General features: G+C 35.6%; 2 protein-coding genes and 1 long non-coding RNA gene across 3 annotated transcripts; all 3 read right to left on the bottom strand.

Annotated features, from left to right (window-relative positions):
• Positions 1 to 18,059: 18,059 nt before the first annotated feature.
• Positions 18,060 to 40,452, bottom strand: LOC140167546 (uncharacterized). Its single transcript, XM_072190849.1, has 9 exons — positions 40,377 to 40,452; positions 39,305 to 40,180; positions 36,160 to 36,234; positions 26,612 to 26,659; positions 26,127 to 26,174; positions 25,290 to 25,337; positions 25,047 to 25,094; positions 19,263 to 19,344; positions 18,060 to 19,087 (listed from the first exon to the last, which is right to left on the bottom strand). Exons 1-9 carry the CDS (start codon positions 40,450 to 40,452, stop codon positions 18,928 to 18,930), a joined length of 1,461 nt encoding a protein of 486 aa, XP_072046950.1. The 3' UTR covers positions 18,060 to 18,927.
• A 307-nt stretch (positions 40,453 to 40,759) lies between these two features.
• On the bottom strand, positions 40,760 to 46,985 carry LOC140168194 (uncharacterized). The gene is made up of 4 exons (XR_011861157.1): positions 46,546 to 46,985; positions 45,558 to 45,675; positions 43,361 to 43,447; positions 40,760 to 42,497 (listed from the first exon to the last, which is right to left on the bottom strand). It is a non-coding gene; the product is annotated as an uncharacterized lncRNA (long non-coding RNA).
• Positions 46,986 to 55,166: 8,181 nt separating this feature from the next.
• On the bottom strand, positions 55,167 to 60,935 carry LOC140167240 (uncharacterized). Its single transcript, XM_072190584.1, has 5 exons — positions 59,911 to 60,935; positions 58,632 to 58,706; positions 57,680 to 57,718; positions 56,415 to 56,496; positions 55,167 to 56,083 (listed from the first exon to the last, which is right to left on the bottom strand). Exons 1-5 carry the CDS (start codon positions 60,890 to 60,892, stop codon positions 55,798 to 55,800), a joined length of 1,464 nt encoding a protein of 487 aa, XP_072046685.1. The 5' UTR covers positions 60,893 to 60,935; the 3' UTR covers positions 55,167 to 55,797.
• Positions 60,936 to 72,089: the final 11,154 nt, after the last annotated feature.

Raw genomic sequence — 72,089 nt, 5'->3', positions numbered from 1 at the left:
ACGAATGCACAACACAAATACACTGTTTAATTAAGCTAACAAAATCTAAATCTTTAATTGAAATGATTGGTACAATATTTTACAACAAATGCACATACACAATAATCAAATATAATCACTCTTTATCTATTTAATACTTAGCCAGCATTCTTCTTCTTGGTGATCATAAAGTTCTTGCAATGTTCTGGACGACTGATGTAATATCCTTATTCACTTGTCCTGTGAAAATCAGCGAAGTCCAGTTTACACTTGAGTTTATAAATATCCTTGCGTATGAAATCCTCACACAAATCTCCTTGCGCTGCTTTCTCCTTGCGTTAACTCCTTGCGCTGCTTTCTCCACCATCAACTCCTTGCGCTGCTTTCTCCACAATTACTCCTTGCGCTGCTTTCTCCAAAATTGGTGCTATTTCCACCTTTCACACAATATCTTCAGGAAGCAGGACTGCGATGCAGTTGTCCCCACTTATTTTGACAGTTGCGTTGAATCAAAACACCAGACTTCAGCAAGTCGACAGAAGAATATATATTCCTTTCTTGGAAGTACGTTCTTGGACGTATTCTAGATCTTCTCCGACAACACTGGCAAATAGTAGTACTTTGACTACATAAAATATTTCTGGTTTGCAATTTCCTTTCTTTGAAGGAATTGGACTGTAAGCATATTAGCTAGCTAGCCCAGATCAACACTATACTGCCCTGCCATGACAAAAGGAAGTAATGACCACTTTTATACTATCGAGATATAGGCCAAAAACATAAAGTTGTTTGATTTGTTAAATATAGAAGAAAATACTAAAATTACTTGACGATTTAATAAGTTTATTAGTTGTAATTTATCAAATACAAACAACTTTCTTTAAAGATGATGGCCAATTTGCCTGAAATTGTCAAAACAATAGGCAATTATTTGGTCATTGCTTCCTTTTGTTATGGTTTTTCAGAGATTGTCCTATACTTTCTATGTACAAATTTAAGGAAGCAAGTTTTCAACATGGGATTTTTCAACTTTTTGGAGATATAACTAAGGTATACTTTTATTCAGGTGGAAGATACTTGTATATAGGTGTAATATAAGCAATAAAACACATTTTAAATACAATGGTCATTACTTCCTTTTGTCATGGGAGGGCAGTATAAACTGTGACAATAATTGTGTTTACATTTTCTTATATATCAAGCAGGGGAAAATCCCAAATATTAATAGACAAATGTGATCTTGGAAATTCCCAAGCCTTAATTATAGCATTAACCTTTCTCATTACATCACTTCCTTAGGGGAATTCCATTACATCACTTTCCTTTTACAACCTCAAGGGGGTTTCCAAATATTCCAAATTAGATATGATTCAACTTGTTTTGTTCAATTTGAGAGGGGAATTCCCCCAAAATGTCATCACTCATGTAACTTTGTAAACAAAGATAAATCATCAAATTAAATTACTGAGGGCACATCACAGTAGGCCTATGAAAGAAAGAAAGAAAATAAGAAAGAAAGAAAGAAAGAAAGAAAGAAAGAAAGAAAGAAAGAAAGAAAGAAAGAAAGAAAGAAAGAAAGAAAGAAAGAAAGAAAGAAAGAAAGAAAGAAAGAATGAAAGAAAGAAAGAAAGAATGAAAGAAAGAAAGAAAGAAAAAAAGAAAGAAAGAAAGAAAGAAAGAAAGAAAGAAAGAAAGAAAGAAAGAAAGAAAGAAAGAAAGAAAGAAAGAAAGAAAGAAACAAACAAACAAACAAAGAAAGAAAGAAAGAAAGAAAGAAAGAAAGAAGGAGAGAAAGAAAGGAAGAAAGAAAGAAAGAATGAAAGAAAGGAAAAAAGCAAGGAAGGAAAATGAAAAGAGAAGAAAGAAATAAAGAAAAGAAAAAGAACTAAAAAGGAAAGGAATAATGAAAGTAGGCCTATGATAGAAAGAAAGAAAAACGAAAGAAAGGAGGTAAGAAAGAAAGAGAGAAAGAAAGAAGGGGAGAAAGAAAGAAAGAGAGAAAGAAAGAAAGAAAGAGAGAAAGAAAGAAAGAGAGAAAGAAATTAATACAAAAAACTGCTATAATGGAGAGAATGAAGATCTATCAAATGGGCAGGGCGTGACCAAAAGGAAATTAAAGTTTGAATGCAGAAAATTGGACATTAAGTCCGATGCTATCAGGGCCAGCAAGGGTGCCGTAATGGCATATATACTGTGCCAATAATGTATCCTTACACTTGGAAAAATAAGCACAATTTCAAAACTGAACGATATTGGGGTAAATTTTTTAATAGATGCACTATCTCATCCTGCACATTATGACACCACATTGAATCCAATGTGACCTCAAGAAGTAAAGTTACAAGCAATTGAATAGACGAAGGTCCAGTTTTAAAAGTGACAAACTGTCCTATACAAGGCACAAAAAGATTCCAACAAGCGAAACAAAGAGACAACACAGTTTCTTCAATGAAGCGTTATTTAAAGCAGTTTTTATTTCAGTTTTTGCTTCTCTGTACTTTTCATAACTTTCATTTTATTTGCCAGTTCTTTTGTTTCAGTTTTCTTTTGTTCTTTTTGTTTTAAATTAAAGCCAAACGCATAAATTAGCCATTCACCACTCTCAAACCAGATGTCTATTCTGTGGAGTTTTGAATAGGCCAGTTTGTCACTTTTAAAACTGGACCTTCGTCTAATCAAATGCTTGTAACTTTGCTTCTTGAAGTCACACTGGATTCAATGTGGTGTCAGAATGTGCAGGATTAGATAATGCATCTATTAAAAAAACAAATTTACCCCAATATTGTTCAGTTTGGAAATTGTGATTATTTTTTCAAGTGTAAGGATACTTTATTGGCGCAGTATAGTATGTATATGAATGGATGAAATAAATTGATTGATTGATTGTATGTTGTTCCTTCAACCAACGCTAGTGATCTGAACCTGAGGTTTGGAGAAGGCCAGTGACTTTATATATTTTCTAAGACATTAGATCTGTTTAATAATTTATTTTATTCAAAAAGAAAAACGTCAAGTGTTCAAACTTTAAAGCTCTTTTTCTCGAAACAGCGATTTTAATTTCAAGTTAGATCATTTTACCAAATCAGGGCCGAATTAGGCTGTTTAGCTTAATCATGTGAAGTGACCTCTTGAAATGATATCACACTGATCAGACTGATCTTTATGTTATTACAGTGAGGCCCACATACAAAGTTCAACAAAAGTGAACGATGTTATAGCTTGGAGGGCTAACAAACCAACACCGCCAAATTCGACTGACGTGTGTATAACGTGGGAAGCTATGAGGAAATTGAACAGTCGTTGTCTGATCATGCATGTGTTTATGGTTATGGATAACGGTTACTTAGCAGCTCTCGTTCTGCTTGGGTTTATTGAATACACTCTATATATAGTCATCAATATGTCGTTTCCAGTCCCTCGCTGAACTATTGGGTTCAGCTATTAATTTTTTTAATAATTCTTACCCCATGCAGCTGATTGGGGTGGTTACGGGTCGTCAAAACCACTAACTGCGAAATGAAGATATCAAACTAGTTTGCCCCGCAGGGCTAAAAAGAACCACAAACCGCGAAATATGGATATCCAACTAGTTTGCCCCTCGAAGCTTCAAAAAACCACTCATCCCGAAATATGGATATCCAACTAGTTTGCCCCGCAGGGCTACAAAGAACCATTAACCGCGAAATATGGATATCCAACTAGTTCGCCTCGCATGGCTACAAAGAACCCACTTACTGTTCAATATTTTTTTTACCTCAAAAACGTAAAAAGGGGCCAAAGTTTAAAAAATCTTTCCTGTGTGGCTTTTCACCCTTTTTAAACTTGGTCCCATTTATGAAAGTTTCTAAAGACCCATATGAAGTCATCTTTCGGCTACTTGTTTGTTTTCTTAGTTGTCATTGTTCATTTTGTAGAGTAAATGAATTAATGTTCGTGCGTGATTGAAGTTTTTCCGTAAAGACGTTATAATGTATTTTGATTTAAGCAAAAGTAGCAAATACTCACTTTGTTAAATTCTTCATCGTCTTGTGTGATTCTGCGCCTCATGTACAGATGTAGGGCATATATGCAAGTTGACAGACAGTCAATTTGCTAAGTATATATAATACTCTACTACTCTCTATGAACACGCAATATAATAAAACATAAACCTTCAAATGATTTTGATAATACATAGCCTATGCTTTTGAACAGTCTTAAACCTAATTGTAGAAGTTTAAAAAGGGTGAAAAGCCACACAGGAAAGATTTTTTAAACTTTGGCCCCTTTTTACGTTTTGAAACGTTTTTTGGTAGATTACATATTGGCATAATTGCATAATCTAGTTCGTCCTCAAATTACTTTTGGGGTTAGAAGGTTAGGGTTAGAGTTATATGGCTGGAATATATTCTGCAATTAGGTCTTAAATTAGTTTTGAAAAGTAAATTGAAGAGACAGACAGACAGACAGACAGACAGACAGACAGACAGGCAAACACCACAGGTATAGATAAGGGATAAGTCATACCTTTTGACATGCAATATCAATAAAATAATTATAGTGATACATATCAACACCAGAGCCCCAGCAACGCCACCGATGATGACACCTGCAAAATAAACACATATAAAATTATGTTACCTTTCTCACGAATTAAGATTTTCCTGTTAATTTCCAAAATATTAAATGCAATTAATAACATCGAAGACCACAATAATGTTGTTAATTCTATATGGTGATTATTGTTCATTCATATATTTAGCAAAACTATGGAGAAATACGTGTTATGTTATCACATTACTGCAACTTGGGTCATTAGGGTTTCATACCACGCTGTATAAGCAGAAGCTTATTTCCGACCACATGTACTTCGTTTCCTTTAAAAACAGGCTTCATTGACCTACGACACACACCATTTGTAAGATATCTCAATTCCATAGTTAATTTGACTTCCTTGTTTTGAACGGTTCATTGAGAAAAATGGGTATTCCCGAAACGTGTCATTCCCGCATTGGCCCCAAATGACTGAAATAAGCACTGACCTCAAATTATTGACCTGTTTATAGTGACAATAGAGACTGTCTTTACCAGTTGTTTTGTCTAATTGCACACCACTCCACGCCATACATAAATTCTCCCAGTCACATTTCCCCAATATGAAATTTTTAAAAAGTAAAATTTTAATTTTAATTCTTTTAAAGTTCGGCAGAGGCGGGGTTCGAACTCACGGCTCACCGCTTTGGCTAGTATCACGTATACCATACGTCCAGCGCCTTAGACCGCTCGACCACGAAGAACTTGATAGCGTCATCGTGAAAATTTATACCTATAATATTAATAAATCGCAACTTCATTACTGCATCATATTTTGGAATTTTATCTGCTTAAAACATTAATGTGTATTATAATAAAGCTACCATTATTTATATTGTTGAATTCTCAAGCGCATAGAGACAATTAATACGAGGGTCCTATGAATAGGCCTACATACACAATACATAAAATCGATTTTGATATCGGCCATGTGCTCTGCTGTGCATGTGGTTTCCCGCAGTGGCGGAAGTTGTATTACGAAGTGCATCCGAACTCCATTTTGAAGCAAATGATTTTGACAAGGCATTGGATTGTTCCAGTTTGCATCCTAAATCCACATTAGACCCCTAATTTTATTTACAAAATCAAAAGATTAGATTATCATAACAACAAAACGGTAATCTTTTGTCGGATCTAATGTGAAAATTACATTAAAAAAATGCAGTTTTTACAGAATTAATTCTCACTTAATTCCAAAAAAAATATGGCGTATATAAGATTGAAATAAATTCTCTACCTTCTATACTAGATCAATTGTGACGCAAGTTGTTATCAAAAATTGTTGTGATAGATGTACAGTTAATATTCATATTATCCATTACCTATCTGATGGTACAGTTTTTACACAGAAAATATTTATTTGAAAAACCTGCCACTCGGCTTTTTCCGGAAAGGTCACAGGGTCGCCGTGACCTGTGCAATAATTACAATTAAAATTTTTCTTATTCCAACAGCAAGCGTTTCTAGAATATATTATGGCGAAATGTGGTGTAGTCTAATTGCTCCACCAAACGATCAACAATAAAAAAAGGCCATTTTGATCATAAGATCCCGTTTCTATATAAAATAAATAGCGCCCTTTGTACTAAGTGCAAATTTCCATCCCTAGCATCGACTCCTAAAGTATGTATGTAAAGCCTCAGCCACGTGATTATAAATCTGATAATAAAGGTACGTTTTATAAGGTTTTATTCTACCTTCATTTTGAATGTTAGATTTTGTATATGTGCGGTTTATAAGCTTAATATTTATAATTGTTCAAAAGATGCAAAAATCTTAACTTTATAAATGCTAGGGGGTTCTGATTCAAATTACTGATAGTCCCTTTAAAGTGGTGTACATTTATTTTCATACAGATCTTATACCTGAATCGTCACCGCCATCTGTAGAATCCGTAGCTGTAAAAGACAAGACATTGAGATTGGGACAATTCTTATTTTCATTTTATTTAATTTTAAAAATCAAATCTCAGATAGGTTGATTTACATGATTTTATAAATGGAGAACAAACATATGATTACATAAAACATACACGAAATTCAAATTGAATTGAATTGAATTGAATTGAATAGATTAATGAAAGGAAGTAAGGAGGTTAGCACTAATATTTTACAATAAGTATATTTAATCATATAGTATGAATATGATCATTGGAACGTGGTTTTTTTTAATAGGCTCACCATCCGACTCTAAAAGGGGATCGGGAACAATTACGAATTAATTAAAAACGAATGTTTTTGTGGTATTATCCTATTAAACCGTTTGAAAAACTTTAAAGATTTTTTTTACAATTTTGTTCCGTGTGCGCAATAACTTACATAATTGAGTATCAACTTCTCCACTCAAATAGGAGACAAAGCAACAGTTCTTTTTCATCCTGTGCTTTCTGTAACCGCTCTAAAAGGGTAGCCACAATTCCAAAAAACATCTCTTCCTGTATTGTTCTATAGGCTCATTTCTCCGAAAGAGAGACATGGTATATATGTTAAGTGTATAATGGGTGTAACTCTTTCTCAACAGTCTGAAAGGCATCAATCCCGAAAACAAGTACTTGATAAAGGTTTAGACAAAAACCCTTTCTTTCTTTGTTTTCTTTAAAATTCAACAATCCGAAAAGTTTTCTCCTGGTTCGAATAAGAGAACATCTTCAGACCGTGGTTTAACTTACGAATTGAACTGGTTGTTACAGGTCGACTGGATAAATACGAAGTAGTTGGCGATTGTGGATTACTTGTATGGGGTCCTACAAATTTAAGAAAACACAAAAGTTTATCAAGGCCTTTTAATATGGATTGGTAATAATTTTAAATATTTCTATATACATACACTTTACTTTGAGAAAGATTATACTGTACGGAGCTACTATACTTATGTGAAGCAATATTTGTTACTAGTTTATGGGTATTAGATTAGTCAATTTACGTTTGAGATAGACAAAATTGGAACACCAATGTTTATGCTGCTGGCAAGTGACTTTTTCCAAGCGGAACAATTTGAGACCACTTTGATCAAAATCGGAGCATTTTTTATTTTGTTACCCCTGTGGACAGTGTTTGAGACCAACATTTAACATTTGACCTTGATGCCTATAACTCAAGAACTGTACATCAGAGGTAGGTCAAACTATACCTTTTCTGAATCCTAATAATGAGAGGAATATAATTAGATATATATTCGCCAAATTTCGAAATTTGAGCCCTCCATTAGTAGCCATTTTGGATATATGCAAATTACCATTTCTCCCTATTTCCCCTTTTTTCTCCTTTTTGGATATGTTGTTCATGAGGGTGTTTAGAGCCACTAGCAAGCAAAAACATTGTATGTAAGTTTGAAGTCATATCTTAAACGTATCTAAGAGGAAATTCCTCTCCAAATAGGGGCGTAATTTTAGTCAGGAAACTGGCGCATATGTGTGAGTATATAATCCATAATAAGTCCACCCACCCTTGGCAACGCCACTGCTCTCTTACTGACAACCTTCATGTTAATTAAAGTTGAGACTCCTTTATAGAGTTATGAAACTTACCTGCTGAATCAAAAACATTCGCCGCATATGCGTAAGAAGATCCGCTTGATATGGCATACACACTTACAAAGAATCTTGCCATTGGATTATTATGTACTACAGTGTGATGTCCAAAAGACAAATTTGTTCGTAAACAGCACATGGATTCATCACGACTCTTTAGTACAGCATCGTTAGTTCTCTTCAAAGGTGAATCATCCAAGAAAAGTCCATGAACAAACTCACATTTTATGACCATATTGATGTAATATGTGTGTCTGAAATCGGTCGATGGGCACTCAATTACAGGAAACGTTACGTTTCCAGTAAACGATGTGATAGGATGGACGATTAGCATTGATGGTTGACCGGGTTCAGTATAGTAGCCATTGTTGCCCTTCATGTACTGTACCACCATAATAGGATGGTCTGATGTTAATGACACAACAGTATCTCCGGTTACATCTACTTCATAAAAAGACTCAGCATCGATGCGTGTACTGTTGCCATTTTGCTGAATGACAGAAATGTTCGTAGTATATATTCTGTACACATAACCAGAATTTAAACTTAGAAATGGAGCCAGAATAAATTTGTACCCCCAGCTATGTACAGGTGGTAGTTGCTCTATTAAGCCACACGAACAACATGTACCCTCAGGTACCCGTGTCCACACAGCTGATATCACGGCAATTGGCTTATCACTTTGTACAAGAGTTCCTGAAAGATCTTCATAAGCCCTGCCATCAAAACAATAACTTTCATCGTCTTCTAGTATGACATCGGGTTCATTTTCTGCATGTGCGTTGATGTAAATTGACGTTTTGGAGTAGAGAGATGATATGCAAAAGAATGACGGATACAAAGGTGAGATAGGTTTGTATGATGCTACATAGTATTGCGTACCTAGTTGAGATTTTGGCAAGACTGCGAACCCATCTCCATTTGCTTCATTATCTATAGCGTAAACCGACACTTTGCCAGATGATTTCAGTATCAATGTCTTATTTTGCTTTCCGTCTCCATGATAAACACGTACGTCCTGACCTACTTCAGCCTCTGTTAAACGAATATCAGCAGGACTGTCTTTTGTGACGGTGTTATTAACGATATAAATCGTGCCAGCCAAGGTCAGTGTGGTGAAAATTGGAATTGACGATGGTGTAGTTATTAATACATGTGGGGGACTCCGTGCTTGGTAATCTGTATACGGAATCGCGAATACGAATTCATTTTGCAATCGTGAATCGTCCTCACCGGCAGCATCTGTTAAAGAAAACAATAATGAGTATTACAAATATTAGCAAATATGTAATAAGGGTTTCCCCGAGTTTGTGTATTCTCTCAAGTTAATTAATGCATCCTTACAGGCATTCCGTTAGATCACATAACATTACTGTGGAAGTTCCCAGATCTAGCTTGATCAAGCACTAAAATCAGTTACCCCCCTTTCCCAGCATATAGAATGATTGAAACGGGAGGTAAACCACTATGTTAGCGTCAGCACTACCTAATAGATAACTGCTGTTAATATCTTGAACTAAGGCTTCCTCCTTGAAATAATTTAGGTACTAGTCTCATTTCGAGTAGAAACCTGAAAGTGATTTAATTTAAATGATCGGTCAATTAACGGTTTCTCTACTGGGAGTCAATTCGTTCTAAAATCCTTCCCACAATACAGTAGGCGTATTGCATAATAATAGATACAAATCGGTGGTTAATCCATCTCATTTATTATGCAATATGCATACCGTAAACGTTCGCCTAATGGCGCTATGGGCTCCCTTGACATAACTGGAATTTTAGACACAAACTAAAAGTGCCCTCCCATAAAAATCCCACCAGCAAATAAGGGCACATACCCTTAATTCTTGTTGGGATTTTTAGAGGAGGGAGCTCTCTATTTGTACATGAAATTTACTCCAAGGCAAAGGAGCCCAGGTGCGCCATTAGGCGAACGTTTACGGTATTGCATTATGGGAAGGAAATTTGGTACAAATTGACTTCTGACAGATGAACCCTAAATCCGCGCATTGTCCTATGATACCAATAGGTGCCTCCGGATCCAGATGGAGTAGTGACTGTGACGTTTTGCATAAACTGATACGCGCCCTCACGTATCTGATAAAAAATACCAGTTTTAAAATTTATGAAACAGGCACAGTAGCGTGTCCAGCGGTGAGGCAGAGTGCCCCTCTGACGTAAAATGAAAGAGAAAATCGGGAAGGTAAAAGAAAAGAAAAGTGACAAGGAGCCTTTTTCCTTAAAAGTTAAACCCGATCATGGGCCAAAATAGCGTCAAATACCAAATTTTTACGCCCTACGCGAGCACATTGTCCCAATAAAGTCCTATTTTGGAAGCCCGAAGACCATTATATGCACAGTCTCTCTCAACACAACCGCTATAAGTATATATCCGACAGATAATACCGGGACAAAACCGTAAAATTGTTCTCGTCTTTGCCCCCGAAATTTCTATTTTGCCCCCACCTGACCATGAAAGCTGGCTACGCCCCTGAACAGCATTCTAGCACGCAGGACATTAACAAATATGGGACGTGATATCATTACTCACTTAATATGTGCCACTAACAACCAGATTGTTAGTAGTGTGGGTATATGTAATTGATCCATTGTATTTTCATCCAATCAGAGATCGCCATGGCGTGCGCGATTGGAAAGAAATAATTGCGCCCGGCAATTTGAATTTACTTGTTCTCTAACCGCGGTAGAGTAAAGTCTGTCTATAATATACCTAAATATTGACATAAAACTCGAAGTAATGTTAATAAAACAACATGGAACTAAAAAAGATAAAGTTTTATGTTCTACATTTATGACTGATCAAGTACTAGTAATAAAGCTTGCTGAGTTTTCTGAACGAAAGAAAATCAGTCTTCGCTTTGGCAAACGCTACCAGTTAAATACGTACTTCTTCACAGTGACAGTGACACTGTGCACAGCGCCAATGTGAATTCGTCAAAACAAATCCCAGAAACTGGTCTGAACGTAGTTGGTTTAATACGCGCGGACTGTATTATTCGTATAATGATTGACAGGTGCGCTGTTCTCAATCCGTGGAGGTCAAAATCAGACAGGGCTTGAAAAAGCCCACCAGAAAATATACAATTTATATACAGTGCGATGCTTGCTTATATGCATACAGGGTGGTCAAATTGTCTTCATTATTATAACTATGCGTACCGTTAACTATGCGTAACTTAACCTTAACCTTAACTATGCGTAACCTTAACCTTAACTATGTGTTACTAACCCATCAAAAATGGATTGCTATATTATTTTGGTAGACGTGTGGAAGAACAAATTTTATTTGAACATGTAACCGTGTATAAATAAAGTGAATGAATGAATGAATGAATGAATGAATGAATGATGTCCTTATTTTTATTTTATTTTTAAATTTGCGTAATCTTACAAAAATTGGATTATAATTTTAAAAAAACTTTCGTAACCTTCATTTATCAAATATTTACATGTTTTTATATTCTATGTGTTAAATACAGCTTCAAAACGTTTTATACGGCATAAACTTAATAACAACAGATGGCGCTATCACTTCACTAAAATGATTGATATGATCATTTTAAGACCAGTTGTAGAATGATTCATAATGATCATTGTGGGAGCGCGGTGGCCTAGCGGAACGGGCGCTGACTCATAATCGGAAGGTTGCGGGTTCGAGCCCCGGCGACGCCATCGTGTTGTGCCCTTGAGTAAGGCACTTTATCTCGATTACTCCTCTCCACCCAGGTGTTTAAATGGGTACCGGCATTTCTTAAATGCTGGGAAGGTAACAGACTCGCTGTAGAGGAGGTGTAGCGATCCCCCTATAGCAACATTACATGGAGGAGTCTGGCCCAATCGCCAATGAAAGAGAGATGGGCACTCCGATCACTGTCTCCTTTACCTTTACCTTTTTGTTGTAGTGAGATGACTAGGTTGGATTATGCCAATGGATCAACCATTTCTTTTGTGCATCTCTACAATAATAATATAGCAATCTATTTTGAATGTTTTTTGGAGCAAATGACTGATGATTTATGGCAATTTTTGTATGGCACGAGATTAATAGTAAAATATTTTGCCCAACTCACATGTCGATGCTACACAGGTTGTAACGACCAAAACATAAAGCTGAATTTGCCTTGCTGTCATCGTGTATTTTTCAGTAGAAATCAGTCAGATAAGCTTATAAAACCGTACTGTTCAGAAGCAGCACATTTTATGGTGAGACTTCCGCCTAAAGGGCATGGAACCAAACTCTAAAAAACACAATGAACTTGATATTCTCACTTTCACACTATGAGTCAATACTTCTGTTATAGCCCAGTCAAATTATGAAATCGCCCACCGCTAATTGCAACATATCAATTTAAAAGCGAAGTCATTGTTCATTGTTCATTGACTAAGTATCACTCGGGGTTTTGACCTACATTTTGGTCAAAGATTTACCACATTCGCCTTGCTATATAAACATTGAATTGCGTCATCTAGTGATGTAATGATAAAACAAATGTTTTTAGCGGGACGTGTTAGCTTTCGTTCGAAATAAACAAAATCTGGGTTTTGACAAAAAACAATAATAAATGCCGTATTTTCCACTAGTCACCAGTTAGAAGATCACACAGCTCTTATAATGCTATGCATTCAACCGTGCAGTGTAAACACCGACTGTGTTCTCTACAAGGTACTGCTGCTTGGACGAAATTGTGTGCTCATGTGTATCGAGGTGGAAACTGTGCATAGATGCGTTTATAAGAGAATCGTTTTGTAGCCAAACCTTTCCATATGCAGGAATCCCTTTCACACGCGTCTATAACTTAAGAACTGTATGTCGGAGACGGGTCAAACTATACTCTTTCTGAATTTGATTTAACCCCGCATAAGCGACAATTTTGCATTATTAGTCTCACTTATAAGGATAATGAAATGATGTTTCTGATGCGATCAAGCTAAATTAATCTGATGTCGATCAAAATCAAATTTAGTTTTCAATTTCATTACATGAGCCATTCTCAGAGCTTTATTGTCCGGAAGACCCCGTCATAATTACACTTACGGTTCTAGAAATATATCCATTTTGGTGTTGCTCAGAACAATAAAATACAAAAGAAGTTGAATGCTATAATTGGCTAATCTCAAAATCAATTATGAAGAGCTTTGTTTCAAAACCCCTTACATCCACTTTTGGCTGAAATTGAGTTATTGACATGACATTATAGTGTGGGTAAAAATACACATTTTGTTTGACCTTCATACCACTTTCCCTTCCGGAGATATGGTATATTTCCCGTTTGGGAAATCTTAGGGAATTTCCGGAAATCTGAACATAAAATGAATATAGAATTGTTTTGTTTTAATTTTTGATGTATACTAGTAGCATGGAATGTTCTTTACCTATTAAAACCAAAGGGAACTGTTTTTGGGTCACTATTTTTGAAAAAATCATTTTAATTAACAAAAGGTGTAGCTTCGGAAATACTCAAAAAATGCCATTTTCCCGAATTTAATTAAAAATTCATAATTAAAAAAGTAAATGAGATATTTCAATTTTTCTTTTTGATTTTGAAAGCATTAGTCAAGTTACATAAAGTAGTGCAAACAAATGGGCTCAAATATGATTGCAAAGGTGGTTTCTAGAAAAGGGGTAAATTTGTTTTGTTGCAAAAGCCCTTACATCCACAAAAGGCGCGATATAAAAGATATAATAAAATAAATAGGAGGCTTCAAAATTGTACCAAACCTATTCTTTTAGTTTCTATTCATCAACACTTTATCCAAACCCAAATTGAATCAAATCGAACCAGTAATATTTGCACAATTAAAAAAAGCTGTTTTTCTCAAAAAGTCAAAAGTGGATGTAAGGGGTTTTGCAACAAAGCTCTTCATATTTCGGACATTTGACTCATTTTGCTTGATCACATTTCATTATAAATTGGGGATGAATATTACAACTTAGATCAGATACAGATCACCACTAATTGATGTTTCATTGTTATGACAGTAGAAAGGGATCAAATGTGTGCAGATTTGATAAATTTTAAGAACAAAATGGTTAAAGCCCTACATTGGAAATCATCGTTTCCCAGGAAAACAGACCAGATAGTATTAAACACGGTAGGTTTATTTCACCTTGAATGCATGGATATAGTTTGGCAAATATGGGCTAACTCTCCCCTAGGCCATCTAATATGCCAAGCATGACTACAACTTGTATCTACTGGTCAGTTTATACTCTCATTTGCACATCTGTTTTTTTTTTTCTTTCAAAGTGTGGCTTTAAGTAAACAGGATTTAGTTATTAGAATTTAATTGTTTAAAAACAACGCGATAGCTGCGGCCGAAACTTGTATCTTAATATCTATATGTACTTCCTCGTCATTTGTTATGACGTGTTCTTATAGTTTAGGATAAAGTGAATTTGTCATAATTATTTATAGAATTCTCTTTAAAATGGTATTTATTCTCAGCACTTTCATTTAACTTTGTTGCCTTGATCTACATGTGATTAATGTTAGATGATGAAAGGGATATATCATCTGCGAAGTCTAAGTACGATACTTTTGTCATATATTATCGTCAGATTCAGGACATTACGACTCCTTGTTTCACACCAATTTTCACTTTAAACCACTATGCCTCTTCACCTTCCCCTACTAAACACACATGCAGCAAATTACATGCGATTTTAAAACAAATCATGTAAGGCAAAAATGCTCAAACTCGATATTATTTGACATTGTAAATTAGACCAATTGTGTCAAACAAAATATATTTTATTCTTTTATTCTAAAAGTACTAGGGGGAGATTATAACTTGTGAATCCATACAATCGATGTAAATGTAATAATGTGATGTTGATAGATATACGAGTCGTAATAATGTATTTAGATATTAATATTTATAATAATGTATCTTAAGGGATGGGGTATGAACGTTTGGACAGTATTTATTGTGGGACATTAGAGCACATCAGACATATCGAATTGCATTCTGAATACGAAGAATGTCCTTCTGATATCAAATAATTTTATGAAATTTGCAATGTAATATACATCTTATGGCAAATGATTAAAATTGATATTTTTGATATTTAACAGTACTCGAAGTAAACTTTATAAATCTGATGATTTATACTTAAAGTGTATGTAGGGGATGAAAAGCCGTGATCAATTAAAATTTTTGACCTTCCGTATTGAAGATATGGGTTTTTTATAAAATTTACTTCGAGGACTGTTATATATCAAAATGTGAAAAATATCAAATTTTAATAATTTGTCATAAAATTTGTATTATATCGTGAATTTCAAAAAATGAAAATTATTTGATATCAGAAAGACATTCTTCGTATTCATGCAATTCGATATGTCTGATGTGCTCTCATGTCCCACAAAAATACTGTCGTAGCGCTCAAAACGCTCATTCCAGATCCCCAAACCAGTTATTGATAACTCAATAAAATGTACACATCAAAATTATAAGTTCTTTTTCGGTAAATCCCATAAGCCTATGCGGATAGACATGTGATGTCGACACTCCGATGCGCACATCATTACTGCGCACTTCACGGCTTTAACATGCGCAGTAACGATGTTCGCTAAACGATGCACACATTGGCGTGACGTCAAATGACGTCAAATGAGGACATCTCAGGTCTACCCGCAAATGCTTATGGGATTTACCGAAAAGGTCAATTGCTTCTTTTTTTTATCAAATTCTTCGGCTATGTCAGGAAGAAGATTTTTTTTATATCATTCCCAAGACGTATATAGCCACTGTACCCACGAAGAATGATGTCAGCCCAAAGAAAATTTTCACAGCATGCCAGATTATATCATGTAAACTACGCAAAAAAAGTTTCTTTATGGTTAGGAAATTTACCCACTATTAAAATCTGGCGACTAATTTTGTACATTTGCTAAATAATCGCATGCGGGTGATTGTCTTGAGAAAAGAGGTTCCTGATGCATGCAAGGTCCCATTGAACATAAAGGAGGGCTTTATGGGGTTTCATATACTCATTGCAACTATTCAAAAATTCCGAGCTCGTGAAATTAAGACATTATTAGGGTTATGAAATTTGAAATGAAAAATGGGAACCAGTTATTTTTTAACACGGAGATCAACTTAGCGCATTTTGACATCTCAATCACTACCCTATGACACTCCTGAGAAAATATATGAATGTTTAAGTAACACGAGGTCGCACTGCAAAAAAGGCCTACTCAAGTTTTCAGCATAAAAGAACACAAAAAAAAAAAAAAAAAAAAAACAACAACATACAGATAAATGTATGTGTTAACTTGCTGAGCCCATTTCAGGTATCATACTACTGCCGCTTCCAACTTCACTTGAGGCTAATCTCTTTCTTTACCAGTCTTTCAGTACTTTGTGTGCCCACGTTAGCTTCCTTAACAGCAGCCACGCGGCATCTCATGCTCCTAATGCATAAAATGAGGCGTCGAATGTTACCTTGCTCAATCCCGTTCTTCTCGTTGATAACGATGCGACGCAATCCCACCAGTTGTATCTGCCTTTATCTTCTTGTTGACTCGTCTCTTGAGCTGATCCCAAAGTTTCTCCAAGGGGTTAAGATCAGGGCTTTTGGAAAGGCACTCAAGTGTCTCAATTCATTCTGCTTCCAGGAATGCGGCTGTCCTGGCTGCAGTAATCATCACCTGTTTTGAATCCCTTTTCCAAACCCATCTCTCAAAACGTAAATGTCTTAGTACCCACTCACCTTTGTCTTAAGTTTGATCAGTCATCTGCACAATAAACAAAGGATTATCCAACATGCATCAAGGAAAATGTTTTAAATTCAAATTTCAAAAGGCGGGAATAATGAAACCATCTTGGACCAGTGAATCAGCTCTAAAACCATTGAATAGGCTTCTTTGACATTTTTATTTGTCGACCTCTCGGTACTTAAACACTCATATCTTTTCTCAGGGATGTCGTTGGGTAGTGATTGAGATGTCAAAATGCACAGGACAATCACCCGCATGCGATTATTTAACAAACGTACAACATTAGTCGCTAGATTTTAATAGTGGGTGAATTTCCTAACCATAAAGAAACTTTTTTTGCGTAGTGTACATGCCACTTATGTGAAATTTGACCTTTTTTAGCCAGACCAAACCATGACATATATTTTATACACACATTTGCCAGGAATGGACTATAATGTTTCATTTTATGTTCAAACAACCAATTTCCCCCTAATGGAGTTGTGCATCTTTTAGGAACTACTCTTGAACGTCAATAGAGTGGCTAAGTTGATCTCCGTGTTAAAAATATCTGGTTCCCATTTTTCATTTCAAATTTCATAACCCTATAATATGTCTTAATTTTACGAGCTCTGAATTTTTGAACACTTGCAATGAGTATATGAAACCCCATAAAGCCCTCCTTTATGTTCAATGGGACCTTGCATGCATCGGGAACCAGTCTTTCCGTCTTTTGCAAATCATGGTGCATTGTGGTGATGTGGTGATGATCTTCCATGATATCAGTCAGTTTAACAATTACCCCACAATTACAGAAGAGTTCAGTGCAAAGACAGGTGGTGCCTTTGGACCACTCTTATAAGTAGAAGACATTCACGTTGAAGAGCTATGGACCAACTTCAGAGATATAACCAACAAGATAAAGGAGGAGACAGTGTGTGTGCAGGGAAAACAGTTTCTAGTTGTGTGCCCTCAGAACAAAGATCTGCAGTTTTCATCGATTTGAAAATATAAGGTTAAGTTATTATGGTGGAGGAAAAAAATGGCATTCAGAAATATGGTGCACTAGTTGGATTCCTTAATTGAATCATTTTTATTTCCTTTTTGAAAATGTATACTTTAATATACTTATCATCATTACTTAATTTCCAACTTAGACTCAGTATAAGCCTTGCGTGCCCCTTAATAGTCCGGGGACACACGCCCTCAAGATTTACACACCATTACAGGTATGACGCCAAAAGTTTTGGTTGCAATTGAACGGTTCATGTGAAACATTTTTTCCGTTTTCAGCTTATTGTGCAAGTTAGATACAATTGCTCTTTGACCTCAGTATATGAATGTCAAAGGCGGCTAATATAGTGAAGCTACGACCCAGGCTGTTCGGCCTGAACTAACTAAATTAATCGAGAAAATCCTCGTCGGTTTGTTTGATGACCATGGAACCAAGCATAGACCATCTGGGACAGCAACAAATGGTATTCAGACGGTTAAAGTGTCACATGGTTTGATATGCTACTAACGCAATTTGTGTGGGGGTGTATGCTTTTATGCGAAGTCCGATCATGTGCATAATGTTTCAGGGGTGTATATACATGTGCGCAGTTTGTGGGTGCCAGCGGGTGTATGTTTAGAATTTATTCGCTACTGTAAATAGAGTTATCCATTAACCCCTCCTGTGGGATATCTTTAGTCTGAGTCTTCATTAGAGAATGGATTTGGAGAAAACCTTCTGATAATTACAAACACTCGCTGAGCAGCAAAGACCTACCCTCTAAGCTTTTAATCCGATAAGCTGATTATCTATTTGTTTTCATGAATTGCAAGACATTCTTTGATGTATTACTGAGCTCAATCATCTGAAATTACTGGAGCGTGAGCCACCCAGGCTGGTGGCTCAGCATAGTATTTTATTAACAGAAGGTTTTCTCCAAATTCATTTCCTAATGTATCACCATGAAGAGACATACACTATGTTATCCATCCCCCTTCCTTGTCTTCCTGAACCTCTGCGGCTGGTCTAGATGGGCATGATACTCGATTTGTCTCAGCATACGCATACGCGTAACTACTCTCATCGTTTCGGGCCTTTTTGTGCTGGCTATCCGCATACGCGTACGCATATTATTGTGGTCTGTCATTAATGTCATCATGATGATGGTTACAATTCGCAGCTGCAACTAGTGGTTCATATGCGGCATTTGCGCGGTGATCGATGTTGTCAATTCTTGCATTATCATCCATAGCCAATGCATCACTGCATGGATTTCGTCTCTCTTTGCTCCTGAGGGTAAAAATAAGGCATGTTATTATTTGCACCGCCACTTTATATAATTATATTGGCGTAATTGTATAATCCGGTCCTCCCAGGTTAGAGTTAGAGTTACAGTTACAGTTAGAGTAAAAGAGACAGGCAGACAGGCAGAGAGTCAGGGAGAGAGATGAGGGATAAGTCATACCTTTTGATATGTAATATCATTAAGATAATTATAATGATGCATATGAACATCACAGCCCCAGCAACGCCACCGACGATCACACCTGCAAAAATAAAAACTTTATGTTACTTTTCTCGCGAATTTAAATTTCTGTGAATTTGCAACATATTAATGCAACTAATAACATTAAAGACCACAATAGCACTGCTAATTATGTACGGTGATATTAGTTGTTCATGCTAAACATATGGGGAAATTCATGTTACGTTAGGGGATGTCTTTTTCTGCGGTGGGGGTGGGGGGCATGAATATGTCGGTGACCGGTATAAATTTTATGACCCCCCTATCGCGGGCAAATTTTTAACGACCCCCCTATCTGTGGTCGAAAATGTTTATGACCACCCCCCCCCCCCTCCGGCTACACAGACTCAAGACAAATTATTCATTGCCGGAACAAAGGCGAGGAGTGCACCGAAACTTTAGATCGAGGAAAGTGTGCGGAGTGCGTTAAAATTTGATCATGTGTGTAAAGAAGGCGCGCGGAGCGTGCAAAAATTGTGCATTATATAACGAAAGATTGTGCGCACATTTTGATTGTTAAATTAAAAGAATAAAAATAACCCCACCCCTATATATGGTCTAAACATTCTACCCCCCCCAGTATATTCATGAGCCCCCCCTTCCGAAGAAAATGACAGCCCCCTTATCACATTACTGTAACCTGGTCATTTAATCATTTCAGAACGGGTTTCATAAGCTAAATCATTTCATACTGCACTGTATAAGTAAAAGCTTATTTTCGACCACATGTACTTCGTTTCGCATTAAAAACAAGTTTTATTGACCTAGGTAATAATTACATTTATTAAATATCTCAATTTCATTGTTAATTTGACATCCCTGTTTTGTAAGGTTTGTTGAAAAAGATCAGGGGCGTAGCCAGCTTTCTTGGTCAGGGGGGGGCAAAATAAAATTTTTGGGGCACAGACGAAAAAAATTGCAGTTGCATCATACAATACATAGAGACTGTATGTCTTTGAGCTTCGCGAAAATGGCCTTATTGGGATGATGTACGCGCGTAGCGTGAAAAAAAATGGTATTTTACACTATTTTCGCCCATTATACGGCTAAAAAGGGCTTTATTGTTACAATGTACGCGCCTAGCGCGGAAAATTTTTGTATTTTACACTATTTTGGCCCTGAATTTTGCTAGATAAAAATTCCCTCTAAAAGGGAAAGCCAGCCTCAATGTAGAAGAGGTCTTGTAATTAGTTTTGGTCAATGTGAAAGGTATTTTTAGGATCACGGCTTACTACATCCATGTTACATGACAGTCCACCAAACCATCAACGGTGAGAAGATGTACACTGAAACTGCAGAAAACATTAACTCCTAATCTCCTGTCAACTCTTTAATTCATTATTGTTCATTATTATTAATTCATTATTGTTCTCTAAATTGTTCTGTTCTGGTTTTATTTGTCTTTTCAGCTTTTTACCCACGATATTTCAATTTCCAATTTTTAATACCATAACTTACGAACTCAATTTCTTCGCTTAGGAATGTCCGATTTTATTGGGGAAAACGGCGTTGTGGAGCAAAATAGCTCTTTATGTGAAAGCCTCCAAATTTATAAGCTGTCCAAAAGATGTCTGTTTTTGACATGATACACCATATTTCTTAAAGACCCATTCAGTGATCCCAGTGCAAGAGTAAAAAATTAAAATTGTTTATAAATTGCTTAAAAGAGAAGGATAGGCCTAAGTCATTCAAATTGTCATTTGGTATTTTTGAAATGCCAAATTTGGCAAAAAATGAAGAAAACAGCAGTACTGACGAAGTTCAAGCCCCGCCATTCAAATACTTGTAGCTAATTTTAGATACTGTCAGTATCTAAAAATACAGATTCGTGTAAAATGTCTTATTTTGTCTTAAATAGGCCTACACGGCTTTTGGCTGAACCATTCGCAGACTTAGCACATCTATGTAATAACAAAGGTACGGTACCAAAATTTTGATGATTTTTACGATCGTCCGGATGAGCAAATCACTGAATGGGCCTTTAATATTAATAATAGATAAGCTGCCTTTAAAAATATTATTGACAATGTTGAGAGTAGGAATTACCTTGAAAAATGTCTCAAAAATACAACATGCCAGTTATATTCCGGTCTGAAACGATCAGACAATATTTTAAACATTAATAACATCATAAACCCAAATCGTTATTTCTCCATTTACGATCCTGCCCAAAAGTGTCTGCTTTCGATACCGTATACCACGTCACAAATACTACACTGCACTGACTGCAGGTTTTAGTTAAAAGGGCATTTCGTGATCCACAGCATCATCCCCTAACTTTTCTCAAAAAAGTTGAGATTTTTATATCACTGGAAACCTCTGGCTACATAATGTTTATGTACAAAATATTTCTTGCAGATTAATTCGTTAGCAAAGTAATCGTGAAATTGTGTACACATAACCATGCATAACTCGTAAAGGCAAAATCGGAATCAACTGAAATTTTTTAGAATAAGCTTTTTTTGTGGATATCTACTGAAAAATGTCATAAAAAGAGGATGCTAGGATCACGAAATACTCCTTAAATTCGCCATATAACATAATATAAACTCACCTTACATGTACATTTTTTATTTTTAAAAAATTTGATATTAATTCGCAATGTATAGTTTACTATATGATAGATGGTGGCAAGAACATTTATAAAGGACTAATTACTCACTGCAATCTTCACTCTTGTGTGTCTTGACTGTAAGTTTATGAATCAAATAAAAAAGATAGAAAGTAGCTTCACTTACGTTATGTGTCATTTTATTTATAACATAGAAGTTATTAAATTAATAAAGTAAGACAATTTATTTATATATAAGTGCATGTCAAATGGGTACATTGTTCAATACTATAGGCCTACATGCATAAATTATGCCCATATTATAGCTAGGCCCTAAAAACTTTATTTTGCATCGGATTTTTCCCGTTGAAAAGGCAAAACTGATGTTCATGATAGCAACTATTTCATCAATAGCATTTTGAGTCATTTTTATCCATAAAACGACACAGGATATGATAGATAATTACTTTGACATCAATATGGTCCATATGATGAAGATTTTGATTCTTAGATCTGTTATCAACATGATATCACGCTGTTCAGTGGTCAAGGACCCCGGGTCAAAGACACTGAAATGACATACTTTTCTTCTGCTGACCATACAGGGTGTCCCAGAAAAAATTACCGAGTAAATACAATTGAGCGTAAGTCGAGAATTAAACATCAGAATCAAACAATTTAAAATGTAGTGCATAGCCTATTTTCATGTGCATCACGTACGAAAATGTTGTTTGATTCGGTTGACTGGTTGCGAAGAAATTAACGATTACATAATGCGCGCATCAATGCAGTTCATTCCAAGTTTGATCACAGGCGCTTTTTTCGTACTCGCTCACCACTTCCTAAAGTTTGAGTATCTCATTAAATTTAGTCCACATTATCTATTTTATAATCCGACGGTGTTATGTTATTCATGCTTTCACTGCCGATGAATAACAGTTTGTCCGAGAAAACTTTTTCCTGTATATGGAAGCTTTCCAACTTTAATTCTTTAGCTTGTGCAAATATGTTATGTTTTAACTTTCCAAAGAACATTTTGAGCCACGAATGACAATGATCAAGTGCTTACACTTACAGTTTACGTGTGATTTTTGATACCATGCAACATTAAGTTTTAAAAGATTTAAACTTTGCATTACAATTTCTACGAAATATTCCAAAAACTTTAATGTGTGTGAGAAATGTTTTAAGCCAGCTGGAATTCTTTCATGCAATACTTTTTTATGCAACATTTATATCAACATTAACGAAAAAAGATATTTACAAGTACCGAGCATCATCTTACATGCAGGTTTTCAAATTTGATCAAAACCTAATTAAATGTTTTGCAAGAAAATGATATTGTTTAAAAAGAACGAAAGGGATTTCAACAAAACATGAAGCCCACTGAGTTAACCACTATAGTGCGCGTTGTGTTGAATGGTCTTTCTTTCAAACTTGGAATGAAGTGAATTGACGCATGCGTTATGTAATCGCTCATTTCTTCGCAATCAGTCAACCGATTCCAGTAAAATTGACGTATAGGATGCATAATAAGATGGGCTACATGATGATGTTTAGATTTTTGGATTCTGATGGCTATTTCTCGACTTACGTCCAAATTTATTCGCCCGGTAATTTTTTCTGGGACACCCTGTATGATGCTGTATATTAACTATTATTGTTACATTTTAGGCCTATACCTAAAACTTTTAAAGTCATATTAATTCAAACATAACTTTGGTAATACTCACTCGTTTTCATTCGTTGAAACGGCAAAACATACTTACTTTTCCTTTGACATCGAAATAAAATATTTAAAAAAAAATTCAACCACAAAAAGTTTTAACAAAAAGTCATTCCAATACCAATAAAAATTAATCTCTTGAGCAAACTGACCCCATCCCAGAAACAGGTACCAGCCCGATGGGCTGGCGAAAAGGGCTCCTTGCCCTTTTTCTTTTCCTTTGTCCTCCTGATTTTCTCTTTTATATTTTGTCAGAGGGCACTTTTTCTTTCATTTTTTGGTCGGGGGGGCACTCTGCCCCCCCTGACCCCCCGCTGGCTACGCTATTGAAAAAGATATGTATTCTCGAAACGTGTCCGTCCCACCTTGGCTCTTAAAATGACTGAAGTCAGTTTTTACAAATTATTGTAATTGCTAAACTGCTACACCAAACAATCAACAAGCATAAATTGGACACTTTGATCAAAATACCCCGTGTCGCTTTATCAAAGCATTGTAAATAAGTAGCTCAGTAAGTGCAAATTACTATCCTTGCCCCCGGTCCCTGGCGCCGACTGCTTAAGTACATATGCTAACTATGGTCTAGATTTCGACAGTCTCAGCCTCACTCACGCGATTATAAATTCAATATTTAAAATTCGTACACAGTTTTATTTCTAGCTTCATTTTGAATGTCACATTTTTGTTTTATCAGATTGCTTTAACATTTACCCTTTTATTCGCTTAGTGTAGGCCTCAGTGATGGGAAAGAAGTGGTTTGCTAACCTTATCTTAGTCTTACTGAAGACTTTTTGCCCAAGGGGAAGGAAAGAAGAATGGAAAGGAAGAAAGAAGATGAAGAGAAAAAGTTGTGTTCTTCGATCCATTTTTGTACCATGGACCCTTTGGGTGTGGAGCACAAGAGCGGGTAGTAAGCCACGATTGTGCACGTGCACGTTGGCCGGCCAAAGATTTCATGCCTATAATGTGTGTTCGGATGATTACGGATTGGATCACGTGGGATAATTACGCTTGCAGTCGCTTTGTGCTATAACATTTTTAGCTCTTTCTTGGGTTATGGTTATGGACCGATTGTTATTTATGACAGGGGAATGGGGCAATTTAGGGAAGGGGGACGAAATATTTGGGGGGTTTTGAGGGGGAACCTGAAATTTTAAGTTGGATCAGGAGAGGGATTGTTAAGTTTTAAATGGAGAAAATTGAGAAAACAAGGGGGAACGCGAAAATTCTAAGCGGACGCGAGGGGGGAACGCGAAATTATTTGTCGATATTTTTTCCAAACGCCCATCCCCCTGCCGTAAATAACGATCGGTCCCTTAATTAGGACATCTGTACTTGTTTCGAGAATGCAAATATCTAAAATTTGATAAATTTTAGCGTATTCTGGTTTGGTAAATCACTGACAGTTCCTATAAGGTCTGTCTTGCTGTCATACAAGAATTCCTACCTATATCATCACCTCTATTTGTAGATTCAGTAGTCATGGTAGTTAGTTGAAAAAATATTATTCCCCATCCAACTCCAAACAAAAATTTAATCGGGGCCTATGATGGGTTCATTTTTTTTTCATATAATTATATGGGAAAACTCTCTTGTTCTGTAGGTTGTTTTCTGTATAAAAGATTTCGTTTCTTTGTTTTCTTTTTGGTAAATCACTGACACTGTCTTGCTGTCATACAAGAATTCCTACCTGTATCATCAGCTCTATTTGTAGATTCAGTAGTCACGGTAGTTAGTTCTATAAAAGAAATGCACATTGAATGAAGAATGGTAGTTCAGTCATTGTAAAGTTGTATTTTTAAATCTGATTTTGTTTTTCAGATAAGAAAAACTATTATTCCCCATCCAACTCCAAACAAACATTTAATTGGGGCCTATTATGTGTTAATAAAAAACACCATATTTATTGTATTGTCCTGATGAGTTTATTTCTAAGAAAGAGATACTGTGCTACATTGGCCAGAATCCAGAATCTCTGCTAAAAAATAACGTATTTATGGTATTGTCCTGATGAGTTTATTTCTACATTATTATTTTAAGAAAGAGATACTGTGCTACATTGGCTATCCAACCCAGAATATCTACTAAAGTGCAAATATCAAGCACTATACAACAGCCGTATAGTGATAATACCGAGTACATTAGTGCAATGATAGCGCCACCTTTTGTTTTTCAGTATATTTAAGGTTACGCAAGGCTTTTTAAACTAAAACAAAATTGTAAAGGTTATGCGAGGTTTTGTAAGTTGAAAAAATGGTCCGGCAGGGATGAGATCGCAGACTTCCATAGTAAAGGCTTGCAACTAATGGAGTTACAATGTTTCATTTAAAATACATATATTTCACATTCAAAAGCACTGCATCAAAAATACATTTAGATACTTAACAAATTTATATGTGGGAACTGAGCAGCCTGACCTGTTTAAGAGCAAGACAGTGTCAGTGCAAACCAGAATTTTGATAAACTTTAGGGTATTCTGGTTTGTTAAATCACTGAAACTCTCTTGTTGTCATACAAGAATTCCTACCTGTATCATCACCTCTATTTGCAGATTCAGTAGTCATGGTAGTTAGTTCTATAAAAGAAAAAGCACATTGAATGAAGAATGGTAGTTCAGTCATGTAAAGTTGTATTTTTAAATCTGATTTTTTTTTTCAGATAAGAAAAAACATTATTCCCAATCCAACTCCAAACAACAATTTAATCGGGGCCTATTATGGGTTGATAAAAAGATTACGTACTTATAGGATTGTCCTGATGAGTTTAAAAGTTTGAAAATCTTGAACGATCTTTTTTGACAAAAACGAATTTCACGTTCGTGACATCAGGTACCTTCTTTAAATGCTATAGCCTATATGTGGGTGATCACAATTATTTGACAGATAATTATATATAATTATATGGGAATAACTCTCTCGTTCTGTAGGTTGTTTTCTGTATAAAATATTTCGTTTCTTTGTTTTCTTTTGGTAAATCACTGACACTGTCTTGCTGTCATACAAGAATTCCTACCTGTATCATCACCTCTATTTGTAGATTCAGTAGTCATGGTAGTTAGTTCTATAAAAGAAATGCACATTGAATGAAGAATGGTAGTTCAGTCATGTAAAGTTGTATTTTTAAATCTGAGTTTTTTTTCAGATAAAAAAATATTATTCCCCATCCAACTCCAAACAAAAATTTAATCGGAGTTAATGAAAAATAACGTACTTATGGTAGTGTCCTGCTGAGTTTAAAAAGTTTGAAAATCTTGAACGATTTTTTTTGGACAAAAACGAATTTCACGTTCGTGACATGTGACCAATAACTTACATATTTGAGTAGCAACTCATCAACTCCTGGTATAAGTTATGTAACAATTTAGTGTTAAGGGAACAGTTTCTTTTTCATGTGGGTAATCACAATTATTTGAGAGATTTATAATTATAATTTTATGGGAAAAACTCTCTCGTTCTGTAGGTTGTTTTCTGTATAAAAGATTTCGTTTCTTTGTTTTCTTCACAAGACAGCAGTCCTAAAGGGTTTTATCTTTAAAGCCTTAATGTACGATCTTTTTTCAGAATTTACCTTTATTTTTTTCAAACCCGATTTTTTGGCATATTTGTAATACTTACACATGTTCTAACTTAAATCTATGAGCAAACTGTCAAATTCGCCCTATTTGTAGTAAAACAGGATGATTTTCTGTTGGTCCGACATAAAATCATCTTTTTTTTTAGATTATGATTTTATGTCGGCCGCGATCGCAAACCGTAGTCTCCTACAAAACTAGTTTGGTTACGTACACAGGGAAAATATGCCACATAGTGCCAGGTTGGCACTTGCCAACTGCATGCCAATGTGGCATTTGCCAGGTTCGGCCAAGAAGAATGTGCAAGGGGTACGCACAACCTGGCATTTGCAGTCACGGGCCAAATTGGCATTTGCCATCAATATCCAGAGTGTCAGAAATCATTGGCATCTGCCAATTGTACCAGGTTGGCAAGTGTCAATCTGGCAGGGGTTGGCATTATCATTTTTTGGTGATTTATAGATTTGTATTATTTTTGAACAAAAATGAGATTTTTAGATGGTTTCCAGCGGTGGTTCCCAGTGTTTTAGGCTCCATATTGTTTTGAACATACAAAACATTGCATGATCTTTGTTTTCATTGGTTTTTGTAATTTGAATAAATCAAAACAATGATTTTGTATAAAAATTAGCTATTTCTGATGATTGAATTTCTTTTTCATGTGTTTTTAATTTTATTATTCTAATTTATTTTGGAACAAAAATGCAATTTTTGGATGGTTTCCTGTGGTGGTTCCCGGGGTTAGGCTCCAGGTCGTTTTGATAATAATTATGAATTTGCAGGTTTGTAATTTGATGTGTTTTTCAAGATTTAAATTATAATGGAACAAAAACAAAAATGCATTTTTGGATGGTTTCCTATGGTGGTTCCCGATATTTTCGGTTCCGTGTTGTTTTGATAGTAATTGTGCATTGGTTGATTTGTGCTTTCATATGTTTTTGTTACTTTGCAAGATTTAAATTATTTTGGAACATTGAATGCATTTTTGGATGGTTTCCTGTGGTGGTTCCCGGTGTTTCGGCTCCGTGTTGTTTTGATAGTAGGCCTACTGGTGCATTGGTAGTTTGGGCTCTCTCATTTGCAAGAATTAGGCCTAAATTATTTTGGAACAACAATGTATTGTTAGATGATTTCCTGTCCTGGTTCACGGTGTTTTCGGCTCCATTTATGCATTTTTAGATTTGTGTTCAGTCGTGAGCTCCCTCAAATGCTGTTGTATGTGAAAGAGCTCTAATGACAAATTATCATACCAAACCAGTAAATGTGAAAAAAAAAAAAAAGTAGATTTAAGATTATTCAGATGAAAAATTAGTGTGTGTTTCAGTCAAAAGTAAGAAGAAACACCATTATTGAACTTCATGTCTGGAGAGAAAGACGCGCTCGTTTGCGTGATTGTTGCGCCATTATCGCTCGCGTCAAATGCAACATGTTCCATAGACGCGAACATACTTGTTTGTCTGGGCTTGCTTGCGTCCGGGTATGCGTCCTTGTCAAAGTCGTTGCTAAGCAGTGTCGGCTTCACTACGCGAACCAAAGTCATAGGTCTAGGTCAGTGTTCGAATTTAGGAAAAATAAATGGTTGTCCCACGGACAACCAGATTACAATTTCTGGTCGTCTGTCTAAGTTTTTGGTTGTCCGTAGGCCTACAAATGTGACTTTTGGCTAGATTTATGGTTGTCCGGCGGACAACCGAATCAGTATTTTTGGTTGTCCGGCGACTCTAGGTACTTGTTTGTCTGGGGTTCCTCGCGTGTAAATATGCCACATAGTGCCAGGTTGGCACTTGCCAACTGCATGCCAATGTGGCATTTGCCAGGTTCGGCCAAGAAGAATGTGCAAGGGGTACGCACAACCTGGCATTTGCAGTCACGGGCCAAATTGGCATTTGCCATCAATATCCAGAGTGTCAGAAATCATTGGCATCTGCCAATTGTACCAGGTTGGCAAGTGTCAATCTGGCAGGGGTTGGCATTATCATTTTTTGGTGATTTATAGATTTGTATTATTTTTGAACAAAAATGAGATTTTTAGATGGTTTCCAGCGGTGGTTCCCAGTGTTTTAGGCTCCATATTGTTTTGAACATACAAAACATTGCATGATCTTTGTTTTCATTGGTTTTTGTAATTTGAATAAATCAAAACAATGATTTTGTATAAAATTAGCTATTTCTGATGATTGAATTTCTTTTTCATGTGTTTTTAATTTTATTATTCTAATTTATTTTGAAAAAAATGCAATTTTTGGATGGTTTCCTGTGGTGGTTCCCGGGGTTAGGCTCCAGGTCGTTTTGATAATAATTATGAATTTGCAGGTTTGTACTTTGATGTGTTTTTGTTATTTTTCAAGATTTAAATTATAATGGAACAAAAACAAAAATGCATTTTTGGATGGTTTCCTATGGTGGTTCCCGATGTTTTCGGTTCCGTGTTGTTTTGATAGTAATTGTGCATTGATTGATTTGTGCTTTCATATGTTTTTGTTACTTTGCAAGATTTAAATTATTTTGGAACATTGAATGCATTTTTGGATGGTTTCCTGTGGTGGTTCCCGGTGTTTCGGCTCCGTGTTGTTTTGATAGTAGGCCTACTGGTGCATTGGTAGTTTGGGCTCTCTCACTTGCAAGAATTAGGCCTAAATTATTTTGGAACAACAATGTATTGTTAGATGATTTCCTGTCCTGGTTCACGGTGTTTTCGGCTCCATTTATGCATTTTTAGATTTGTGTTCAGTCGTGAGCTCCTCAAATGCTGTTGTATGTGAAAGAGCTCTAATGACAAATTATCATACCAAACCAGTAAATGTGCACGTCGCAAAAAAAAAGTAGATTTAAGATTATTCAGATGAAAATTTAGTGTGTGTTTCAGTCAAAAGTAAGAAGAAACGCCATTATTAAACTTAATTTTTTGTTTGCAATTTAAATAACACAATCTTAAAAATCACAATGAAAGATAAAACGGTTTTGTACACAATACCACGGAAATGGTGTACGGTACATATTGGCGTAAATCAACCGGGAGGTTGACAAGTATTGGCGAAGATTAAATTAAATGAGTTTTGAAATTTTCAGTCTTTTTTTAAATTTTGTTTACTTTTTTATGGCTTGAAGAACTGAATCGCGTATTACGCAGCCCACCACTCGCATGGCGCAGAGCGCCACGCAAAGTTCATTGCGCGTACCGGCGCGTAATTTTAGCGCAATCGCGGATAAGCCAAGTTGATTGATCGGTGACGCAAAATCACGCACGAGAAATGCATTATTTACGATCTGCATCATTTTCTAGCTCGGAAGGCGCGCGCGCAAATGGCTATCTTCTGAAGATAGCATTGCGGGCCTAATAAAGCAACAGAAAACATTTCACACATTTGAAAAACATCTGTTGTTAGGAAAGTTTGTTTTTGATGTGTTTTGTTTGTTTGTTTTTCCACTATCTACTCAAGATAGCGGTTTTTTATAATAAAATAGGCCTAAGAAAGTAAGAAAGGTTGACAATATTTTGTTATCTACCATTTGAAACCGTATGAACTAATTTTTAAAAAATCAAAGAAGTCGGAAATTTCATTTGGTATATTTTTTGTACTACATGTTTGTTGTTTGTTTGCTTGTTTGTTTGTTATCTACTCAAGGTAGAATTTACGGTGTGATTTGCAAATCATTATAGGCCCTTTGCGACATCACGAATCATGCATATGCTGTCAAAAAACGCGCTCAAATCCTACTTACGGCCTGCATCATTTTGTCGGCAATCGCAAACGGCTTTACGGGCTTAATAAAACAACGCAGAAAATATTTCACAACTTTAGAAAACGTCTGTTAGGAAAGTTTGTTTTGATGTTTTTTGTTTGTTTATTATTGTTTGCCTGCTTGTTAGTTTTTCCGCTATCTACTCAAGTAAAATACAAGAAATTGAGAAAGGTTGAATATATTTTGTCAGGCCTATCTACTGATGATAGCATTATAAAACCTAATGAAATAATACAAAAAGAAGGAAATTATAAGACTTAGCATGAGACGAGTAAAAAAGATAATTTGATATGTTTCTGTATATTTCATGTTTGTTTGTCTGTTTTTTTGTTTTTGAAAAACATCTGTTGTTAGGAAAGTTTGTTTTTGATGTGTTTTGTTTGTTTGTTTTTCCGCTATCTACTCAAGATAGTAGTTTTTTTAATAAAATAGGCCTAAGGTCTAAGAAAGTAAGAAAGGTTGACAATATTTTGTTATCTACTGATGATACCATTTGAAACCGTATGAACTAATATTTTAAAAAAATCATAGAAGAAAATATTTCACAAATTTAGAAAACGTATATAGCCCCAGACAAGCAACGTGTATAAGTAGGCGTAAAACTAATTTTGGTGGGTTTAATTAAAATGATCTTCGGTTTATATATCAGGTAAAAAATGTACCAGACTGTATATTTGAAGAATTAATACTTTCCAGCAAAATCATGAAACGTTTCATAATATTTTAAAAAGGCCTACTAACGGTGCCTTAAATTAAATATTGTTGCATACGTTTTTCTAACATTTTCACAAATCATATCGGCTTACTGTCAATATCAATACGGCGTATTTTTATTAATAAACAAAACATTGACTATAATAAAAGTATTTTGTCAAAATCGGTAATAAATTAATTTAGGTTTTCTATTAAATATGTAAAACAAATGTAAAAAAAATGTTTTTTAATAATTTGTGTTTGCTGGGTTCGTGCAAGATCTCGACAGAAAAAATACGTTGTATTTTATTAAGTGGCATTATTTATTATAAGGGCATTATTTATTATAAGGGCATTAAGGGCGTGTATATAGGCTATAATCTTAAAATACAGGGTGATTTAAAATGAACTGTACCAAACTTCAAAAATTAAAATAAAATACTTACCGACATTTAAATAATTTGTGTTTGTAGGCTGTAACAGGATAGTATGTTTTCTATTATTGGTGAAAAAATCATGTCTTTACCTCTAATGGTTTGGACGAAAAATACATTCTTAGAAAACACACCAAAAACGATGTTGCACACATGAGTATTTTAATCAAATATTCTGTTCTACAACGGTTTGATCACTCAACTGCCCTCAGACGCTTTTAGTTCAAAATAAATTGCGCATGTTTATTTAAAAATGAAAATAAGATGAATTGATAAATGAATAAAATTAAAATTAAATACTTACCGACATTTAAATAATTTTATGTAGCAAGCTGTAATAGGGTAGTAGGTTGTTTCCTATTATTTGTGAAAAATTCTGTTCTCAATTACGAGTGATATTGCACCAGCACCATTTCTATTTGCATTTAAATTTCCCTCTACAATTTCAAGTCAACGAGTCCTTTGTTCTACATGTATTATTTACATGTAATCTTTGGAAACCTGACATTGTCATAACCGTCATAATATATTCAATTTAGTGATACAAAAGTTCACCAGTTTAAAATTGTAAAATGTATACGACATCGTTTTGTGTCAATTTTTATTTATTTCGTTTGTACATAAATTAACACGGAATAAAGCTAAATTAACTTTGAAATCTGATTTTCTCAAAATCAACTGATTTTACAAATATGATGTACGACAAACGAAAAAATGATTATGTCGAATAACACCAATAATGAAACTGCTGTTGAAATATTAACCATCAAACGGTAGGTCTACTCGACTCATCTTAATTACTCATGGTTGTAAAAGAAATAGGCCTATGTAGCGCCCCCCCCTCAACACAAAGGTTGACAACCACGAGAGTAACCAAATCTTTCAAAGATCCCCTTTGCAATGATTTTTCATCAAATTTACCCCCCCTTTTTCATGCAAATTCGAGGTCAACAAATTAAATAGGCCCTACACCATATTTTGCCAATTTCACGATCCTTGCTTAGACTGGATCCTTCAGTCTTTCAACAACTACGCACGGTCATCAGGTTAAGGCAATGTGAAGGATTGTGGGTAAATAAAAGGCGCCGCCATTAGAGGCCAGAAGGATTCAGGCTAGTCCTTGCTGCTGGTAAAAAAATAACCCATTTTCCGCGCAATTTCAATTTGGTAACTCTCATGGTTGTCAACTTTTGTGTTGACTAGGGTGCCGGGGTAGGCCTAAGGCCTATGTATAGTCATTTTCAAATAACCGCAATCTACAGCTGCTAGTATAAGTTCTGAAGAAAGTTTTATATGCTGACATTTACCCGAACATTTATTTTAACCTACGTCATGTATATTCCTGAACACAGTCACCAGCATGTACTTTTCAAATAATTTAGCTATTCTATTTTGATACTTTCATAATAGTTGAAATTGTAACAAACTGACATAAGAACACCCCAATTATGTTTTACCTTTTCATTCCTATCGTGCTTTTAAACCTTTAGATCATTGAGCTGCTGAAATATGCTTATCATACGAGTACGAGTTTAGCGAAAATAGTGAATCATACAAGTATTATTAACGTGGCTGTGTACTCTACTCCCCATTCCAGAAAAAATACAGAACTAATTTTTTGAATAAAAAAACATTATCCTAGTAATAAAAGTCAAATTTTGATATCTAGCCACTTTTTGAAAATAAGGGCCAAAAACATGCGTTTTTAGGGTGTTTTCCGTATGTTGTGATAATCAAGCCCAAAGACTTGAACTAAGAATAATAACATTTTATGCCTTCTAATTTTTGGAAAAGACATGTTTCATTCTTATATAAAGCAACCATTTATTAAAGTAACACAAAAAAAATTAGATCAAAATTTCGGCATATACTGAAGATTTTAAATGCTTAGATTTGTTCCAAGTTTGTGATTTTCGTGACTCGGTTGTCAGAAAACATGCCGAAAATGCATGTTTTTGGCTCTTTTCAAGATATTAGTGAAATAGTGAACTTTTTCTTTTATCTCCAGTTAGGACTAACTAAAGGATTAGGATTTAGCTATGTTTCATTTGCCAAAACAGGATAATATTGTTTTAATCGCAAAAAAATTAGTTCTGTATTTTTCTGGAATGGGGTAGACACTGTTTCTTTCATGAAATTGAGTTTTTGAAATGTATTTACTTTGTTATGTTTTTCATAAATACAAGAAAAAATAATCCAGATTTGTTAATTCTAACTGTTCTATTTTATGGATTTTATTTCACTATTTCACTTGTTTCCGCAATTTAGAAGGAAAGGAAATCTTTGTTGTACCATCGGGGTACACGCGAGGAACCCCAGACAAACAAGTACCTAGAGTCGCCGGACAACCAAAAATACTGATTCGGTTGTCCGCCGGACAACCATAAATCTAGCCAAAAGTCACATTTGTAGGCCTAAAAACAACAAAAACTTAGACAGACGACCAGAAATTGTAATCTGGTTGTCCGTGGGACAACCATTTATTTTTCCTAAATTCGAACACTGACCTAGACCTATGACTTTGGTTCGCGTAGTGAAGCCGACACTGCTTAGCAACGACTTTGACAAGGACGCATACCCGGACGCAAGCAAGCCCAGACAAACAAGTATGTTCGCGTCTATGGAACATGTTGCATTTGACGCGAGCGATAATGGCGCAACAATCACGCAAACGAGCGCGTCTTTCTCTCCAGACATGAAGTTCAATAATGGTGTTTCTTCTTACTTTTGACTGAAACACACACTAATTTTTCATCTGAATAATCTTAAATCTACTTTTTTTTTGCGACGTTCACATTTACTGGTTTGGTATGATAATTTGTCATTAGAGCTCTTTCACATACAACAGCATTTGAGGGAGCTCACGACTGAACACAAATCTAAAAATGCATAAATGGAGCCGAAAACACCGTGAACCAGGACAGGAAATCATCTAACAATACATTGTTGTTCCAAAATAATTTAGGCCTAATTCTTGCAAATGAGAGAGCCCAAACTACCAATGCACCAGTAGGCCTACTATCAAAACAACACGGAGCCGAAACACCGGGAACCACCACAGGAAACCATCCAAAAATGCATTCAATGTTCCAAAATAATTTAAATCTTGCAAAGTAACAAAAACATATGAAAGCACAAATCAACCAATGCACAATTACTATCAAAACAACACGGAACCGAAAACTTCGGGAACCACCATAGGAAACCATCCAAAAAATGCATTTTTGTTTTTGTTCCATTATAATTTAAATCTTGAAAAACACATCAAATTACAAACCAGCAAATTCATAATTATTAACAAAACGACCTGGAGAATAACCCCGGGAACCACCACAGGAAACCATCCAAAAATTGCATTTTTGTTCCAAAATAAATTAGAATAATAAAATTAAAAACACATGAAAAAGAAATTCAATCATCAGAAATAGCTCATTTTTATACAAAATCATTGTTTTGATTTATTCAAATTACAAAAACCAATGAAAACAAAGATCATGCAATGTTTTGTATGTTCAAAACAATATGGAGCCTAAAACACTGGGAACCACCGCTGAAACCATCTAAAAATCTCATTTTGTTCAAAAATAATACAAATCTATAAATCACCAAAAATGATAATGCCAACCCCTGCCAGATTGACACTTGCCAACCTGGTACAATTGGCAGATGCCAATGATTTCTGACACTCTGGATATTGATGGCAAATGCCAATTTGGCCCGTGACTGCAAATGCCTGGTTGTGCGTACCCCTTGCACATTCTTCTTGGCCGAACCTGGCAAATGCCACATTGGCATGCAGTTGGCAAGTGCCAACCTGGCACTATGCGGCATATTTTCCCTATAGAGCGTAACCAAACTGGCCGCGTAGGAGACTAACTCTGAGGCCGCACTCGCTGTCCTAATCCAAATAGTGCGAGGTGTTTCGAGTGATAGAGGTGAAGTTTATGATGTTGTTTCCGATGCAAATTCCCAATGTTTTTCGCGTCCAAATGTATTGGGAACTTTCATAATGATTGCATATTATCATTTTGGAAGAAAAAAAGAAAAATCTAAAAATTTAAAAAGATCGTACATTAAGGCTTTAAGAGAACCTCTTAAGATTGTGGCTTTTAACTTACCCATTGAACTGGTTGTTATATGTGGTGTGTTTAAGTGCGAGTTTGCTGGTAATAGTGCTTCACGTGAAAGAGGTGCTACAAAATAAAACAATAATATGTTCCAGGACCTTTGAATGTCGTATGGTAATAGTTCGAAATATTTCTATTTATACATCAACCCAGAATCTCTACTGAAGTGCAAATATCAAGCACTATACAACAGTCTTATAGCGCCATCTATTGTTTTTCAGTATATTTAAGGCTACGCAAGGCTTTTTAAATAAAAAAAAATGTTAAGGTTACGCGAGGTTTTGTAAGTTAAAAAATGGTCCGGCAGGGATGAGATCGCAGACTACCTTAGTAAAGACTTGCAAGTAATGGAGCTACAATGTTTCATTTAAAATACATATATTGCACATTTAAAAGCATTGCAAAAAAAAAAAAAAGAACATTTAGATATTGATCAAATTTATATAAGTACAACATGCGGGAACTGAGCAGCCTGGCCTGTTGGGCAGATATGGTGGGCCGGAGTAGCAAAATGACAAAACATGAACCCTAGCAGGGGAAGCCAAATACAAGGAGTCAACTTTCAAAGTGGCTACCGTATTATAATGGCTCTCTAACAACACACAAACAACAAAAAATGCTGGAGAGACCCCCACCCGGCAGAAAGAAAATATAAGGGCAAGGAAATTCACGGCAGCATACAGCAAACAATCAACTTCAGGAAGTTCGGAGCAAGACAAATAAAAAAAACTGACCACATTGCTCACGAAAATCATGTTATTGCATGGAATGAGGCAAAACTCAAATGCATTCACCAGAAGAATAAGGGAAGTAAGTAAAATTTACAAACAGGGGTTCAATTAGGGATTCAATCATGTTTCACCGATGAACATTGCCGTGTTATTCTGTAGTTTTATTGCTGATGCGGCCGCGTCGTCTGCGTGGTTTACTTCGCGAGGGCAGCTTTAGCTGCCCGAGCGAAGTAAACCACGCAGACGCGCCGGACGCGAGTTGTTAAACGTTGATGAACATCGGTGAAACATGATTGAATACCTTTCAACAACGAAAAGAAGCTAAATATCGTATAATTCACGATTATTTTACGAGGAATGTCAGTTAATCATTGCCACTCAGCCTTACAAAAACTGTGATGATTTCTCTTTTGATATCAGCAATAAAACTACAGAATAACACGGCAATGTTTAGCCGCTACCTGAACAATACTGAATTCAACTTGTAAGCTGGCATACACACAAAGGTTCCAGGCATGACGAATTTTACGCGCTCTCGCGTAACTCGCTCGCGTTCGCGTATACGCTACAGTAAAAGAGTGGGTTCATCACGGTTTAACAACGGTTGGCTCCTGTACAAAGGTATAGGAAGAGTTGTTGAAAGCCATATCAACCGATATGAAGATATCTTTCACGCGACAAAAATAGAACAATCGGGGTCAGCGGCACTTGAACTATTAACTTGTTTTTGTTAATAAATTGCTAGCGCACTATCAAGAGCCGGTAAGAGCCACCTGCTTTACCACTAACCACACTTTGTGTTAATAGAGAGCTTGCGAAATGGCGTTACTTTAACTTTAACTTTAACGTCTAGAGGATTATAGAGGATTATGTATTCAAAACCACTCTGCCATTAAAGCCGCTTGAAGTTAAAGTTAACGCCAGAATCTATAGTGTGCCGTAAATTATGATGAAAATACGTCATAATTAAAACAATGGTTTGCATATTTCCTCATAGACTACATAATTACCACTTATGCATTGTCTAGTTAATAGACCAATTATTGGAAATCTAATTTGGTTTGGGTAAAAAACATGCCACATGATGCTAAAAATTACTGATTGAATTAGATCAAAATAAATTTTGTTCCAAACGTCACACTTGATATATACATTTGTGTGTGCTCATGACTTCAACGCCAAGGGGATTAAGTTCCAGTAAAATGGACTGATTTTACGCGACCCAGCAGTGTAGTGAACTTCTGCGAATTGCAGCTACTGTGAACATTTTTTTACAACGTTGCGTGTCTTGTAATTACACCTCTATATAACCAAATATGTTTGTACTGTTCAGGTATTTTATTTAATTATCATTTTATTCATTTAGGCCTACATTATGTACCCCAATTCAGCAGAAAGCTGGTCTAACATGTGCCACGCTATTATACGCATATTATAGGCCTATGGGTATTATATGTCAACCAAATTATTCATTATTAAAAGAGGAGGCCTATTTGTTACAAAAATAAGAATGTCAGAAAAGGAGCATCCAGAAATATGTTGGTTGAAATTCAAAATTCTGGGAGTTTTTAAAGAACAAAATGAGGATCATTCGGGGAGATATATTTAATTCGATCAGAATGCAAAGAGGAGTCCTTGCCCTCCTAAAAGAAAACTCCTGGCAACGCCACTGGGGAGTGGGAAAGTGAGGATAGATGAATAGATGGAGGGGGGATGATATGGAGAGGTGGTGATGGTGGGGGGGGGCTAAGGAGAACAAACAGATAAAATGGGCTTGTGTCCTGATGGAAATATAAAATTGACAAAGCTGACGTTTACTGGAATAATAATTGAGCTTTTATTATAATAAACCGGGACAATAATATAGGCATATCACAAGAATATTTAATTGAAACATGTTTAGAAGTATAATATTAGCGTATAGCTCATAACATAGGCCTAATTCCCATTGCATTGGTCATCGCCAAGAGATGTAATCCATGTTTATTCAAACTAAGCGCCTATTGTAATAAGTGTTACCAACAAACCACTTCAGCAAACAAAAGGGAGAAATTTGATGCAGTCGCTTTTACATACCCTTCTTTTGATCACCCATTGATACACTTCCCTAGTTTAAACAACAAGACGCTGTTGGTACAGAAACCAATCTGACGTTCGCGTTGAAGTGAAGTTGAACAAGAAATCGAATCGATATTTTTGAAGTTGCCGTTAAAGTTCCAGTAACTTCATTCCGCAAGCTCTCTAATGTTGTGTGTGTGTCTGTTTTACAACTTTTCGGAATTTTTTTGGCCAAAAAAGTAGCCGCGCTATAGGGTCGAGTAGTCGGCGTCTTTGCCAGTGGCTCTCTGTCATCTTACATAAAAACATTCTATGCTAATGTAAGGTCAACAGGATATAAAACTCACCTGCTGAATCAATAACATTCGCTGCATATGCGTAGGAAGATCTGGCACCTACAGCATATACAGACACGAAGAATCTTGCCATTGGATCGTTATGTGATACAGTGTGACACCCAGAGGACAGACTTGTCCGTAAACAGCACATGGATTCATCACGACTCACTAGTAGAGCCTCCTCTATTCTGATTGAAGGTGAATCATCCAAGAGTAGCTCATCGACAAAGTCACATTCTATGACAATATTGATGTAATATGTGTGTCGAAGTATGTACTCAATTACAGGAAATGTTACGTTATTAGTGAACGATGTGAATGGTGACGCAATCAGCATCGACGGATAACCACATCCAGGATTTCTTGCATAGGTGCTCTTCATATATTGCACCACCATGATAGGCTGGTCTGATGTCAACAACACAACAGCGTACCCTCCCGCGTCCGTGATATATGTTTCATCAAAATGCTCAGCTGCGATGTGTCTACTTTTGCCGTTAGATACTTGCAGGGTGGCTGAAATATTCGCAGCATATACTCTGTATAGATAACCAGAATTTAAACTTAGAAATGGGACCAGGGTAAAGATTTTTCCCCATCTGTTTACAGGTGGGAGTTGTTTTAATAAGCCACCACCGCATGCTATTTCCCCATGTAACCGTGCCCACACACCTGATATTACGGCAATTGGCTTATCACCTTGTACAAGAGTTCCTGAAAGATCCTCATAAGCTCCGCCATCAAAACGATAACTTTCATCGTCTTCTAGTATGACATTGTGTTCATTTCCTGCAGGTGTTTTGATGTAAATTGACGTCTTGGAGTAGAGAGATGATATGCAAAAGAATGCCGGATATGACCGTACGGGAGGTGAGTATGATGCCCCTTATGAAAATGGCAAGCATATTTGCAAGCTTGCAAAGTGGTTGCGCATGCTTGCATTATGCAAGATTGCGCAAACAATTCTGCACGCTTGCGCAAGCAATTCTGCATGCTTGCGCAAGCTTATTTTTGGAACAATACGGGCATGCGCAAGCAGGCAAATAGGTCCGTAGCATGCTTGCAATAAGCATGCATGCACTGTTTGCTTGTTGCATGCTTGCGTTGAGCATGCTTGTGCCCTGCATGACTCGATCACCGCGTGCTTGCCTCTGCATGCTTGCAATTGCTTGCGCAGGCATCTAAAAGCTTGTGCAAGCTTTTATTTGGAACAATATGGGCATGCGCAAGCTTTCACTGCAAGCACCCGCAGTGTCTTGGTTGATGCATGCGCAAACAAGCCCATCTTTCACAAGCATGCGCAAGCTTGCAATACGCAGCCATGTGAAAGCTTGCAATGCACTTGCCAAATGTGCGCACGGTGGGATATAGACATCAGATCCAATTTAATTGGAAATATGTATTTCACCTGTAACTGTAAACCTACTGTAAGTGTAAACCTACTAATTTTACATAACATTGATGTTTCTTCAATCTGTCTGCAGCACAGTCCTCAAGTTTATTCAAATAGATACATCAGTTTTTGCCATCTTTTCGCTTTAATATTTTACTAGTACACATATTTTAGAGCGGTTTAACCGATGTTTACATTCATGAACTATTGAGATTGAGATTGAACAAATTTCATGACACAGTACTAAAACTTGGCTGTTTCTAAGAAATAATACAGATAATAGAAAATATTTTTTCTAGACTTGTTTACAATGTTCAGTAACATGTTATGGTTGGATATATTTTCAAACAAATATGATACATTTCACATCTAAATTGTCTTTGTTGGCAATTAAATTTTTGTTTCAAGTAACAGTACAATCTTGTAAAATAACTTTCTGCATGTGTAGTTATTTCACCCGGCTATACCTTAATCATTGATTTTGCACCCTAGTTGTTTTACATGTAGTTCACAGTTGCATTTTTTTGGTTCCCCACTTACACCTTGAAGCTAAGCGTTTAACTAATCAAGCATGAAAGACATATACTGGATAAATAATAATGATAATAATAATTGTTGGAAACATTGCACATCATTTTACCTAATTCATAGCTACGTACGTAGCACACCTGGGCAACACATTTTCCAAAAAAATACTGATCATACATTTCAATAGATACAGCAGGTTTGGTGAATAAAGAACTAAAATTAACTTAATCCGTCAAAACCATGCTAAAAACTTACTGTCGTCTAGCTAAAAACTGCTTGGTTTTGACCGGTGGTTTGACAGATTCAAAACATTTTACTGATCATGCTGATTACATTTTGCAGTATAAATATTTAAAGTCTATCCAGATGTCATAAATAAGCATCATTGGCAATAGGTATACCATTTTCACCCTAATGTGGCAGCGACATCAGTGCGTATTTTATTGAGTGCATCAGCTTAAAATTGCTAGCATTCGCTCAAAGTGCCGGCGTACATGCTTAAAGACGCCGTATAGATACACAAGCGAAACAACTTTCTCAACGCGTTGACTTCACTGTCACATTAGGGTGAAAAATGGAATAGTCACTCACCCAGCAAACACACTCAAATGTCCCTTTTTTAAAATCTTCAATTCATATTTTTAAATCAAACAATAAAAAGGCAGGTTAATGTGGCTTAAATGATGTTACATATTATTGTACAATGTAGATACAGTGGAAACTGGTTACCACAAAAACTGTTAACACAAGATTCCTGATAACACCAAATGTTTTTCAAGTTCCGAGCATATTTTATACATGTACAATATTAACAAATGACCTGATAACACAAAACCCTTTTTGCAAATATTAAAATTTGAGGCCCTGACAATTTTGTGTTAATGAGGTTCCACTGTATATTTTTGGATATTCATGAGGCCTAACAAATGTATTGCCCATAAGAGCTCCAAAGTCAAGGTTCGTCGGATATAACTATTCTTTATATTTTGCCAATTTAATACCACAATCAGAAGTTCTGATGGATCCATTTTACACTGCCTTAAAATAAAAAAAAAAATGGTCTTTAAAGTTAAGTTTCATGTGCATCATAAGTGCATGACCCAGATAAATCCATCTTTGACAGGCAAAATTTGTGCAAGGTTCACATGACTTTTTTGTGTAACATCTTAACTTGTCATTTTGCATGGCTGATTTATGTAGAGCATTTTCTTCTTGATGAATTGCAATTGTTTGAAGTCTGTCTTCTATTCCTGCCACAGTTGGGTCACATTTCAGCAGCAACTGAAAGCAAATTGTAGATAAGTTACTGTTAGTTACACTTCAATTAGCAAAATGAATATTCCCACTTACACATCTCTGAAATAACACCATTCTGAAAAAATATTTTGTGCCTATGAGAACTGAGAAATTAGGATCATTAAAGTATTTCACTTTTAGTTTCATAGCCCCCATCAATTAAACCAACACAAATCGTTTTGATGAACATTCAAAAATGAGAAAAAGAGACGTGAAAATACCTGACCCACCATATACATTTTTTGTAGACCCTATAAAATGTCATTGGATTATATGAGAAAAATATGAATGATCCATGCAAAAATCTCCATTCTGATAAGATAAAGTAAGGGGATGATTGATTCGGATGATCTATGAGACTGGTGATTTGGGTCACACATTTTTTAATTGCCATACCATAGTATTTAAATGAATTCCTCCAGACTTCAGTGTGTATGTCGTGTATCCCACCTTTGTTTCCAATGGACATTTTATTGTGAAATTTCATTGTATAAGGAATACATTAAAAAAAATCCACATAGCCCCCGCATGAAAAGTATTTAATTATCTTTGTAATCACTCAAAAACCCATTTTGTGTGAATTTTACATCCGAACTAGGTGCTATTAAATTTGTATGAGCCTTTTTATTTTACATGTAAAGTCTATGGGGGTGACGATTAGAAATGGACGGCAATATTGAAAAACCCTCATTTTGGGCCATTTTAAACACTAACATGCCCATAAAAAAGAATAGCACTTAGTTCGGATGTAAAATTCACACACAATGCTACCTGAGTGAGTACAAACATAATTAAATACATTTCATATGGGGGCTATAGCAAAAACAAAAAAAGTCCTATACCGGTACCTTAATGGTTATGGAACAAAGGTGATCCAATGAGTCTTGGACTTTTCAAGCGTCCTGGTTGCATCATCAGAAAACGAATCAGAGTACCTGTGTAAAAAATGCATGAAATAATTTAAAAATGGCATTTGACAAGCTGTCGAGTCTGATCGAGTGTAGGTTTTGAGTGGTGGAGAATGTAGATGCAGTCATTATTTAAAAAAAATGATAAATTGCAGACCATGCACATGTTTTCTTTTTTGCCTTTATATTAAAATATTACGGTTAGCAACTATTTTAAACTGACATTGCGATTTGGTAGTTCACAGTATCTTGCATTGCGATGGTATAAAAAAATCCACCAGCCATTTTCTGAAATACACATTGCGAGGGCTCAGCGCAAGAGTATCGTAACTCCAAAATTGCCATTTTGAGAAAAACACAAAAAAACATTATTTATCGTAACTCCATGGAGATAAGATTTTGTGGTGCCGAGTGCAAAAGATCCCCTGCAGAGCCAATGCAAACACTATAGAGCTCCATGGAGTTAAGATGCTGTTGCTGTGACACATTCAGGAGCCTGATATTTCAGCTGTGTATTGTGTATATACCATGGTGGAGTTAAGATTTTGTGGCTGTCAAATGGACGGTGTTGCTAGCTACATTTTCATACTCTCATTTTTGCCCAAATTGGAGTTAAGATATTGTTGCGCTCAGCCCATTTTTGTTTTCTATCATGAAGCGATATCATTAGAAAGCTAATGTTCTCTTTTTAAAACTGCATTAAGAATGGAGGGGTACATATGAATGAAAATCAGTAACCGTAAGGTAACCCAAGTAAGCTTCATCTTAAAATGAAAAAATTGCTTGCATTTTTTACATTATTTCTTTCCACATACACCCTACACTAGTTCTGACACCATTTTGAGATTCCTGGGATCAATAGCTTTCAAAAAATGTATACTTTTACTATCATAGGGTGTATAGATTTCCAAATGTGACCTTTGGTACCGTACTCATGACAGAAAAATCAAGGTGTATGTGACCCAAAGTCGGCGAGTTCAGGATGCATGGCCCAATGCATACATGTAACATCATCAAGTAGTCATTGTAGTGATCCCGGGAGTTACTTGAGAACTCTAGCTTCAAATTTGCACATGGTACGCATTTGAAGTTAGAGTCAGAGTTGACATTTTTTGGAACCAATGTTTATTTTCTGTTTTAAATTAATGATGAAAGTTATTGAGTCGTATCTTTTGAGTAAAGATTGCTTATTTTGAACAGTCCAAAATTTTATTAGTGCAATTTTAGCAACATATTTCATGCGATTGTCTATCGTGATTGCTTTACACATAGGCTGTGATTAAGAAGCGCCAGGGTTTTACAGGGAACCAAGGGCTATTTTTAATGAATCAGGGGCTATTCAATGGATGAGAAAATTTGTTGTGTATATGGCTGAGAAATAAGAAGCACCGGACCAAGGGCTAGTTTGTAAAAAGCCCCTGGTTCACGCGGGTTTTACAGGGAATTATTTCCCAGTTACACAGTGTCATGCTTCAATGAATCTGACTATAGAAAAATTACCGGTACTTAATTTGTGTACATCGTGGAACATACTCTTTGTGTGGCTGTGTGTGGTAAGCTGGTGTACGCAGATAACCTTGCTAATATGGGCGCGTTGTACGCTCATGTATTAGCATGATTAGTCGCGGAGTAACAAGCGTAGTTGAATGTTCCACAATGTACACAAATTTAATAATTTTTTATAGTTAGCTTTCTAATGCAATGTTCTCTAGCCTCAAATGTGAAGCTCATGATCGGTGAGCGACTTCTCGAGCAACTTACCGGGGAGTACAGTGATCCATGGTTCCTGTTATGAACAGTACCGTAACTCTTTCATTCCGTCAATTTCTTGCATCAAAGACAACATGATTATAGGCTATAGTATAGAGTCATTGCTAGCTCAAATCTAGACTTAGAAATCAATGAAGCATGACACCCATTAAAAGAAATGGAAGTTCGGGAGTAAACAGTTGTTAAAATTGCACTTTCAACTTTTGCTCATGTGCTCTAAAGACAGTAAAAAGCTACATTTGACTCATCATGTGCTCTAAAGACAGTAAAAGCTACATTTGACTCATCAAAGTAATCATCCATTAATGTCCAAATAATTTAACTGAGTGAAAAACATTGCAAAAATAACAACGCTGATCTACCGTACCTTGCTCTCTAGAACTGAAGTCTAGCCACAAATTTGCTCACTGCTTCACATTCGTTGTTAGCTCTGTCAGACTGCATGTTGCATTCAAAATCTAGTCAGATTCGCTGAAGCATGACACCTGTAATGTAAAGCAATGGAAGTTCAGAATTAAGTACATTGTATAAACACAGCCGATCATGACGGGTGATTGCATCAAAATAATGCACTTCAAAAAAATTTAGACTGTTCAAAATACAAGGCAATTTTTTTTCTCAAAAGATGCAACAGCAGATTTGTTGAAATCATGTTCATCCAAAATTTCAAATTCAAAATTAACAGAAATTGAGAATGAGAAATACATAATCCATTGCAAAAATGTCAACGCTGTTCCACGGCGATAGCAACATACCGCACTCTAGTACTAGTCTAGCATCGGATGAGTAAAACTATCGTTCATGCGTATCGTTTGCAAATTCAAAGCTAGAGTTCTCAAGTAAACCGTACCGTACTGAAAAAAAACCAAATGCAATAGTTTCATGCTACATTTTTTGTAGCCTCTCATACAATACTGTACATGCATGCACATCATACAAAATTAACAGAAATTGAGAATGAGAAATACATAATCCATTGCAAAAATGTCAACGCTGTTCCACCGAAAAACGATAGCAACATACCGCACTCTAGTACTAGTCTAGCATCGGATGAGTAAAACTATCGTTCATGCGTATCGTGTGACGTTTGCAAATTCAAAGCTAGAGTTCTCAAGTAAACCGTACCGTACTGAAAAAAAACCAAATGCAATAGTTTCATGCTACATTTTTTGTAGCCTCTCATACAATACTGTACATGCATGTACATCATACAGTACCGTATAAAATGATGTACAATGTACATTGTAGGACTTCACTCGAAAAAAATTTGTAGTAAGATGATATTCAGATATTGTAGGTATAAGCTTATCAATTTTATTTCAAAAATGAAATCAAAATGTCGACTGTATACTTACAGTAGTTCACACACCTCAAGCTGCCACTCATCAGCCGATCATCGATCACACAGTGTCCGACGTGCGTGTACATTGTGCAACATCATCTCACAATCACATTGACTGTCTCATGCATGAATCTGCTTGATGTTTTTAAACTTAAAAGCTTTTACTACCATAACTACGCTGTCACTGTCATAGTCGTCTCGATGGCGATACCCAGCCTCAATTGGTAGTGGACCCCATAAAATTCCTTTTCTGTAACGCAAAATTTAGCCCCAAATTTGGACAAAAATTGCAACACCAACCGTCATCCCATTTGAATGTGTGAGCTGCCATTGTTATTGTACATTAATGGATGGTTGCAGATCCCTCCTTTCTATAGGAGCACCATACAGGTGCTTGCATTGCAAGCAAACAGGTGCTTGCATTGCAAGCAGACAAGTGCTTGCATTGCAAGCTTGTTTTGCAATTACAACTTGCAAGCACATTGATGCTTGCAGGATGCATGCAGCTTGTTTTGCAAGCTTATAATGCTTGCAGTGTGTGCAGTTTGCAAGTGCTTGCGCAACCTTTCGCAAGCACTTGCATGCATCCGCAAGCTCAATGCTTGCAGTGTGTGCAGTTTGCATAGTGCTTGCGCAAGGTTGTGCATGCTTCGCTGTTACTTGCACAAGCTTGCAGCAAGCGTGTACATGCTTGCTGCAAGTCTGCGCAAGCTTTTTTTGGTGATTGCATTTTCGTAAGGGGCTACATAGTATTCCATACCAAGTTGTGAATTTGGCGAGACTGCGAACCCATCTCCATTTGTTAGTTCATTATCTATAACGTGAACGGACACTTTGCCAGATGATCTTAGTATCAATGTCTTATTTTGCTTATGTTCTCCTTTACGAAGATGTACGTCTTGACCGACTTCAGCCTCTGTTAAGCGAATATCAGCGGGCATGTCTTTAGTGATGGTGTTGTTAACATTATATCCCACACCAGGGATGGTCAGTGTAGTGAAGATTGGAACTGACGAAGATGTAGTTATTATTACATGAGGGGGATCCCGAGGTGACTCATATATAGACGGAATCGCGAATACGAATTCATTTTGCAATCGTCGTGAATCGTCCTCACCTGCATCTATGGAAAATAATAATAAGTATTGCAAGCTGGTTAGCAAAGTATGTTATAGGACTTGCCCCGGGTTTGTGTATTCGTACTACATCGCGTATTGGTGAGCCGTTCTCGCAGGGCAGGATATACATGTATAAAACATCTTGAATGTGACGTGACATTACCAATAAACATAAGAATATATTATTATCAAAATTTATCAAAACACATTAACGACATTTCAATGTTCATGCAAAATAGTGTATAAAAACACTGCCAAAAACGTTTTTATACTTTTGACAAAATGTTACTGTACAGTATTATACAAATATATACGTCACAGGTCTACCCGCAATGGCCTATACGATTTAACAAAAAAGTCAATTTCTTGTGCGTATCTCTACCAAAATAATATAGCAGTCCATCTTTAGGGTACTTTTTTTTTGTTATTTTATCCAAATAAAAGTAAAGGATTTTACCCAACTTACGTGAGGATGCTACATAGGTTGTAACTACCAAAATATAAAGCAGGATTTTCCTTGCTGTCATCATGTATGCTTCAGTAGAAATAAGTCAGATAAGCGTGTAAAATCGTACTGTTCAGACACTTCCAAGAAACAAAAGCTAAAAACACACAATTTACTTCACTTTCACACTATTCCACCCTGGCTGTAGTTTGTGAAGGCGCTTAGACCTTTCATTAGATTATGCGTGGTTTAAATTGTATATGAATACCACTTCCTCGTATCATTTCCACACGGACATGACGGACGAATTTCCGGATCGGTTGCAGAAACCACATATTTAAAGAAACATTTAATAATAATAATAATTTTATATAGCGCATTGTGAATCGCAGATTCCTCAATGCGCTTTACACTAAGTAAAAGGAAAATTATAATCACAGAATAATGATGACTTGCACCGATATCATAAGTAGTATAACTAGGACATTGATCGCGGGAGATCAAAATTGGTGTAGTGTGATACGGCAGTGATAGGGAAGAGCAAAAAAAAAGCAAATAAAGAAAACAAACCAACATAGAAAAGGAAAGAAATAGCAGGAACAAGGAAAAGTATGAAAGATAAAACAATAGTAATTCGCAGAAAGAAGCAAAGAATACAGAATAAAGAAAACCGAAAATGAAAAAGAAAAAAAAAAAATATGAGGAAGTGAAAGAAAGAAGAAATTTTAACTTTATAATGGAAAGATTAATGGGATAAGAGGAAATGAAATGAATTGAAATGAAATGAAAGTTGTGTTGTTCAAAATGGTATGGTATCATATTGTTTTCCTTCATAAAAAGATGTACACCCCTCTACATCAAGGCTGCCTACTTTCTGCAATATTGTTTATACTATCTATTGAAGTTTTGGCTTATAAGAAGCTTAATTCAATAAAAAACTGAAGCCATGTGCATTGGATCTTGTAATAAACTAACGTGTAATATGTAATAAACTAGCAGGCACAAACTGATCGTTGATATTTGTATACGGGTGATGAATGAGACGGAATGCAGGAGTATTAAACTCATAACAAAAAAGTCTTCACCTACGTAACCCGTCGTAAATGTAATTTCAATGACAAGGTCATGTGCAGCATCTTATTAAGCTCCAATTCGATACCACATTTTTGCTACCAAAAGCTCTAAATTGATAAAGACTGACAGTAAAAATTACTCTAACCCTAACACTGACCCAGGTTTTTTGCTATCGGAAGTCACAGAAGATCCGAAAAAGTCAAGAAGAAGAAGAATTTTCGAACCTTTGACCCCTCGCATGCCAACCGCACGATCGCGGACCGGGAGCTACACGGCTAATTGCTGCCCGACCAGCAATTCCGTGCGCATTTGACACTTAGGGTGATTGCGTCATCGCAGACCCTGGGATGCATGCATGCGCAGAATTTTTCATCGTGGTATTCTGTGGTTTTTATGGGTGTAAGGGTTAAAAAAGGAATGGGCGCCCAATGTGAGCTTGGTCGTGATGTTGTGAATTCCATGGTGTTTAGATTTGGCATTAGAATGATTTTTTTTTCTATGGAAGAGGGGAAGATGCAAAAGATATGTGGGGGAGGTGTATGATAGGACCGTTTTGGATTGAATTTAATTGTATTGAAATGAATGTTATGAAGCTTCCGTGTCAATTTGTGATCATGTGGGTTGAGGGAGTTTTATTTTAGTGAGGATATTGCATTGGATATTGAATATTGTTGAATTTTGTTAAGCAGGGGTAAGACTGTTATGATTGATAGTATAAAAGACAAGAATAATTATTTTGCTTTTACAAAGTACCTTTCATTTCATTCATTTAAACAGACGCTAATATTGCACTAACAATGTTTATAAAAAATACATTTATACTAAACAACCCAAAATTATTAACATCTCCCAATTCGCAAAACGAAACCAAAAAAGCACAATTATGCCGTAATTGTAATCAAGTGTCTTGCTAAAATATTTATATTAGTGTACCAGTTTTGCAAGAAAATCCCAATAGACTGATAGAGCAACATAAATAAAAGATTCATTGAAAGTTATGCGACTGTTTAACAATATATTCCATTTACTTGTATAGGCCTAGTGCAGTTATAATATTTTAAACGATTCCTACCAAAATGATGCCTACCGATATTTTTTTTAATTTCATTATATAAGCCATTCTGAGACTTACTGTTCCAGAAATAGGCCATATCAGTATTGCTTAGAACAATACCATACAAAGAAAGTTGAATACTATTGTTGGATATTTCTAAAAATCATTATTCAAGACTCAATTTTCTTGATCGCACTTGATTAACTGGGTATCGTCATTAATTCTCGCTATTCGCAATAAGGGCGCCGCCAGCGGTTTGCGATGTAATCGTGATGTATCATGGGAAAAGGTCGACATCCAAGTCCGCGCAATACGAATATTACCATGCTATTACTAGGAACACGTGACAATATTTTTTAGTTTGTCAAAATAAAGGTGTTACACGCGAATCGATACTCAATAATACTTAATAATGTGATTTGAAATGTGCACAATTAATTTTTCTCTATCGATTTGCGTGTAATACCGTTATATTGACAAACTAAAAATATTGTCACGTGTTCCTATGTAATAGCATGGTAATATTCGTATTGCGCGGACTTGATGTCGACCTTTTCCCATGATACATCACGATTACATCGCAAAATCCGCTGGCGGCGCCCTTATTGCGAATAGCGAGAATTGATGTTTCTTTATTGTAACATTCGAACTGGAACAAATTGTGTGCAAATTTGATTATTTCTCCACAAAAGGTGTACGATTGTCCAAAGAGAGACACTTTTTTAAATGAATGAACAAATAAACTGGGAAAACATATTGTTTAATATTAAAGAAACTTTCGAAATGTAATGTCGGGAATACAAAGAAAATAAAAACAGAATCATGGAAATCACTAATTCATATAAATAACGTGATAAATGTTATTGTTAAACGAATGATATAAACGTAAAAGTTTGGAACAAAGAGAAACAAATGGTTAAGCCCAAAGATCTAAGCAAACCAGGAATGCGTCGCTTCTCCCGTTATTCTCTAGCCTCCTGTCTTTCTCTAAATACTTTTCACAACTTTCAACAGAAAGAACAAAAATTTTGAAATAACGAATAAAAGGAAAAATGTGCAAAATTAAAGAAGCAACGAAACAAAGTTCCGGAGAGAAGAGCAGGAAACAAAAAATAGCAAATAAAGATTAAAAAACCAAGATAGAAAAGAGAGAAAGAAAAGAAATAGCAGGAACAAGTAACAAGCATGTAAGAAATATGAAAAAATAATATACTTTGAATAAAGAAGCAAAGAAAAAAGAATAAGATAACCGAAAGCGAGAAAGAAAAGACAAATGAGGAAGTGAAAGAAATAAAATTAAAGAAATTCTAAATTTACAATGAAAATTTACAATGAAAGTTGCATTGTTCAAAATGGTATCGTGTTATATCGTCTTTCACAGTTTTTGCACTATTGTTTATATTACAGACTTGACATTTAATATGGAATATTTTCGCAAAATTCCGAGACTGGTTTGGACGGAGTCTGCATAGACCGCACAGGCTAAATATTAATTGGGGTGTGTCAGGGGATGGTGTAAAATAATTCTTTGATAGAAAATGTGCTTTCCATATGTTTACAGTATGGTGCTCATAATGTAGCGAATTTGCCTTGAATTTAGGTTTTGTGGGGACACAATTTCAGACTTTATGCAAAATGGTTCTGTTATTATCAAATCTATAGGGGTTTGAGGTGATATTTCTTAAACTTCGTCAGCAACTGGCATTCATCCCAGCTGAAATACACTTAAAATGTACCAAGATTTTGAGCAGGGGAGGAGCTTAAAATGGGGCTCTTAGAAGCTGTACGTACTCAGAAAGTTTAAATGTCTCCGTGGGGTCAAATGTTACAAACTTACGGTACAAAATAACTGTGTGGATTCCTGGTTGTCCAATGAACTCACACTGTTTCTTTGTGTACAGTAAGTTTATAACATTTGGCCACAGGGAACCATTAAGAGCCATATGTTTTAAAGCTCCTCCCACTTTCAAAACTGGTAGATCACAGGTGCATTTCAGTTCAGACGAACACTTATTGGTATTCAGGTTCAGTAAAATCACGCCTCAAACTTCAATGAATTTGATAATTTCAGAATAATGTCGCTCAAATTCAGAAATTTTACCCCCACAAAAGAAAATTTAGTCTCCTTAAATCCGCCATTTTAGGCTAATTCACTACATAATGAGCGCCATAATGTAAACTAATAGAAAGCACATTTTCTGTCATACAGTTATATATTTTACACCATCTCCTGACACAGCCCAATTAATATTTAGCCCGTGCTGTTTATGCAGACCTCTACCAGACCAGTCTTGGAATTTTGCGAAACATTATTCCATATTAAATGTCAAGTCTGCATCTATTGAAATTTTGGCCTGTATAATAAGATCAGAAATGGTATCAAATTTCCCTTAAAAGGCATATATATCTATTGCAAAAACAAATTTAACTCCATTCGAAGAGAATAATGATTACATTACATGTTGACACTCGTTGCAATTTTTTATGCGTATTTCTCCTGAAAAAAAATGTGTTGGTAAAGTTCGGGCTCGTACGAAGCGAAATTAATTTTCAAGGCAGCGGGCTGAATGACGTAAGTAAATGAAGAGGAAGCTGTAGGCGAGACTGGGGTAATCCCGAAAACCTAATAAGCATATTTCTACACATTAAAACAACGTAACAACATAAACCATACCAATATCAAGAGCGGGATTACCCGCCGTTCCCTATGTTTACGATAACACATGAGCCTAGAGCTCTTTTAATGTTCATTCATGTATAAATGTATAAATGTCAACCAAAAGTTAGCTACCAGCCCATTGAAATTGTTTATATGCATAATAAATACAATATTAATCACGCTCAAATTCTAAGCTCAAAACATTTTGTGGAAAACAAATCGCATACAGACTGTATCAAAATGATCGTTAGCTATCAGTTTCCAGTGATTATGACATGACTGGCACATCAAAATGCAACATATAATTCAAATAATTTGTCGATTAATGTCATAGTCATATAACAATAACTTATGGTCATTTTAAGAAGACCCTATGCCGCATTTTGAAGATGTAGGCTTTCCAATAACAATCAAAACTGATTCCAATTTAATATGTATAATACATGACAACCTTTACAAACGTATCCCCTTAACCCCCACCTCACCCCAATATTAGGAAATTGAAAATGGGCCCGGTAAACACAAATAAAATTGACCTTAATTTTTGGCTAAACTAGTTTACCATTGAAGACCTGAGCGCAAGAAGACTGTAAGTCCACTTTTGAAGAAATTGATTTACAGGTGGTTTTGAAATTATGGGATGATTTTTAACATTCGGCCCCCTCCTCATAGGGGTCACGTGAAAATGATTGTCAAGAGACATGTCAAATTACTCGTCTCATCACAACGATTACGAAAATATATAATTTATCATATATTTTGAGCTCGGTTGATGAGTTTTAGGGTCACGTCCGGTTAAAGGTCAACTGAGGTCAAATTTTAAAACAACCTTCAAATTCAACAAACAAGGTGTCAAATTGCTCGTCTTTGCACATAGATATATATATTAATATATAAATATATAAATATTTCCAACATCTGGATTCAGAGCGCAAGAAGACCGTAAATCCAAAAATGATAAATCGATCAATATCGATCAATATTACAGTTATTTACTTGGTTCATGTACAAAATGATTCTTCTTGCCTATACTCATGTACCTGAGTACATATTATGGCTTTTTTTTTTTTGTTTCCAAATTATACTTATTTAAAAAAGTTTAAACGATCATATCTCAAAATGGCAAATATGGACTTACGGTCTTCTTGCGCTCAGGTCTTCAATGGTAAACTAGTTTAGCCAAAAATTAAGGTAAATTTTATTTGTGTTTACCGGGCCCATTTTCAATTTCCTAATATTGTAAACTTCCTGAAATGTATTTGAGAGTACGTCCTCTTTTTATGTCGAGCATATCTAGGCATTACCAGCTAAAATTTAGGAGATAACGCTGACGAAACTTCGGCCAGGCACAAGTGACCTGGTGAAGGGGGTCAACGTAGATAGCTGGCCGGGGTAGTTTTACAGAACAGGCAAATGTAGCCGACAATCGGGCGTTACCCTGATCGTAACCAACTGTAACGATATCTTTTATCATGGATCATCTGCCCCGCCATTACCAGATGGACCACGAGGAGAGTGGAGATTTTTTTGGGTCCTGCGGGGAATTGAACCCGGGACCTCTCGCACCAAAGTCAAAGACCTTAATCAGTGTGTCACGCTGCTCCTCTGTTGTTGATATAAAAATCAGACCCCGACGGTTGGTAGGGTATAATTTTTGAAATGGAATTAGCACATTCAGCACCTCCATTTGAATTTCCTCCGACCTCTGAGAAAGCTCCAACCTGAATATTCCACAGAGTGAGCGTAAGTTTCAAATGAAGATGCTTAATGTGCTACAAGGTTTGGTTGTAAAACGATTCTCTATATAAACGCACCCCTGCACAGTTTCCACCTCGATACACCTGGGCACACAAATATGTCCAAGCAAAGTTAGCCCAGCAATGCCTTGTCTCTACACAGTCTGTGTTTACACTACACGGATGTGTGGCATAGCATCATAAGACTTGGTGAGCTTCTGGCTGGTGACTAGTGGAAAATACGGTATATGTGATTGGTTTTGTCAAAACTTCAAATGTCAATTCCCGCTAAAACATGTAAAACCACTTTTTTCATTACGTCGTCGTATCACATACTGACGTATTTGCAAAATACGGATTTCGAGAAAATCGAACTTGAAAATCTAGCGATTTTCATTTGCTGCATAATTAGGTTAACAGTAATGCAAATATACAATATTTTAAATATAATTCACTTATCACTATCAGAGCATACCTTATTCTGCAAAAAATCAATATTAGATAAAATACGTCACTATGTGAAAAGGACTAATGTTAATTTTGCCGTTCAAATGACAAATACGTCATGTGCAGATACGATATACTGAGCTTGCGCAGTATAGGTGATCGGTAAATACGTCGTTATGTGATGCAGACATAATTAAATTAATTAAATTTACTAATTAAGCCACTGGGCATGGTTTTGGTGAATATATGAGGTAGAACATAAAATCTAATATACCAACTTTCTCAAACATGTTAAAAATGTCGAATACGTCAGTATGTGATAGGGCCGACGAGATGACGCAGTTCAATGTTTATAGCAAGGCGAATGTTGTAAATCTATTAAAACGGCATATTTGCGCACAATTTTTGACCAAGATGTAGGTTTTACATGTCTAAGTCCCGGATGATCCTAACAATATTTCTCAAATTTTATGTCATTAAATGAAAGAGCACAGTTATATATTGTCCTTTTACTAGATTCACACAATGAGCAATGGCCAATTTGTCATACCAGCGCTTAGAAATTGATATGATTCTATTTGAAATTTATACTCCCCCGGTGGAATATATTTCCAAAATCGTTCACAGGGGTAGTGTGGATTTCAAATGGAATAGCCCATTTGTATAATTCAAAACGGATCTACGTCCCCGAATAGTAGCAGAAAATTACAATTACAAAAACCATGTCCGCGTTCATCGGTCAAGTACAGCGTCCCCGTTTGTCGGCGAAAACATGTATGTGTGTGTTATGGGTTCTCGATCTGTATCAGGCTCAGCATACGCATACGCGTAAGTACCATCATCGTTTCGTATCATTTGGTGCCGGTCATCCGCATACGCGTACGCATATTCTTGTGGTGCGTCGTTTATTTCATCATACTGATGGTTAATATTCCCAGCTGTAATCTGTGTTTCGTATACGTGATTTGCGCGGTGATCAATTCGTGCATTGCTGTATTTGTTGCGTCTCTGCTTGCTCCTGAGGGATAACAAAATAAGATTAGCTATTATTTGCACTGACGCTTTGTATAGGCCTGTATGGCGTAATTGCGAATCTAGTACGCCTTAGTTAATTTTAAGGTTAGAAGGTTAGAGTCGGAATATATTCTGCAATTAGGCCTACACCTATATTTATTTCGAAAGTGTTGAAAGAAAGGACATTGGACAGATTGACAAACAGACAAACACCCACAGAACGACAGAATGGTAGACACACAGACACCAAAACTGACAAACAGACAACCCGACACATAGACATACAGACAGATAAACAAACAGAGAATCAAGGAGATATATGGGATAAGTCATACCTTATCATATACAATATTAATAAGATAAGTATAATGATGCATATCAACACGACAGCCCCAGCAACGCCACCAACGATGATGCCTGCGAAAATAATTCATTAAAAACATTAAAGACCACAACAATACTGTTTACTATGTATGTTGATATTATTGTTCATAAACATACGCGAAACTATGGGAAAATATATGCTTTTTTTTTATCATATTAATGCAAGTTGATAATTTTAAACGGATTTCATTAGCTAAACCATTTCATACTGTATAAGCAAAAGCTTATTTCCGACAACATGTACTGCGTTTCCTTAATGCTCTGCGTGCTATCCATGCGCTTCAATGGAAAAAGTTCAAGTTTTGACATATTTTCTCAAAATATCAAGAACTATCTTATGAACTACTGAATCAATACTAGGCTTGTTTGTACTCATTTTAATGCATTTTTCATGCTGATTCCAAATATGGTCATGAAAATTTACATTTCTGAATTTTTTGAATTTTGATTTTTTTTTGGAAAACTTGTCGTCTGCAGTCGACACCCGCGTGGAGAGAATTAAAACCGGTTTCATTGATCTAATGTACGAGCGTGCCATTTATTATTATATCTCAATTCCATAGTTAATTTTACTTCCTTGTATTGTATTGGTTCGTCTGGTATTACCGAAACCATCACTGACCTTAAATTATCAGAGATTGTCTTTACACATTATTTTGTCTTACTGCTCCACCAAACGATCAACTATATGGCCTTTTAAACACACTATACCCGAGAACCGCTAAAACCAACTTAGTGAGCGGTCACTGGGTTTAGCAGTTCTCTGAATATAGCCCGGGTTTATGATATAGCATGGATTTGGATCGCCACGGTATAAAGGCCCTATAGTAGGGCTACGATCAACAATCATACATTAAACACAATGATCATAAGATCCCATGTCTATTTAATAAAACATTGCTAATAACTCTAATATTGCTATCAGTGGTCATGGTGGCGTCGACGCGTCGACTGTTAACTATGGTTTCGAATTAGACAGCTTTCACGCGATTATAATTAAGTATGTGCGCAACGTTACTCTACTTTCATTTTAAATGTCAGATATTGTATCAGATTACTTTCACGTTTACCATTTGTGCAGATTATTTTTAATTTATTTTAATTGTTCAAAATATGCAAAAATCTATAAATGTTTATATTCTTAGGGTGTTCTGATTCAAACCACTGATACTCTCTTTAGAGTGGTGTACATATTATTTTCACACAGTTCTTATACCTGTATCGTCACCGCCATCTGTAGAATCCGTAGTTAGTGCTGTAAAAGACATAATGTAGCTCATTAACTTTATTGATTATTGACAAAAACAATAAGATACAAGGAAAATATTGATTATTTATTTTGAAAACCGTATGTCCGATTTGCTTCAACAAAAGTCATATTGATAGGTGCTTTGCTGCACTCAATTAAGGGATCTGGAATGAGCGTTTTGAGCGTTTCGACAGTATTTTTTGTGGGACATGACAGCACATCAGACATATCGAATTGCATTCTGAATACAAAGAATGTCTTTCTGATATCAAATAATTTTCATCTTTTGAAATTCACGATATAATACAAATTTTATGACAAATTATTAAAATGTGATATTTTTCACCTTTTTGATAACAGTCCTCGAAGTAAATTTTATAAATCTAATAGCTTCTAATGATATATTCTTAAAGTGTATGTAGCTGGGAGGAAAAGCCGACAATCAATTGATTGTCGGCTTTTCATCCCACCTACATACACTTGAAATATAAATTTATAAAGTTTACTTCGAGTACTGTTAAATATCAAAAATATTAATTTTTAATCATTTGCCATAAAATATGTATTACATTACGAATTTCAAAAAATCAAAATTATTTGATATCAGAAGGACATTCCTCGTATTCAGAATGCAATTCGATATGTCTGATGTGCTCTAATGTCCCATAATAAATACTGTCCAAACGTTCATACCCCATCCCTTAATGTGTTTAAAACATGCTTCCATAATGCCTCAAATACCACCTTAACACCCATGCTCAAGAACCGCAAGACCGTTGGAAATATAAACGTGATTATGCTTATTTCACCTATTTCCCATCAGTTAATCTTCAACTCCCTTATTCCCGAAAATGTGTTTCATCCTTGGTTTGAACATGGTTCGTGCAACAGAACCTCTTTAGGCTATGGCTTAACTTACGAATGGCATTGGTTGTTGTACGTGGTCTGGTCAAATACGACGTTGTTGGCAATCGTGGTTCGCTTGAGTGGGGTCCTACGAAAGAAAACAAATTATGTTTATCTCGGCATATCGTATGGTAATATTTTTAAATGCCGTACTTCTAAACATTTCTACGCTGTTGCCTACTTTGAGAAAGATATATGAATCTGCTGTATAACTCGTACATAATTCCTAGATCTCCATCACTGTTGTTGTCCCATTGCATTGATCAAAGCTGGATCAATCAAATGTCATGGAAGATAATAAATAAATAAGGTGTCAGAATTCAATGTATATACACAGTCACATTCTCGTACAGTGGTGCTATCAGATTTTTCCGGAAGGGGGCAGGGTGCTGGAGAACAAAGTATTGGTTGTACTAACATAATGCAATGTTTTTGTCAGATAGTTGCACTACTTCCACGTTTAGTGTTGTACCGGCCAACATTCCAAAGTTCAGAGGCTAGTGGGACAAATGTTAAGTGCCAACATTTGCTTAATTTTGGGCTGACATTCAACGTGTACAAATTTTCTGGGTCGAAAGTTCACAGCTCTCCATTTTTTTTAATTTGTTATGCGCGCGTATCAAATATTAATTATGCATCGGGATGTACATGAACTGTGACCCCTTATAGAACACCCGTCACACTTATATTTTATGTCAGATTCATAACAAAATATAAAGAGCAAGTAATAAGCTGACACTTCAAGGCCTAGTAAAAGGGTAAAGAAAGCTAGTGAGGAGTATGGACTGTTCCTTAATTTCAAAAAGACAAAGATCATGATCTGTGGAGAGAAGGTAGACCAGCAGTTAATGGCTGATGGAGAGGACATAGAGGATATAGAGGTGGTTAAAACTTTCAACTTTCTTGGATCACTCATTGCATTGCACATCTAAAATTGAAATTTTATCTGAAACACTTAATCTAATGCAGTATTTAGGATCCATCCGTTTTTCTCGCACATATACCAAAATGATCGCAATTTGGAAACATGATTTTTAGCTACGGCACAAAACAATTAGTCCTCTGTTGCCAATATTTAGTGAGGAAACTGACACATTCGCGATAATATAATAAAGCAATTTGCTCTAGAAGCAGTTATGGATGTGTGACGGTCCATGATATCTGGAAAGGCTCAAGCTCTCCACCCCATGCACCCGACCCTTGGCAACGCCGTTGTTCTCTTATCATGTTTGTTAAGATAAACTTCATAGTAATTTAACGTTCTGAGCTGTTCTGAGAGTTATGAAACTCACCTGCTGAATTTAAAACATTCGCTGCATATGCGTAGGAAGATCTGCTAGATATGCCATACACGCATACAAAGAATCTTGCTATTGGATTATTATGTGATACAGTGTGATGTCCAGAAGACAAACCTGTGCGTAAACAACACATGGATTCATCACGACTTTTTAGTATAACTTCGTTTGTTCTGATTGAAGGTGAATCATCCAAGAGTAGTCCATCGACAAATTCACAATCTATCACAATATTGATGTAATATGTGTGTCTGAAATGAGTCGATGTGTACTCAATTACAGGAAATATTACGTTGCCAGTAAACGATGTGATTGGTTGGACGATTAGCATTGATGGACCACCGGGTTCATTAAGATAGCCATCGTTGCTCTTCATGTACTGCACCACCATGATAGGATGGTCTGATGTCAATGACACAACAGTGTCTGCTGTGACATCTGTTTCATAAATAGAGTTAGCAGCGATGCGTGTAGATATGCCATTTTCCTGAATAACAGACATATTCACTGCATATACTCTGTACACATAACCAGAATTTAAACTTAGAAATGCCGACAGTATAAAGTTGTATCCCCAACTGTGTACAGGTGGTAGTTGCTCTAGTAAGCCACCAGCACAACATGTTATATTCTCAGGTACCCGTGTCCACACACCTGATATCACGGCAATTGGCTTATCACTTTGCACAAGAGTTCCTGAAAGATCCTCAAAAGCACTACCATCAAAACGATAACTTTCATTTTCTTCTAGTATGACTTGGTGTTCGTTTTCTGCAGGTGTTTTGATGTAAATTGACGTTTTAGAATAGAGAGATGATATACAAAAGAATGACGGATAGTCGAGTAAGCTAGGTTTGTATGATGCTACATAGTATTGCGTACCTAGTTGTGAAGTTGGCAAGACTGCAAAACCATCTCCGTTGGCTAGTTCATTATCTACAGCGTGAACGGACACTTTGCCAGATGATCTTAGCATCAATGTCTTACTTTGTTTTCTGTCTCCATGAAAAAGACGTACTTGACCTACCTCAGCCTCTGTCAGGCGAATATCAGCAGGGCTGTCTTTAGTGATGGTGTTGTTAACCATATACCCAACTCCAGGGATGGTCAATGTGGTGATGACTGGAACTGATGATGAGGTAGTTACTAATACATGTGGGGGACTTCGTACTTGATAATCTGTAGAAGGGATCGCGAATACGAATTCATTTTGCAATCGTGAAACGTCCTCACCTGCATCTTTAAAGAAAACAATAATGAGTATTACAAATATTAGCAAAAGGTTTGTGTTATTGTTACTAGCGTTCCGTTAGATCACACATAATAAACTTTTATGTTTCTGAATTCCTTTTGGTATACAAACAATTTACGACAACTTTTACGAAAATCGGAGCAACTTAAATTTTTGACCCCTATGTAAACTTGAAATTGACCCTTGACCTGTTACGGCACAAAACTTCTGAACCAAAGGTCGTATTGACAACAATTGATATTTGAACGCTTTTAATTTTTGACCCCTGTATAACCCTATGGGGTCATGTTTGGGTCATTTATTTCAAAATGCTTAGGGGTGCCAGGGTGGCAGCCGCAGCTTATGAACCAGGTCTCAGAAATATAGAAAACACCAACAAACATTGTGCGGACGCTACTTTTGAGTCAAGCTAAATGTTCCTATCACCCGATTAATTAAAAGGGAAGAGAATATCAAAACGAGCAAATAGAACTCTATATTGATTAAATATTTTTTACTCAATTTGAGTACAATTTATTTAACATTGATTCTTTACTCATTTTGTTACTATGCTCCCTTTTTCTCAGCATCGTTATTTGTATTTAGAGAGTAAGTGCATAGTATGTGTATTCAGGCCATACATCGAGTTTTGCTATTAAGAAAGCTACAAGCGTAGATATCAACATGTTGGTATTTAGAAAAACCTGCTTGCAGTGTGCTCCATTTATCACGAATCACAGTTAATAGTCAGAAGTTGTGTTCACACGGTCGGACTTAAGTGACTTATTACCGCTGATAAGTGACTTATGTCCGACCGTGTGAACACGACTAGAGGATACTAGATATTGTTATCAGTGTCACTCAAGGATAATGGATTATTCCAATGAGTAAATTTCTGTCAACAATTTCTTTTGTGCATCTCTACCAAAATAATTTAGCAGCTTTTTTGTAATAATTTTTGGAGCTAATGATATCCTAATTCTTACCCAATTCACATGTTGATGCTACACAGGCTGCAGTGACCAAGAAATAAAGCAGAATTTTCCTTGCTGCCATCGTGATAAGCATAATTAAACCGTGTTGTTCAGAAACAGCACATTTTATGGAGAAATTTGCATTAAAATGACACGGAACCAAATGCTAAACTTCACAATAAACTTGATACTCTCACTTTCACACTATGAGTCAACAATACTTCCTCCATTAGCTCGAATTGGACGTATTTCCTGATTGGTTGAGGAAACCCCCTATTTAAAGAAACATTTAATAATAAAACAGCATTTATATAGCGCATTGAATTCATATTTCGTTCTCCATCTCCATATTTCGTAAAAAATTAATCTATAATACCGAGTGAAATATAATGTGTAATTAAGCAAAAACATGAGTACCCAACTACCATGACTACCCATATCGAAAAATGAGACCTTGGCCTATGTACGACAAAACGTAACTTCCCGTCACCGGAAAATTCACATGCAATTAAGGGGGTACTACACCCCTCGATAAATTTGTGTCTATTTTTGCATTTCTCTCAAAAACTAATAACACAGTGGTAACAAAAGTTATGTATATTATAGGGGCAAGGAATCCAATTATTACACTGGAATTTCAGTGACCCAAGACAAGCGGTACGTTATTTATGATAAGAAAAGAGGTACCGCTAGGATGTACCTCGTTTCCTATCATATATACTGAACCGCTTGTCTTGAGTAACTGAAATTCCAGTGTAGTAACTGGATTCCTTGCCCCAATAATATACATAACTTTTAATACCAGTGTGTTATTATTTTTTGAGAAAAAATGCAAAAATAGTCACAAATTTACCACAGGGGTATAGTACCCCCTTAAACAAAGGCCAAACAAGTAAAATGTGATTAAACTCATTCTAGTCAATCGGAATGTAAACATACTTTAGAGCAACCAACGTTGCGGTCAGTACCACTGACCTTCAGCAGTTCAGCTGGGTTAAATGAAAACTTCATTTTGAAAAACCGGCAAATTTCACATGCAAATAATTTTTATACTATTTTGCTTTAAACAAGTTGTAATTTGCCATATCAACAAATTACAGGCAGAACATTTGTGACACCTTAATCGGCTTAATGTGCACCAAACCTGGTCACTAAGGGAAGGAGTCAGACAAAGTGCATTGTTACACTCCTAGGTTTCTCACTTTGGAAATTATAATGATATAAGCCACGTACTTGAAAACTAAAAGTTCAAAATATAATTAGTAAATAATTACAGCCACAAATTACAACTATTGAAAATTATTATATGACAATGATATCAAACCTTTCTAGGTTTTGCCTACCTAAAAGGTACACAATATACGTGCAACATTTCGTAGGACAGATTAGTGTGTTAGAGGAAATTGCCGTTTTTCTAACACATAATGTCACTTCCAGTGGCTGGAAATCTGGACATCCCACTATAGCAGTGTTGTCACAAGTCACCAAAAATTCTGGTCAAGTCAAGTAACCCTAGTAGGTACTGTACCTACCTACCTATGAGCTGAGTCACTTGCCTCATCTTATTTCAAGTCGCAAGTCATAATTTGTTACAACTGCACCATAGATTGAACCAAGGCAAAACAAATATGTAATGGAAAGTGAGAGATTAAATTCGATCTAGTCAACCAGAATGTAGATATACCTTGGAGCAACCAACGTTGCGGTCAATACCACTAACCTTCAGCTGGATTGGATGAAACGTACATTTTGAAAAAAAAAAATCCCTAGAAAATCAATGTATGTATGTATGTATGTATGTACAATATCAACTTGCTCGGAAATGGTAGTTAAAGCTTTACATTAAACTATCACTTATTCATATTTTGGACAGAACTGGACTTTTCGAAAGACAAAAGAGAATTTTTGTTATCTGTTCTAAATTTCTACTTCATCATCTACTGATCTACTATTTTTGTTTTATTTTGTTGATATTTATCGATATATAAGAACGATAATAATTAAAATTCTGTATTTATTCATAGCTAAACTATAATGATTTAAATGCATGTATAACAAAGGGCTTCCTCGATAGCGTTCTGCCTTAGTCATGAAAATAATGAGAATAGTGGTCTTATGAGCCGTTTGGTTATAAACAGAGACGCGTATATACAGAACTCTGGCAGCCGTTGGCGTATTTTCTTGGTGAGCCAAAAAAATCAGCCAAGAAAGGGCCATGAAATGCGTAAATATGTATATAATGTTTTTGTATGTATTCTAGCTTTTTGTAATTTGATGAGTGAAAAATAATAAATGAATAAATAAATAAAATTTGTTGCACCATTTTTATACGATTTTCCTTTAAACAAAATGTGTACGGTAGTATGAGTATTTTGTGTATCCATGCACAGCGCATGGTTAAGGAAAGGAGAAAATGATGGGGCGAAGAAGGCACAATTGAAACCATTTAGTACACTAACACTCTGAAACTTGATCCAAAATATGCCTACGTGAACCAGCTGAGTACTTTCGGTATAGGTAGAAAACAATAACAATTCAATGAAATGAATTTACATTTTACATGAAAACCTACCCTTCTAAATAAATCCAACCAATTTCTTTTATGATTAACATATATTACTTCATTGAAACAGCTGTGTACGAGCTGAAGCTATGTTATGAATTTAGTTATGGCAGAAAAAAAAAGTCCTGTCACAAAATAATTAGAATGGTAGTCTAAAGAGCCGTTTGGTTAACACTTTAGCATCTTCTTATTTTCATTATTGGAAATATCCTTAATCGTGTGAGTGTGACGAATGGGATGGCAGGAGCCAATGTATTAAATGTTATTGCTGCTCAAAATTGCATCGGATGCATCGATTGGAATCTAATCGTATATTATTATCAAAAGACATGTATTTATGCATTTTGTATTCGTTGTAGAATTCACAACTTAGTCTTTAATGGACTGTTTAAAAAGAATCCTTTAATATTCCATATTACAGGTAATAACTAAGTCAAGATGAAGATGAACCGAATCGTCTTAATTGATGGTATTTTCATCATGTTTTGCAACTCTGCAAACTCCGAATCGGTGGACTGTACCGCTCTCTGTAATGAATGTGTTGAGGTTTCGGACACACTAACCCATATGGCCTGCACTAAGAACAAAAGCAGAATGATAAAGTCAAAATTGCGTGTTCAAAATTGACAGGTTACAGGTGAATATGTACTAATTATTGTTTACCATTTCAATATCAGAGATAATGATATTCCATGGTTGGAAGATTATTTTATGCATTGATTGATGATTGTCTGAAGAATGTTAAGGAGATATATCAAATGCAATCAATTGCTGTACCATTTATAGTTGATCAGGGTAGCCCCCAACAAACACAAACCGTTTCACAGAAAACGTTTAAATGTCAGGTTATATAAATGGCATATAAAGGGTATCAAACGTTTTATTAACATTCAAAAGCATTTTTGAAAACATTCTGGCATAATGTTATTTATTTATTTCTTCGGACTCCACCCACTGGTCGCATGTATATTTCCATATGTATTGAGGTTGTATTGCTGTGGGGGATCGCCACACCTCCACAGCGAGTCTGTTACCTTCCCATAAGAATGCCGACACCTATGTATACACTTGGGTGGAAAGGGGTAATCGGGACAAAGTGTCTCACTCAAGGGCCGGGGCACGAACCCGCAACCTTCCGATTATGAGTTGGAGCCCGTTCCGCTCGGGTACCGATCTCCTTTAAATCAAAATGCATTTGCTTGCAAGAAGTAGATACTACAGCATGGATTTTAAAACCATACAACTGCGAAACAAATTATCACAATTAAATTTTTAAAACACATCAACTCATGAGATACTGTAATTCACTAAAAACGATTTGGCGAATCCAACAATCGTCATTGCTAACCATATGTACAACCTTCAACACAAATTGTGACAGGTATAAGTCACATGGCTGAGGTGTAAGTGCTTTTCAAGAATGCCATTGCAATCATGTAAATGTCATTTTCAGCATTTGTGAAGTATGTTTATTATAATATATCATTGTAGATTTACAGACCCTTTCGTTTTTGGAGTAATTTGTGAATTTAATCTTGTTACATTATAATCAGTGAATCCTTACCTTCTCCGAGTCGTTTCAGCACCGAACAAAGGCAGTGTCTCTCTTGGGGACGAGATCAATGCATTTAATGCGAGACTATCAGAATTTATCGAAAGCGGTGTGGATTTTGTCGCCCTTGTTGAAGAGCTATACGCTGACGATTGCATAAATGTGAATTATGGACAAGCACCGATATTTGGTAAAGAAGGTAAATATATATTTAGAATTATTTAACATCCTTACTTTGAAATAATAAATACTACTAACTTGACGAATTTGGTTAGGACTAGTGGAGTTTGTATTGTCGTAGAGGGCCTGTCTCGGTCCTCTAAATACTGAAGAAGTGCATCAAACACGTAACCAAATCGTAATTTGCCCCAAAAATTTTCAGAGATAGTAAAGTGTTCTTAAAATGACTAAATAATGTGAAAAACAAAACTGACAAATTGTGACGAAAATTTGGCTTTGCCCCTGGACAAAATGTCAATACTTCTTTAATACTTTTTGACTCGAGCTAATGACACCAAAAAGCATCCTTAGCAAAATAAAAAGCAAATAAATATTATCATACGCTAGTGTGTATGGGTTGTTCTCAAATTGGGTTCAAAGGTTATATCTGGTATGAAACTCAGTGAGTTCACTTGCGAAAGCGCATTGTCATATCAGTATTTAACGCATTTTACAACGCCCTTTAAAACTCAAACACGGCTTGTTCTTACAGTATTGTTCGGCGCTGGTCAAATTGTATTCTTACTTTCTGTGTGCTTATGGCATCATGTGGTGTTTTTTTTTCTTTCTTTCTTTTCTATTTTTCCAGATACAGCGCATGATAATGTCTATTTTTTCGGAAGCAATTCCAATATTAATCGACAATCTTAGAAATATTTGTTCGAACACTTTTAAGGCCATATTGGAAATGGTCCCCCTTCTACCCCCGTACAATGTTGGCATGCCCAATATGCTCATCTTCACCATATCTTCTCCCAACATTGTTTGGTGGGGAAAGGGGAGGGGGCATGCTTAAGATGAACGTTGAGACAACACTATTATAATTCTTATTTTCCAGTGACTCATATAGCGTGCGCACTATGCCAAGAAGAACATGGGAATTACAGTGGGTGTTCGAACACATTTTTTCCGGGATTGTCTACAAAATTGCTTAGCAAAATCATCTGATTTTAGTTTTTGGACAATAACTCTGCAGTTACGCCATCGATCTTAATGCAATTTGGCACACATGTCAGAAACATGATTTGCTATCATCTCACAAAATATGGAGGAAATCAATGAATATTTGCATAGCGGTCAGTTACCATAGATTTAATATAGCGTTTTTACACACAAATATTAGGCCTTAATGGTTTATGTGCTATGTTAATTGCGCATATGTACATATTGTATAATAAATAAAGAGATGGGATTGACATTTTATTTTCAGATAAAAATAAAAATAAACATTACTCGTAAATTCAATGTTATTTATTTAAATATCACACAGTACCACGGTATGATAAATGGGGGGGGGGCATCGAGAACGAGGGATAGGGAGAGAGTGATAGGTAGGGAGAGATACGCACCGGATACGCACATTTATTGCTTTAAAATTAGTTTATAATAAAAACATTACTTGACCAACATTTAAAAAAACAGCCTAATGTGTGAAATTGCGTTCATTAAACATTTTAAATACACCATGGTTAGGATGGTCAAATGGTAAAACGTAATGATTTACACACATAGACAAGCACGCATATCCATCGATTTACCATATAATAGAAAAGTAAATCCTATTATTCTTTATGTTTTGTGGTCAATCGTGAATACTGTGTGTTTTAAATGGGGAGATGAGCAACGATTTACCTTTACCATGAATAGGGTTTCACACTTTCAGTGTACATAATTATACCGACAGAAGAGATAACGTGAATCATGTTTTTAATGAACTTTGCCCATGTGAGATTGCATATAGGCCTAGAAATAAAGGTCATTATCTATCATGCTCATAATGATCGGTGTTTCTTTAATCGGAAAACATCATTTTTGAATCGTTTATATTTTATTTTATTCCAATCAAATATAATGACAATCTAGAAATAACCCTGAACTTGCATACCAATCATTGAATATGTCAGTTAAAATTGATTTATGTGTCTTATACATTGCGCATGTGTGTCTTTTAATGTGCAATTGGTCTTGAACTTGAAACATATTGACCAGCAAGTGACATGTGCACTTTTTATTACATTTTATTCTTCCTTCTTTTTTAATTCATGGTTTTCTTTTTAGTTTGATTGTTCGTTTTATCTTCTTTTATTTCTTTTTAGTATTTTTCTTTGCTATTTTGTTTTGGTTTCCTTTCTTTGTTTCTTTCATCTTTTTTTTTTTTTTTTGGGGGGGGGGGGTCTTTAATGATTTCTTTTTTTTTTTCTTTGCTTGAATTCTTTGAGGTATACTTTCGTGGGGTTTTTGGCAAAGCAATGGACATAGGTTGGTAGGTGTCGTTGCATTATTTTGCTATCTACTGCAGATAACATTGATGAATTTGCATCCCACATCCGTACGATGTTTGCTTGACGGTGCCCTTAGTGTCCTAGCAAATATAAAAAATAGTGAATGATTTTCCAAAAAGATTTTCAACTTTTTAACTATCGAAATTGCTATGTTTTAAAATGTTTGGGGCTACGTATAAGGTATAATACGTCTTATTCGACTTAACTTCGTCAAAATTTGATGAAAATATATGTTTATAGTGACCGATCCCTGAAATATTTGTGAAGGTAATGTAATATTTTTATTCCCTATGTTCCTTAGTATATATAAACTAACATGTGTAAGTTTCATTTCAATCGCTCTACTGGATCTGAAGTTGTGAACCCAAATGTGAAGAAACAAACACTGATTTAGGAATTACAAAATTGCTTAGCAAAATCATCTGATTTTAGTTTTTGGACAATAACTCTGCAGTTACGCCATCGATCTTAATGCAATTTGGCACACATGTCAGAAACATGATTTGCTATCATCTCACAAAATATGGAGGAAATCAATGAATATTTGCATAGCGGTCAGTTACCATAGATTTAATATAGCGTTTTGTCAACAGATATTAGGCCTTAATGGTTTATGTGCTATGTTAATTGCGCATATGTACATATTGTATAATAAATAAAGAGATGGGATTGACATTTTATTTTCAGCTAAAAATAAAAATAAACATTACTCGTAAATTCAATGTTATTTATTTAAATATCACACAGTACCACGGTATGATAAATGGGGGGGGGGCATCGAGAACGAGGGATAGGGAGAGAGTGATAGGTAGGGAGAGATACGCACCGGATACGCACATTTATTGCTTTAAAATTAGTTTATAATAAAAACATTACTTGACCAACATTTAACAAAACAGCCTAATGTGTGAAATTGCGTTCATTAAACATTTTAAATACACCATGGTTAGGATGGTCAAATGGTAAAACGTAATGATTTACACACATAGACAAGCACGCATATCCATCGATTTACCATATAATAGAAAAGTAAATCCTATTATTCTTTATGTTTTGTGGTCAATCGTGAATACTGTGTGTTTTAAATGGGGAGATGAGCAACGATTTACCTTTACCATGAATAGGGTTTCACACTTTCAGTGTACATAATTATACCGACAGAAGAGATAACGTGAATCATGTTTTTAATGAACTTTGCCCATGTGAGATTGCATATAGGCCTAGAAATAAAGGTCATTATCTATCATGCTCATAATGATCGGTGTTTCTTTAATCGGAAAACATCATTTTGAAAATATTTTATTTTATTCCAATCAAATATAATGACAATCTAGAAATAACCCTGAACTTGCATACCAATCATTGAATATGTCAGTTAAAATTGATTTATGTGTCTTATACATTGCGCATGTGTGTCTTTTAATGTGCAATTGGTCTTGAACTTGAAACATATTGACCAGCAAGTGACATGTGCACTTTTTATTACATTTTATTCTTCCTTCTTTTTTAATTCATGGTTTTCTTTTAGTTTGATTGTTCGTTTTATCTTCTTTTATTTCTTTTTAGTATTTTTTTTTCATTTTTTGTTTTGGTTTCCTTTCTTTGTTTCTTTCATCTTTTTTTTTTTTTGGGGGGGGGGGTCTTTAATGATTTCGTGATTTCTTTTTCTTTGTCTTTGCTTGAATTCTTTGAGGTATACTTTCGTGGGGTTTGGCAAAGCAATGGACATAGGTTGGTAGGTGTCGTTGCATTATTTTGCTATCTACTGCAGATAACATTGATGAATTTGCATCCCACATCCGTACGATGTTTGCTTGACGGTGCCCTTAGTGTCCTAGCAAATATAAAAAATAGTGAATGATTTTCAAAAAGATTTTCAACTTTTTAACTATCGAAATTGCTATGTTTTAAAATGTTTGGGGCTACGTATAAGGTATAATACGTCTTATTCGACTTAACTTCGTCAAAATTTGATGAAAATATATGTTTATAGTGACCGATCCCTGAAATATTTGTGAAGGTAATGTAATATTTTTATTCCCTATGTTCCTTAGTATATATAAACTAACATGTGTAAGTTTCATTTCAATCGCTCTACTGGATCTGAAGTTGTGAACCCAAATGTGAAGAAACAAACACTGATTTAGGAATTCCTCAGACATGTCTACAAAATTGCTTAGCAAAATCATCTGATTTTAGTTTTTGGACAATAACTCTGCAGTTACGCCATCGATCTTAATGCAATTTGGCACACATGTCAGAAACATGATTTGCTATCATCTCACAAAATATGGAGGAAATCAATGAATATTTGCATAGCGGTCAGTTACCATAGATTTAATATAGCGTTTTTTACACACAAATATTAGGCCTTAATGGTTTATGTGCTATGTTAATTGCGCATATGTACATATTGTATAATAAATAAAGAGATGGGATTGACATTTTATTTTCAGCTAAAAATAAAAATAAACATTACTCGTAAATTCAATGTTATTTATTTAAATATCACACAGTACCACGGTATGATAAATGGGGGGGCATCGAGAACGAGGGATAGGGAGAGAGTGATAGGTAGGGAGAGATACGCACCGGATACGCACATTTATTGCTTTAAAATTAGTTTATAATAAAAACATTACTTGACCAACATTTAAAAAAACAGCCTAATGTGTGAAATTGCGTTCATTAAACATTTTAAATACACCATGGTTAGGATGGTCAAATGGTAAAACGTAATGATTTACACACATAGACAAGCACGCATATCCATCGATTTACCATATAATAGAAAAGTAAATCCTATTATTCTTTATGTTTTGTGGTCAATCGTGAATACTGTGTGTTTTAAATGGGGAGATGAGCAACGATTTACCTTTACCATGAATAGGGTTTCACACTTTCAGTGTACATAATTATACCCACAGAAGAGATAACGTGAATCATGTTTTTAATGAACTTTGCCCATGTGAGATTGCATATAGGCCTAGAAATAAAGGTCATTATCTATCATGCTCATAATGATCGGTGTTTCTTTAATCGGAAAACATCATTTTGAATCGTTTATATTTTATTTTATTCCAATCAAATATAATGACAATCTAGAAATAACCCTGAACTTGCATACCAATCATTGAATATGTCAGTTAAAATTGATTTATGTGTCTTATACATTGCGCATGTGTGTCTTTTAATGTGCAATTGGTCTTGAACTTGAAACATATTGACCAGCAAGTGACATGTGCACTTTTTATTACATTTATTCTTCCTTCTTTTTTAATTCATGGTTTTCTTTTTAGTTTGATTGTTCGTTTTATCTTCTTTTATTTCTTTTTAGTATTTTTTTCCTTTT

This window comes from Amphiura filiformis, chromosome 13 (genome assembly GCF_039555335.1).
Source record: "Amphiura filiformis chromosome 13, Afil_fr2py, whole genome shotgun sequence".
NCBI lineage: Eukaryota > Metazoa > Echinodermata > Ophiuroidea > Amphilepidida > Amphiuridae > Amphiura > Amphiura filiformis.
The sequence above is the reverse complement of the archived record's forward strand: the minus strand, read 5'-3'. Positions and strand labels throughout refer to the sequence as shown.

Excerpts from the sequence above, each read along its gene's own strand:
- LOC140167240 (XM_072190584.1), bottom strand. The coding sequence starts at position 60,892 with ATGCTAAGATCATCTGGCAAAGTGTCCGTTCACGCTGTAGATAATGAA. Across the intron at positions 58,707-59,910 it reads GAATGTTTTAAATTCAGCAG|GACCCCACTCAAGCGAACCA; the intron begins GTGAGTTTCATA and ends TTTCTTTCGTAG. Across the intron at positions 56,084-56,414 it reads TTAATATTGTATATGATAAG|GAGCAAGCAGAGACGCAACA; the intron begins GTATGACTTATC and ends GTTATCCCTCAG.
- LOC140167546 (XM_072190849.1), bottom strand. The coding sequence starts at position 40,452 with ATGCAGAGGCAAGCACGCGGTGATCGAGTCATGCAGGGCACAAGCATG. Across the intron at positions 25,338-26,126 it reads AAATAGAGGTGATGATACAG|AACTAACTACCGTGACTACT; the intron begins GTAGGAATTCTT and ends TTTCTTTTATAG. Across the intron at positions 25,095-25,289 it reads AAATAGAGCTGATGATACAG|AACTAACTACCATGACTACT; the intron begins GTAGGAATTCTT and ends TAATATTTTTTC.